Source organism: Callospermophilus lateralis, chromosome X (assembly GCF_048772815.1).
Source record: "Callospermophilus lateralis isolate mCalLat2 chromosome X, mCalLat2.hap1, whole genome shotgun sequence".
Taxonomy (NCBI): Eukaryota; Metazoa; Chordata; class Mammalia; order Rodentia; family Sciuridae; genus Callospermophilus; species Callospermophilus lateralis.
In genome coordinates, this window is record NC_135325.1 from 105,406,830 (window position 1) to 105,478,918 (window position 72,089).

Consider the following 72,089-nt stretch of genomic DNA (forward strand, 5'->3'; position numbering starts at 1 on the left):
GTGGAGATTTTGACATTCCTCCCTCAATATTCATATAAGTGCACAAAAATATCTGTAAAGCTTTATGGAGGATTTGAACAACCATATCAACTAATTTCACCTAACTGAAATACTGTAGAAAGCTGTACCAAACAACTGTAGAATGCATACTCTTTTCTAGAACATGAAACATTAACCAAGATAGACTTACTGGGTTATAAAACTCAATAAATTTAAAAGGCTTAAAATCTCAGAGTATGTTCTCTAATGACAATGGAATTCATTTAGAAATCAGTCACAAAAAGACAACTAGAAAATTCCCCCAAACTGTTTTTTTTTTTTTTCCTATTTCTTCTGGACAAAGTGGATTGAAAGGTACTGGATTGACCCTTCTACCTGAAGCAAATAAGGAAGATAGAAAATATGCATGAAATGGTTTTCAAGACACTGGACATCAGACAACAAAGGGCAATGATCCATGAGAAATGGGGACAAAATGAGAGTATACCTATAATTACTCTAGCATATTGTCTGGAGAGTTTCAAGGCTTAAGCACAGAAAAGAAGAACCAAGGCTGTTGCCAGCAGGCTCCCTAAGTTTGAAAGTAAGAGAGCTGAGAGTTCAGGGCAATACTGTGATTAAAGTTCTCAGAATGGAGTACCAGACAGAAGAGAGCTGCACAGAAAGAGAACTTCAGAGATCTTGAGAGTGTCCTTAAGGATACCTCTGAGTAGTAACTACTACATGTGTGTGAAGAACTCACACAAGTTTGGGAAAGAACCACCCAGAAGGATTAGAGGTAACATTGCGTGGCACTCTCATAAGTCAGGGAAATTGCCAGTTTATGCCACATCGAAAAACTCAAGATTTGGCTGGGGATTTAGCTCAGTGGTAGAGCACTTGCTTAGCATGAATGAGGCCCTGAGTTCAATCCCCAGTACTGCAAAAAAGAAAAAGAAATGCTCAAGATTCACAGAGCATTGAGTAGAGTACACAGAAAGGTCTTGCCTCAGTAGTGAGAATTAATTAGCACTAGACTAAGCACTACTCCACTCCTACATAACAAATGTTAGGCAGGGGATGTAGCTCAGTGGTAGAGTGCTTGCCTAGCAGGCACAAAGCCCTGGGCTCAATCTTCAGCACCACAAAAAATAAATGAATAAATAAATAAATAAATAAATCCAAAACAAATCTTAAACACAAGACTTAGAAGAATCTATCTATTTCTGAGTAACTTAACTGCATCCCAAAACAAACAAACAAAAAGAGAGGTATTTGGGGCTGGGGCTCAGTGGTAGAGCACTTGCCTAGCACGTGTGAGGTGCTGGGTTCAATCCTCAGCACCACATAAAAATAAATAAAAAAAATAAAGGTATTGTGTCCAACTACAACTAAAAAAAAATATTTAAACAAAGGGATATTTATAGGAATTCAGAAACACACAGTTCTCAACAAGGTAAAATTTTAAAAATACCTATTATCTGATCTACCAAAGTTATTAGGCAACTGAACTTGGTGGAGCATGCTTGTAATCCCAGCTATTCAGGAGGCTGAGCAGGAAGATTACAGGTTGAGGCCAGCCTGAGCAACTGAGGAAGATTCTGTATCAAAATAAAATTTAAAATGACTGGGAATACAGCTCTGTAATAGAGCATTTGCCTAACATTCTTGAGGCCCTGGATTCAATCTCCAATACTGAAAAAAATTTACTAAGCATGTTCTGAAATTAGGTTGTGTTGATGGTTGCACAATCTTATGAAAAATTTTAATGAGTGAATTATATATTATAAATGAATTATACCTCCCAAAGCTGGTAAATCAGGGAACACCAATATCATAAATGCCTACAGATGTAACACTGACCAGAATACAATATACTAGTGAAAAATTTAAAAGGAGAGCTGGAAAGTGAGACAGTCAAAAGGGGCTTTGATAAACTCCTGTATCTTCTAGTGGATCAGAGCTACACATATGCTCAGAGGAGACCATAGATGGCCCCAGTTATGTATATATTCAGGGCTTCCCTTGAGACCCTGTGCAAGCATAAAGTGAAACCTAGAGAAGACTTATGTGTCAACTGTTTGAACTTTGAATAAGTGTACCAACACATACACAAATTCCCTACCAAAAAAGGGTGGAACCATTATTGGTTCAAGGTGTTTAAGCAAAGTCTCTGACTAATCTGACTGAGTGACCACTAAGATAAGGTGACCCAAGAGTAGACCTTAAGCAACTAAACTTAAATAGAATTTGATTGTTTTTTAAAAAACATTAAGCAGATATTCTATTTGTCATACCCTGCAGGGGAAAGCACATCACTGAACAAAACAAAAAAAAAATGTAATAAAAAAAAACCCCACAAACCCTGAGGAGAGAGAATCAGAAGCCAGAGTTGTTATGTTCTGTAAAATATCATTTTCCCCAAACTATGCAAGGAACCAAGGTATATCTCACACACACACACACACACACACACACACACACACACACACACATACACACACACAAAGCAGTTTATCTGAATTCTCTCTGGGAGGATACAGATGAGAGATTTAGTACAAAAAGCCTGCAAGTGAGTTGGGTGCGGTGGCACACACCTATAATTCCAACAACTTGGGAGACTGAGGCAGGAGCATCATAAGTTTGAGGCCAGCCTCAGCAATTTAGCAAGACCCTGTTTCAAAATAAAAAATAAAAAGGGCTGGGGATGTAGTTCAGAGGGAAAGTACCCCTGGGCTCAATCACCAGTACCACAATTTTAAAAAATGAAGCCTTCAGGTAAACTATTATAAGTATGTTCAATGAACTGGAGGAAACATTGTTTAAATAATTAAAGGAATATGTGATGATGATGACTCATCAAATAAATAATATTAATAAAGATATAAATTATGAAAGATAAATGAATGGAAATTTTGAAGTTAAAAGGTAAGACAATTGATGGACTGGGGTTGTGGCTCAGTGGCAGAGTGCTTGCCTACCATGTATGAGGCACTGGGTTCGAGTCTCAGCACGACGTATCAATAAATAAAATAAAGGTCCATTGAAAACTAAAAAAAATATTTTGAAAAAAGGTAGGTCAATTGAAATGAAAAGCCCACTCAAGAGGCTCAACAGCAGATTCGAGCAGGCGGAATAAATAATCAGCAAACCCAAAGATAGATCAATAGATATTCTCAGTCTGAAAAATAGAATATAAAAACAATGACTAAAGAATCTCAAAGACCATGAGCCTAGAACATGTACCTGTAATCCCAGCTACTCAGGAGGCTGAGGCAGGAGAATGGCAAGTTTTAGGCCAGGGTGGGGAATTTAGTGAGACCTTGTCTGGAAATAAAAAATAAGAAAGTTAGTGACTGTAGCTTAGTGGTAGAGTGCCACGAGGTTCCAATACCAGTATCAAAAATAAAGTGAGAGAAGGGCCGGCATTGTAGCTCAGTGGTAGAGAGTTCTCTAGCACTTGTGAGGCACAGGGTTTGATCCTCAGCAACACATAAAACAATAAATAAATTAAATAAAGGTATTTTGTCCACCTACACCCAAAATATTTTAAAAAATAAAGTGAGAATTTTTTTTAAAAGGATCTCAAAGACCTGTGACACACCTTCAAATGTACCAGATATGTGAGGCTGAGGCTGGAGCTCATTGGTAAAGTGCTTGCCTTGCATATGTGAGGCACTGGGTTCAATCCTCAGCACCACATACAAAGAAATAAAGATACTGTGTGTATCTACAACTAAATAAATATTTTTTTAAAAAAATCTAGAGACTTGGGGCTGGGATTGTGGCTCAGCGGTAGAGCGCTCCCCTAGCACAGGCGGGGACCCGGGTTCGATCCTCAGCACCACATAAAAATAAAGGCATTGTGTTGTGTCCATCTTCACCTAAAAAATAAATATTTTTTAAAAATCTAAAGACTAGTATCAACATCATTTAAAAAATGTACCAGATATGTAAAATAGGAGTCTCAGAATAGAAGAGGACAAAAGAAACATTAAAAATATTAGAAGAGGGCTAGGATTGTGGCTCAGCGGTAGAGCACTCACCTAGCATGTGCAGGGCCCTGGGTTCAATCCTTAGCACCACATAAAAATAAATGAATGGATTAAAGGTATTGTGTCCAACTACAACTAAGAAATAAATATTTTTTTAAAAAAGAAAAAAAATTTAGAAGAAATAATGGGTTAAAACTTCTCAAGTTGAATGAAAAAATTAATCTGGCCCATCAAGAAGCTCAATGAATCGCAAATACAACAAACTCAGATATTTACACTCAAACTGTATTTTTCTTTTCTTCTCATAACTGATTTTATTTTTTAATATTTGAGTTTTTTTAGTTGTAGTTAGACACAATACCTTTATTCTATTTATTTATATGTGGTGCTGTGGATCGAACCCAGGGCCTTGCATGTGCTAGGCAAACACTCTACCACTGAGCCACAACCCCAGCCCCTCATAACTGATTTTAAAGATACCTGTATAAAATTATAATTGTTAAAATATGTTTGGGTTTCAAATATATAAAGATGACAATAAAAGCATAAAGGAGAGGAGAGGAAAAGAAGCTGTATTGGAGCAGTTTCTGTATACTACTGAAAATGAGTTATCATTAATGTCAAGTATATTTTTAAATTAATATATATTGTAAGCTCCAGATAAACCACTAAGAAAATAATTCAAAACATAAAGTAAAAAGAATTAAAGTGATACTCTAGAAAATATCTATTTAATGCAAAAGTAATCAGTAAGGGAGAAATAGTGGTATATGAGACAAAGAAAATAGCAAAAGCTAGTTATAAATAACTATATTATTTATATTACAATAAATATTATATTAAATGTAAATGAAATAAGCATTCTGATCCAAAGGAAAGAATTAGCAGATTGGATTTTAAAACAAGACCTAACTATATATTGTCTAGATCAGACACACTTTTTTATTAGTTCATTTTAGTTATACATAATATTAAGGTTCATTTAAAAAATTTTTTTAAATGTTGATGGACCTTTATTTTATTCATTTATTTATATATGGTGCTTAGAATCAAACCCAGTGCCTCACACATGCTAGGCAAGCGCACTACCACTGAGCCACAACCCCAGCCCCTCATTTGGACATAATTATACATGCATGGAATATAATTTTCTCTAATTCAATCTCAAGTACTTTCCCTTTCCCTCCCCTCATCTCTCACCCTGTTCCCTTCCCTTTATTCTACTGATCTTCTATTTATTTATAGTATTTTTTTCAATTAGTGCCTCGTGGATATACATGAAGGTGAGATTCACTATAGTACATATATGTACATAGGAAAGTTAGATCAAATTTATTCCATGGTTCTTCCTTTTTCCCATCCCCCCTCCCTTCCCCTCAATCCCCTTCCTCTACTCCACAGATCTCTCTATTTTCATAAATTCACCCTCACCTTTTCTTATTAGACTCAATACACAAATAGGTTGAAAGGATGGAAAATTATATACCATGAAAACAATACCTACAAGAGCTATTGTGGCTGGACCAGAATTTTAGATTTCTATTGTTGTATCATAAATTACCACAGATATAGCAGTTTAAAACAATACCATTTCTTAGCTCACAGTTCTGTAGGTTATAAGACCAGTCTCTACCTAGTGCCTAGAAAAAACAAAACCAATGTGTTGACCAGGCTGAGCTCTTTTCTGGAGGAACCCACTTCCAAACAACAATAACAACATATCAACTTCCGAGTTCATTCAGGTTGTTGACAGTGTTTAGTTCCTTGTACCTACAAAACTGAGTTTTCCATTTTCTTGATACAAGGTCCTTACTACCATCAAGTAAACCATATATAACCAAATCTTTTTTGTGCTTTGAATCTCTGATGACCTCTTCTTACATTAGCCAGAAAACTCAGTATTTAAAGGCTCACCTCACTGGATCAGGCCCATAATCTCTGTATAATAAGTCTATCTGACTGGGAACTTTAATTATATCTGGAAAATTAATTCCTTTATAGCAGTACCCATATTAATATTTTAATTAATTTGTTTTTAATTGATAAATACAAATTGTACATATTCATGCCATATAATTGATATTTTAATGAATATACACTGTGAAATGATTAAATCAAGCTGATTAACATATATTTGTGTGTTTATGTGTGTGTATATATATATATATATATATATATATATATATATCACCTCACCTTCATATCATTTGTTTGTGATGAGAATATCATTAGCAGCATTAGCAGGCTGGGGTTGTAGATCAGTGGTAGAGCACTTGCCTAGCACATGTGAGGAACTGGGTAGTCCTCAGCACCTCAGCACCTCAGCACCACAAAGAAATAAACAAAATAAAATTATTGTGTCCATCTATAACTAAAAAAAAATCAACTAAAAATTTTTAAAAAAACAATTGTCCTAGTAGTATTTGTTGAAAAGACTGTCACTTCCATATTGAATTGCCTCAGTAACTTGGTCAGAAATCAATTTACCATAATATAAGGGTTCATTTATGAACTCTATTTTGTTCCATCAATCTATATTTCTGTCCTTATGTTAGTATCATATTATCATCATATTATCTTGGTTACTGTGACTTTATAGTAAGTTTCAAAATATGGAAGTTGTTTGGCTATTGTGGACCTTTGCACTTCCATATACAATTTAGGGAATTAATACAATTAGATTGCCGATTTCTTTTTTTTAACCAGTTAGAATTTTAATAGTGAATTCATTTAATTTATGTATCAATTTGGTAAGAATTTCCATCTTTGCATTGATGTTTTTCAATTCATGATCATGGAATTTATCTCCATTGATGTAGATCTTTTTGAATTTCCCTTAGCAATGTTTCTTAGTTTTTGTGTAGTAAGTCTACATTTTTGGCTAAATTTGTTTCTAAATACATTATTCCTTTTAATGTTATTGTGAATAGAATTGTCTTTCTAAATTCATTTTTACTTTTTTAACTGCTACTATATATAATTCATTTTTATATTTATCTTTTATCTTACATCCTAAACTCACTTATCAACCTAATAGCTTTTTGTAGATTACATCTGACTTCTTACATTAAAATGACATTCATTGCAAAATAATCTTGGTTTTACTTCTTTCTTTCCAATTTAAATGGTTTTATTTTTCTTTCCTGGTTGTACTGGCTTAAAATCTCTAGTACAGTGTTTAATACTAGTGATGAGAATAAACATATTCTACTTGTTTCCAATCAGAGCAAAGTGTTCACTCTTTCACCATTGATGCTCTTATGATGTAAGCTCTAGAGTTTTCTTGTGCCCTTTATCACTTTGAGAAACTCACCTTCTATTCTAGCTTTGTTGAGATTTTTTTTTTTTTTTTTTTTTGGTACTGGGGATTGAACTCAGGAGCACTTAACACACTGAGCCACATCCCCAGCCCTTTTCATATTTTATTTAGAGACAGGGTCTGGCTGAGTTGCTTAAGGCCTCCCTAAGTAGCTGAGGATGGCTTTGGACTCACAAACCTCCTGCCTCAGCCTCCTGAGTCACTCGGATTACAGGTGTGTACCACTGTGCCTAGCTAAAACCATATAACCTGAATAGCTCTCTGTTAAAGAATTAAATATGTTACCCAAAAAATTTTACAAAGAAAACTTAGGTGGCTTCTCTAGTGAATTTTACCAAACATTTATTGAAGAAGTAACTCATATCCACTGGAATCAAAGTTACAGACAATAAGAAGTTTTGACAAGGATGTGGAAAAATTGGAAGCCTTAGGATGGTGATATAGCTCAGTAGTAAAGTACTTGCCTAACATGCACAAGGTTCAATCTCTAGCACCAAAGATGGACAGATAGAGAAATTAAAAGCCTCATACACTGCTGGTGGGAATAGAAAATGGTGTAACCACATTGGAAAACATTTTGTCACTTCAGTATTAATTGACCATTATAATATACCATAATAGTCAAAAAGTGGAAACAATCCAAATGTCCATCAACTGATGAACAAATAAATAAAAGTTGGTTTATCTATACAACAGAACATTATTCTAATATAAAAAGATATGAAGTACTGATACATACTAAAATATAGTTAACCTTGAAAGTATTATACTAACTGAAAGAAGTCATTCCTAAAGTACCACTTATTGTAGTTCCACTCATGAAATGTCCACAAAAGGCAAATCTATAAAGACAAGTGGTTGTTTATGACTGGGGGCAAGAGGACAGGGAATGACAGCTAATTGCAGAGCTTCTTTAAGAGGGGACAAAATGTTTGAAAATTGATTGTGGTAATTATTGTACAACCATGTGAATATACAAAAACATTGCATTGTGCATTTGCAATTGGATGATTTGAGATCATATTTCAACAAAGCCATTAAAAATTCTAAACAACCAGTGAAATTCCACATCATGTACAACTGCAAGAATGGAATCCTAATTAGAATAAGTTATATCCCATGTTTTTATAATATGTCAAACACACTCTGCTGTCATGTATATCTAAAAAAGAAGAAATAAAATCAAATTCAATAGTGTGTATGTTTGTGTGTGTGTGTGTGTGTGTATGTGTGTGTGTAGATTGCAGGAAGCCTGGCTTGGTGGCACATGCCTGTAACCCCAGCAATGCAGGAGGTTAAGGCAGGAGGATACCAAGTTGGAAGTAGCTGGCCTCGGCAACATAAAGAGACTCTGACTCAAAACACAAAATAAAAAGTACTGGAGATGTAGGTCAGTGGTAAAGTGCCCCTTTGTTCAATCACCAGTACAATAAATAAATATTTTAAAAGAAGAATACTTGGGGCTGGGATTGTAGCTCAGTAGTAGAGCGCTCACCTAGCACGTGCAAGGCCCTGGGTTCAATCCTCAGCACCACATAAGAATAAATAAATAAAATAAAGGTATTGTGCCCAACTACAACTAAAAAATATATATATTTTTAAAAAGGGAGAATACATGATGACCAAGTGGGGTTTCCCCCAGGAACAGAAACAGTATACCATTAGAAACCAAATCAATGTAATTGACCATATTAAACTAAAATAGAAAATCCATGTTACAATCTCCATAGATATAAAAAAAATCAATTGACAATCCAAATTCATTCCTAATAATGACTATTAGTAACCTAGGAACAGAAAAGAATGTTCATCAGCCTAATAAAGGAGAGCTAAAAAAAAACTATGATTAAATCACACTTAATAATGAAAGAACAAATGCTTTCCCTAAGATCAGCAGCAAGACAAGGATGTCTACTGCTATTCCTTTCTTCGACATTTACTATATGTCCTAGCCAATACAATAAGATAAAGAAAAATAAATGAATGACATGAAGATTGAAAAGGAAGAAGTAAACCTATATTTTTTTTGCAGATGATACAATTACACAGAAAAGTGGTTGGAATATATAAACCAAAGGTATTATGACTAATAAGTGGCCTGGGAAAGATGATAGGTTAAGAGATCAATATACAAATATCAATTTTATTTCTATATACTAATTTCCAGTGAACTACTGGAAATTGAAATTTAAAAAGTAATACCATTTTGAGTACCACAAAAGTAATAAAATCCTTACAAATAAATCTGGCAAATATATGCAAAACTTATATGCTGAAAACTATGAAACAGTAATGAGTGAAATTTAAAAAGATCTAAATAAATGAAAACACATGCCTGTCGATGGTTCAGAAGGTAATTTTGCCCAAATTAATCTATATATTCAACAGAATTTTAATCAAAATCACAACAAGCTTTAAAAAAAAGCAACTGATGACTTGATTCTAAAATTTATGGAAATACAAAAGGCCTAAATACCAACAAAATAATTGAAAAAGAACCAAAAGCAGAATATGTAGCCTGGATTCTAATACCCTTCGTTAATAAAAAGAGCCAGTCTGCCTTAGAAAAATGGCCAATTCCAAGACTGGGACAAAAAATATGTAGGAAGAGCCTATAGCATTTTGTAGTGCCAGAAAGTAAGGAAGTCCTGAAGCAAAACAAAACAAAGCAAAATCTCTTTGATGAGGGTATGTCAAAGGAAAATAGGAAACAACAGAAGACTTCCCAGTGATCAAAGTTGTAGTAATTGCAATAACAAAATAAAGTAGTATTGGATTATAAACCAAAGTATAAAATAAATATTCACAAGCTCATGCTGGTATAAATAAGTGACTGAATATTAAAATATGGGATAGAGGGGCTGAGGTTATGGCCTGGCACGTACAAGACCCTGGGTTCAATCCTCAGCTCCACATAAAAAAAAAATAAACAAGTAAAATAAAGGTGTTGTGTCCAACTACAACTAAAAAATAAATATTTTTTAAAAAGATGGGATAGAAGAAGCAAATCTCAAGTGCAGAAGAATCCCACATAATTTATGTAGACACTCAGACCTTAAGGAAGGGGAGCAAAACTCTCCATTTGTTGAGCAGTACATACCAAATTCCTTCCAAAAAGTACACTATGAAAGACAAGATGAAGGAAGAAAGAGTTACTTTCCAATGGAAATACCTGACAAACACTATGTCAGCCAGTGATCAAGGATCCCATCAACATCGAAAAGGCATATATATGATAATATGATATGATGTGATGAAATAACACTCTGTCTCTGTGGTCTTCTTCCCTTTACCAGTCTGTGCATGAGGAAAATAACAGATAAATCCCAACAGAGGGAATTCTACAAAATATCTGACCAGTACTCCTCAAAATCATCAGTTATTGATAACAAAGAAAGTCTGAGAATTCTCACACCACCAAGGGGAGCCTAAGGAGACTTAAGGACTAAATATAACGTGATATCCTGGATGGGATTCATTCTAGAAAAAGGTCATTAGGTAAAAACTAAGGATATCTGAATAAAGTATAGATTTTAGTTAATAATACTATATCATACATTATTATAATGTTAGGAAATCAATTCCAGAAATATGTAAAAAGAATGACCACATAAGGTATATCCCCAAAATGTTAGTCAATATTAAAAAAAAATCAATGAGCCAAGTGCAGTAGTGCACACCTGTAATCCCAGTGAGTTGTGAGACTGAGGCAGGAGGATTGACGCCAGCCTCAGCAACTTAGTGAGGCCCTAAGTAACCAGCAAGATCCTGTCTTAAATAAAATACAAAAAGGGACTGGGGATATGACTCAGTGGTTGAGCATCCCTAGGTTCAATCCTTGGTACAAAAAAAAAATCAATAGCCAAATGTGACAGTGCACACCTGTAATTCCAGCAACTCAGGAGGCTGAAGCAGAATTACAAGTTTGAGGCCAGCCTCAGCAGTTTAGTGAGATCTACCTCAAAACAAAAAATAAAAAGGGCTGGGGACATAGCTCTGGGGGCAAGTGCCCCTCAGTTCAATCCCCAGGACTGCAAAAAAGGAAAAAAAAAAAAGCAGTCAATTGTGCCATAGTTGAAGCTCAGTGGTACAGTGCTTACCTGGCGTGCATGATGCCCTGGGTTCCATCCTCAGAACTGTGCACGTGTATACACACACACACACACACACACACACACACACATCAATGTAATTGACCACTTTAACAGTAAAGTAAAAAACTATATATTCATTTTATTAAATGCGGAAAAAGCAGCTTAAAAATACATGCCCACTGATTTTTTTTTTAATTTCAACAAGGTAGGAGTTTTTTTAAAAAACAAACTTCCTCAATCTGATAATAATAATCTATAAAAATATAACACTTATGGTGAAATATGAAAAAGCTAACATATTCTATGGAGAAATATTGAGGCTATCCCCATGAGAATGGAAACAAGGCAAGGATGTTTGCTTCCACTATTTCAGTTCAACATTGACCTGGAAATCCTAACTAGTGCAATAAGGTAAGGAAAAGAAATGAAAGCCATCCGTATTGGAAAGAAGGAAATAAAACTGTCTTTACTTATAGATGGCATGATTGTTTACAAGGAAAATCCTCAAGAGAATTGAAAAACCAAACACCAGAACTAATTAGTGAATAGTGATACCACAGGATACAAAGTCAATATGCAAAAATTAAGTGTATCTCTATACACAAGAGTGGATTTTAAATTCTACAAAATTCCACTTATAACATCAAAAAACACAAAATTTTTAAGGAGAAATATTCCATGTTTGTATAATTATGTCAAAATGAACCCCAATATTATGTGTAATATAATGCACTAATAAAAAAATAAAATCCTTAAGGATAAGTTAAATAAAATGTACATTACATTGGATTCTACAAAACATTTTAGAAAGAAACTAAAGAAGATTTAAATAAGCAAAGAACTATACTATGTTTATGGGTTGGAAGATGGTAATTCTCTTCAAATTTATTTATAGAGTTAATTAATTCCAATCAAAGCCCCAGCAGATTTTTTTATAGAAATTGACAACCTGGTTTTAAAATGTATATGGAATAGAAAAATATCCACAGTAGCCAGAAATTTTTTGAAAAATAAGAATAAAGCTGCCAGGGGGCCGGGGATGTGGCTCAAGCTGTAGCGCGCTCACCAGGCGTGCGTGCGGCCTGGGTTTGATCCTCAGCACCACATACAAATAAACATGTTGTGTCCGCCGAAAAACTAAAAAATAAATATTTAAAAATTCATTCTCTCTCTCTCTCTCTCTCTCTCTCTCTCTCTCTCTCTCTCTCTCTCTCTTTCTCTCTCACTCTCTCAAAAAAAAAAAAAAAAGAATAAAGCTGCCAGGCATGGTGGTGCATACCCTTAATCCCAGCTACTCAGGAGACTGAGGCAGGAGGATCCCAAGTTCAAGGCCAGCCTGGGCAATGTAGTGAGACCCTGTCTCAAAATAAATGAGAAAAAAATGGCTGGGAACATAGCTCAGTGGTAAAGCATTCCTGCGTTTGATTCCCAGTACCCCCCCCACACACATACACACACAAACACACACACACACACACACACAAATGTATATGTAGTACATATAGCATCAATATAGTATAAAAATTTGATGGATGGAGCTGGGGTTGTGGCTCAGCGGCAGAGCACTCGCCTAGCACATGTGAAGCCCTGGGTTCAATCCTCAGCACCACATAAAAATAAATAAATAAATAAAACAAAGGTACTGTGTTCAACTAAAAGAAATAAATATTTTTAAAAATATTTGATGGAGGATGATACTTCTAAATTTACTGATGCTATTAAATCTGGGAATATGAAAATTTTTTTCCTTGAGTTTAGGAACTGAATAGAATAGAATCCTGAATAGAATGTGAGTACTTTGATTGGAAACAATTGTGGAAAATCTGTTTTAGTTGGCTTCTTCACTGCTGTGACTGAAAGACCCATCAAGAACAATTTTAAAGGAGGAAAAGTTATTTGTGCTCATGGGTTCAGTCCATAGATAGTCAGCTCAATTGCCCTGGGCATGAAGTGAGGAAGAGCATTATTTTAGTCAGCTTTTTCACTGCTATGACTAAAGAACCCAGCTAGCACAATTATAGAGGAGAAGAGCTTATTTGGGGGTTCACAGTTTCAGAGGTCTTAGTCCATAGAAGGCCAGCTCCATTCCTCTGGTCTCCATGGCAGGAGAGTGTGGTGGAGGGAAGCAGCTCACACCACAGTGATCAAGAGGCACAGAGAGAGACTCCACTTTCTAAATATAAATATATACCTCCCAAGCTATGTCCTGATTTCCACCTCCAGCCACATCCTACCACTTCAGTTTCCATTCAGTTAATCCCATCACCAGGTCAATTCACTGACTAGATTAAGGCTCTTAGGACCCAATCATTTCTCCTGTGAAACTTCTTGCATTGTCTTACAGTGAGTTTTTGAGGGATACCTCACATCCAAAACATAACAAGAATCATGGTGGAAAGTCATGGCAGGAGAAAGCAGTCCAGGGCATGGCCACCAGTAAGCAGAGACACTAAGATCAGCTCACAAAATATATACCCCAAAGGCATGCCCCCAGTGTCCTACCTCTTACAGTCACACCTGTCTACAGTTACCACCCAGTTAATCTGTATTAAAAGATTAATACATTGATATGGTTAAGGCTCTCATAATCCAATCATTTCATCTCTAAACTTTCTTTCATTGTCTCACACATGAGCTTTTGGGGGACACTTCATATCTAAATTATAACATAATCTTTTGATGATTGTTTATTGTCTAGGTAAGAATTGATGAAAATCAAATATTTCTTTACTATACCATAATGTTGATGATTATTGTGAGCAGAAGTTTTAATTTTATAACTTAGGTTAATGCTTTTCAACCTGATATTTGATTATACTCATTCATTTTTCCTATCTTTGTCATCTTAACAATTTAATCATGTAAAAGCAATTCTGAAGTCACTGTGGGGAGGGACTATATGTCTACCTTATCCCCAAAAGCCCCATTGAAAGTTGTTGATCAATACATTGATCCCTTGTATGTTGTTGATCAATACATTGATCCCTTGTATTTCTAAATACTGTTGTATGTTAACCATTATTAACTTCCATCGCTCTCGTGAACAAGGATGTATCCGTTTAGCCAAAGTTGTATGAATTACATAGATAACTGCTGGGAGCCACAGCCAATTAATATGATGCATGGCATTTTTGATTGAAAGGTGATGCCAGCTAGCCATTGAGATGATATGATTATGTTAAAAATTACATTCATATGGATACCGGACTCCTGCTGCGGGACTCCTGGAGAGTTCCCATTGGTTGGGAAAGTGCAGTAGGAGGGAATTCCGGAGGAGGCGCTTGCGCTGGAGTTCCGGGAAGGAACCGGCGGAACGCCGCGTGGGTGGATCGGGAAGCTTCCCGGGCACGGACGTGGTGTTGGCGGTTTTTTCAAATAAAGTTTATTCCTGTTTGAGTGGCTCGTGATCTTGTGCCCAGCCAGACTGCGGCAGATAACCACCATTTCACAGCTCAAACAACATTTAAAATCATTTCTTCTAAGCAGTGCTGTACTGACAAATGGTTATAGGCTGAGAGTAAGTGCTATTGTTTGGATCTAGAATTTCCCCAAAAGGCCCATGTGCTAAACATTTGGTCCCCAGTTTGGCATTATTATAAAGGAGGTAGTGGAACATTTAAGAGATTGGACCTATTGGAAGGTCTTAGGTCATTGGAGGAATGCCCTCAAAGGGTATAATAGGAATATGCCTTATTCCTCTCTCTCTTTCACTTGCCAGCCACAGTGAAGTAAGCTGCCTGCTCCACCACACATACTCCTGCCATGATGTACTTACTCACCACAGGCCCAAACCAACAGGATCAACTAACCATGGGCTATACCCTCCTAACCTGTGAGCCAAAAATAAGTCTTTCCCTCTTTTTAAGTTGATTGCCTCAGGTATTTCATTACAGTAATGGACAGCTGACTAATGCAGGAGGTAATGCTGATTTTCAGCATGCTGGTTTCTGTAGTGCAAATACTCCCACCAGGGCCAATTTCAAATTACCAGCATGAAGTCAACCAACTCATGAAGTTCCTGAAATTTTCATAATAAGCTTTTTTGAACTGATGTGAGCCAACTCCAGCACAGTGCTGACTCTAACCCCCTTGCTTAACATTTTCTTAAGATTTTGGATGGGAGTTCATAACCCACTTGAATCAAATGTATGAAATATGATATGTCAAGAACTATGTAATGTTTTGAACAACCAATAATAAAAATTTTTTTAAAAGATTTTTGGGTGACATAGGTATAAAAAGAAATGAAAATCATACAGATTATTTAGCTTGAATCATCTGTCATGCAAAAGAAAACACACTGAAGTCAGAATCAGAAGTTAAGCATTCAAGTCTGTTTGAACCTGCTGCTTACTAGCTATGCTGCCTTGAACAAATTTTCCTCTCTTGACCTCAGTTTCCTCATTGATAAAATAAGTATAATGATTCTTGCCATACTCACTTTACAGTAAAAATTAAATATGAAAAGATATGTCCACACAAAAACTTGTACATGAATATTCATAGCAGCATTACTTATAGCAGCTAAAAAGTGGAAATAATCCAATGTCTGTCAACCAATGAATAGATAAAGAAAATGTGGTCACTGGAAGATTATTCAGTAATAAATAATGAAGTGCTAAAACATGATATAACATAGATTAACCTTGAAAATTATATAAAGCAGTCACAAAATACTACATAATATATGATTTCATTCATATGAAACGTTCAGAGTAGAAATCTATAGAGAGAAAATAGATGAGTGGTTGCCTAGAGCTAAGACAGAGCAGGGTTTGGGGTTATGGCTAAAGGGTAAAGTTTCTTTATTTATTGGTACCTATTAATTATACAGGGTGGTAAGTTATATTATGGCATTTTCATACATGCACATAACATAATTTGATCCATGTGACTCCCATTACCTCCCCTTGATCTCCCTTCTTCCCTCCTACTTATCTTCTTTCTCTACCCCAATAGTCTCTCTTCTGCTTTCATGACATCTCTTTTTTTTTCTTTTCTCTCTAGCTTTCACATGTTGTAGTCATATTTTCATTGCTGTGACTAAAAGATCTGACAAGAACAACTGACAGGAAGAAAAGTTTATTTTAACTTACAGTTTTAGAGGTTCAGTCCATGGTCAGTCAGACAATTTCATAGTTCTGGGCCCCAGGGCGAGGCAGCACATCATGGCAGAAGGGCATGGCAAAGGGACCTGCCCAGTTCAAGATAGCCAGGAAGCAGAAAGAGAGAGGGAACACGAAGTGCCAAGGGTACAATATAAACCCCAAAGGCACAACCCCAGTGACCTACTTCCTACAGCCACATTTTGCCTGCTTACAGGTTACAGTTCTCATAATCTAATCATTTCATCTCTGAACATTTTTGCGTGGTCTCACACATATCCAAACACGAGTACTACATCTGACAGAAAACATATGACACTTGTCTTTCTGACACTGGCTTATTTTCACTTAACACAATGCTGTCTAGATTCACCCATTTTCCTGAAAATGGCATAACTTTATTATTCTTTATGGTGAATAAAACTTCATTGTGCATCAATACCATATCTTATCCATTCATTTGTTGATGGACATCTTGGCTGATTCCATAACTTGGCTATTATGAATTGCACTGCAATAAACATGGGTATGCACATATCTCTAAAGTATGCTGACTTTAATTCTTTTGACTAAATACAGAGGAGTGGTATAGCTGGGTCATATGGTAGTTTGAGTTTTAGCCTTTTTTGGAACATCCATACTGATTTCCATAGTGGCTGTATTAATTTATATTCCCACCAACAGTGTACAAGGGTTCACAAGGTTTCTTTTTAGGATGGTGAAAATATTCTATAATTTACCATAACTGTAGTAGTGCAACTCTATGAGTGTGCAAAAAAATGTAAACTTAAAACAAAAAAAAAAGACACAATGAAACATTAACACACAAAATAACCTGAATAAATTGACAGTGGGAAAAAACTCTTTATCACAAGAACATTCTTGAAGTGATAAAATTATTAGAAATGGAGAACAGATTAGTGGTTGCCAGGAGTTAAGAAGGAGGCAGGGGTGGTAGGGATAAAGGCATGCTACCAAAAAGCAACATGACTGATCCTTGTAGTGATGAAAGTTTTCTGTATCTTAACTGTGTTAGAATTAATATTCCTCTTGTAATATGTATTAGAGTTTTTAATACCTTTATTATTTTTTTAAATTTTTATGTGTTGCTTAGGATCAAACCCAGAGCCTTGCATGTGCTAGGAGTGCCGTGTACCACTAAGCCCCAGCCCTGTATTAGAGTTTTACAAAATGTTAACTTTAGCAGAAACTGGTAAAGGATACATAATATCTCTGAATTGTTGCTTATAGTTGTACATGAATCTACAAATATCTCAAAATAAAAATGCTAACAAAAAGGAATTAAATACTATAATGAGAGTCTGGCATGGTTATACACCCCTGTAATACCAATGATGTCGAGGCAGGAGGATCACAAGTTTGAGACCAGCCTGGGCAGTTTAGCAAGACACTGTCTCAAAATAAAATTTTTTTTTAAAGGCTGTGGGTATATCTCAGTGGTAGTGTGCCTCCGGGCTCAATACTCAGTACCACAAAAAAAATGACATAATGAATATAAAAACACTCTAAATTAGAAAATTGTGTACATAATTATTATTATGAATCTTTTATGAGAATGAATAACATGGAACTATTGGGACTTTATTTACTCGGTAATTCAAAAAGCATTTATTGAGTCTCTAGTAATGTTCAAGGACTAAGTTAGATGCTGTGGGGCATACAAAGTTATGAATTTATGATATAATCACAATTGTTATGTTGCAAATTTTAGCTAAGCATGGGTTCTTTATGTGAAACATAAATCAGGTGAAATAGAAACATACTTGTAGGTGGGGATATATAATTTTCATTTACTTGTAATCACTAATAGTTCTAATCAAGATCAAGAGTTCTTAACTAATTATGTATCTTTTACAATTCCTATCCCCAACTAGATACCTGACCTTTTCAATTGGGTATTTCAGTCTCAAACCTCAAAAGTACAAAACTGAACTTTTGGGTCTCGCTCCCAAAATCTGCCCCCCTCCACTAGTGTTTTCTCCATCTCAGTAAACAGTCTACCACTCACTCACTTGTTCAAGCCAGCAATTTAGGCATAATCTTTCTCTTTCCTTTATCTTCCACATTCCTCTGATGGAAGCATCAATGACTGTTTCTCTATATAGCCACCATCTTATTCCAGGCCATCAGCGTCTCTTGTTGAACTATACAAAAGCTTCCTGATTGGTCTCTCCACTTCCATTCTTGCCCAACTCCAATCCATTCTCCACACAACAGCCAAAGTGATATTAATAAAACTTAGATTGTCATTCTCCTACATAATCCTTTACTTTGGGCACATTTTACTTAGAGTAAAATTCAAATTCTGCCCTGGCCTTTTAGGCCCTACATAATCTGAACCCTACTATTTCTTCATCTTTAACTGTTATTTTCTTTCTTATTCGCCATAGGCCCATACTGCTCTTTCCACTTCTAAAACATCACAAGATCTTCCCAACCATGAGGGTTTATGTGCAGATTGTTTCCTTTGCCCTGAACACTCTTCCCCAGTTCTTTGCAAAGCTGGTTCCTTCTCATCCTTTAGGTCTCAGCTGAGATATTTCATTGACTATCCCATAATTCTACATAAGAGAGAAATGGGGCAGCAATCTGGTTAAAGCTGTGAAGGAGGAGTTCCTTGAGGATCTGCCTCAGAGCTGCATCTGCATAGCAAACACACTGCCTTTACTTAGGTTAAGTATAGATCAATAAAAAAAATCAATGTCTTCTAAAATGCTCTTATTCATACTTTATATAAGAAAACATCATCTCTCTATAAAAATATAATTTGGAGTGCCTTGAAGGAAGTGACAAGTGAATCAAAGAGGATGGAGAGGCTAACTGAAGAGTTTTTTTATTTTATCCTAGTGGTAAGAGTCTATTTACATCTTTTAAGTAGGGGCATAATATGGTCCAATCACAAGATTGGATGAAGACATACTAAAGACTTAAAGATCAGTTTTAAAATTATTATTTTTGCCAACATTTATAGAGCATTTGATGTGTAACAGCTAGTATTCTAAGGGTTTTCCACTTGTTCTGCTAATACATATATATATCATATAATATATATCATATAATATATATTACACATTATAATATATTATATGATATATATTAATTTAGTCCTCACAACTATCCATTGTATTATTATCATTCCCAATTTAAAAATGAGGAAACTGGGGCTGGGGATGTGGCTCAAGCAGTAGCGTGCTCGTCTGGCATGCACAGGGCGCTGGGTTCGATCCTCAGCACCACATGCAAATAAAATAAAGATGTTGTGTCAAAAAAAAAAAAAAAGATGTTGTGTCCACCAAAAGCTAAAAAAATATATATTAAAAAATTCTCTCTCTCTCTCTCAAAAAAAAATGAGGAAACAAAGAAAGAAAAAGTTAAGTGATTCACTCAAAATTACAAAGCCAGTAAGTGATAAAGCCAAGATTCAAACCCAGAGATTCTAGCTTCAAAACCTGTGCTATTCGTCAATATGTATAATGTTATCCTTTACTTTAAGATACTGTAGAACCCTTGCCCAGCAGGTGTCAGGTCCTGGGTTTGATCCCCAGCACTGGAAAAAAAAAAAAAATCTTAGAAGTTTATGGGACCCTTTCCCGGCCGACGGCCGAGGAGGCACGATGAAGCGAGCAGATGGCGCTGCCGCTCCGGGGCAGCCATGGGCGGGGAATGCTGCCCAAGTACCCTGGATGCCTCTCTAGAGCTTGAGCTCAGGCAAGAGCGCCCGCTACAACCGCTTCTCTGGGAGGCCTGCCAATCTTCCCTCCCCAGACATCAGCACTGGGACCAGAATGGAAACAACCTTTGGACCCGCTTTCTCGGCTGTCACCACCATCACGAAAGCCGATGGGACCAGTACTTACAAGCAGCACCGCAGAACACCTTCCTCTTCCAGCACCCTTCTACTCCTCACGGGATGAGGAGGACAGCATGCCCCCCATCAGCACCCCTCGTCGCTCTGATTCGGCCATCTCCGTCTGCTCCCTGCATTCTGAATCCAGCATGTCCTTGCGCTCCACGTTCTCGCTGCCTGAGGAAGAAGAGGAGCCGGAGCCACTGGTATTTGCTGAGCAGCCCTCGGTGAAGTTGTGCTGCCAACTCTGCTGTGGTGTGTTCAAGGACCCTGTGATCACCACCTGTGGGCACATGTTCTGTAGAAGATGCGCCTTGAAGTCAGAGAAGTGTCGTGGACAATGCCAAGCTGACAGTGGTGGTGAACAACACTGCAGTAGCCGAACAGATTGGGGCGCTCTTCATCCACTGCAGGCACGGCTGCGTGTGGTGGGTGCAGAGAAGCCCAGTGTCTTGGAGGTGGACCCCGGGGGGTGCCCCTTCACCATTAAGCTTAGTGCCCGAAAGGATCACGAGGGCAGCTGCGACTACAGGCTTGTGTGCTGCCCCCAACAATCCTAGCTGCCCACCCCTCCTCAAGATGAACCTGGAAGCCCACCTCAAAGAATGCGAGCACATCAAGTGTCCTCACTGCAAGTACGGGTGCACCTTCATCTGGAACCAGGACACGTATGAGACACATCTAGAGACATGCAGGTTTGAAGACCTGAAGGAGTTCTTGCAGCAGACGGATGATCACTTCCATGAGATGCATGTGGCCCTGGCACAAAAGGACCAGGAGATAGCCTTCCTGCGCTCCATACTGGGCAAGTCTGTGAGAATATTGACCAGCTAGAGAAGAGCCTGGAGCTCAAGTTTGATGTCCTGGATGAAAATCAGAGCAAACTCAGCAAGGACCTCATGAAGTTCTAGAGGGATGCATCTGTGTTGAATGATGAACTGTACCACATCAATGCAAGGCTGAACATGGGCATCCTAGGATCCTATGACCCTCAGCATATCTTCAAGTGCAAAGGGACCTTTGTGGGCCACCAAGGCCCTGTCTGGTGTCTCTGGGTCTACTCCATAGGTGACCTGCTCTTCAGTGGTTCCTCTGACAAGACCATCAAGGTATGGGACACCTGTACCACCTACAAGTACCAGAAGTCACTAGAGGGCCATGACGGCATTGTGCTAGCTCTCTGCATCCAGAGTGCAAGCTCTATAGTGGCTCTGCAGATTGCACTATCATTGTGTGGGACATCCATAACCTGCAGAAGGTGAACACCATCCGGGCCCATGACAACCCTGTGTGCACACTTGTGTCCTCTCACAACATGCTCTTCAGTGGCTCCCTGAAAGCCACTAAGCCATCTCCACAGGTCTGGGACATCATGGGTACTGAACTAAAGTTGAAGAAGGAGCTCACAGGTCTCAACCACTGGGTGCGGGCCCTGGTGGCAGCCCAGAGCTACTTGTACAGTGGCTCCTACCAGACAATCAAGATCTGGGACATCCAGACCCTCGACTGCATCCACGTCCTACAGACGTCTGGTGGCAGTGTCTACTCCATCACTGTGATGAATCACCACATTGTCTGTGGCACCTATGAGAACCTCATCCATGTAAGGGACATGGAGATTCCAAGGAGCAGATGCGGACCCTTACAGGCCATGTGGAAACCGTCTATGCCCTGGCAGTCATCTCAACACCAGACCAGACCAAAGTCTTCAGTGCGTCCTATGACTGGTCCCTCAGGGTCTGGAGTATGGATAACATGATCTGCACCCAGACCCTACTGCGCCACCAGGGTAGTGTGACTGCACTGGCTGTGTCCCGGGGCCAGCTCTTCTCAGGAGCTGTGGATAGCACTGTGAAGGTTTGGACATGCTAACAGAATTCAGGTCAGACCTTTACTCCCCGTGGGCCTGTCTGAGCCAAGCTGGCAACACGGGGTGGCCCTGGAGCTTCTTCTTGCCCTGTAGGAGCAGACAGACAGAGTCATGTGGCCAAGCAGTGCCCTCCCTGCCCTCACTCCGTGAACCTCCCTCTACTCAACTCGGCCCTGTCTCATTGCGGTTAGGGCAATGCCCAGGCTCTTCTCTGGGGTGCCAGGTATGACGCTTGCCCAGCCGACCCTTTGTCCCCACCTCAACTGGACTATGGGCCTTTTTACTTGCCTTTTCTACTGTTTTTAAACTGTATATAGATTTATTTGAATACTTCCTGATTGAAATAAAAGCTGCACAGACTGTGAAAAAAAAAGTTTATGGGAGATGCAGAAGTATGGCCACTGACACAGCCCATTTTTGGATGAAACTATTTCATAGAAAGAGAAACATAAAGCTGAGATAACAAGGAGCCCGGGATCAAAAGGAGTTTTTCCTCCAGATGGGAGGAAATTTGCTTTGTTCGCCGTCCAGTCGCCTGGGCCTGGCAGGCAGGATGCTGATCATTTCACCCGCATTCACTAAAGCCTTGGGCTGGCCAGTGATGGGCTTTGGGTTTGTGCAACTCTGTCGAACTAGTACGGAAACCGGAATCTGCTTTTAGATTAGGCAGAGACAACTAAGGATGGGGCTCCAGCCCTGACAAGAACAGCAGCCTCGCCCTCAGCTGGCCCACCTTGGGCAGCATAGAAATACGAATCCTGAAAGGACCAATGCCGGCGAGCTGAAGATCTATAAGATAGGTGGGGAAAGCAAAGCCCCGCCCACTGACAGGCCTGTTATCCCCACCCCTCACCCCAACCCCACCCCCCAGCCACCCAGGGTTCCGCAGGCCCCTCCCATAGCGACTCTCACTCGCGGAGCACGGAGCGGAAATTACGTATCTAGTCGCGCGATCGGCGGAAACAGAAATTGCTTTGCGGCCGGCACGGAAATTGCTGTCCTTTCGGCTTCCGCTCTTGGCCCATGTGAGAAGCAGGCTGCTGGGATGAAGGCGATCCGGGCTGCGGAGAGGTAAGGAGTGGAAAAAAAGGAGGGTTTAGCGTCTCTGGGAGCCGAGTTCCCCGGCTTTTAGGAAGCGGGACCGGAAGTTTAACAAATAGGAGTTGTTCCCCCTCCTAAGACCCAGGCACTAGTTGCTGTTCAGCGATCCAACCTTTAAAGTTCTTCTAATTTGATTTAGTTTGCTTCTTCCGCCCTTCGGCATTTTGCCCTCCTGTTGGGCCTTACGGGCTCTTCCTCTGCTACTAAGTTAATATGTTTTACTTTAATCGTCACGTGACCCGCTTTTCTGCCTCGGCGGCCCACTTAAGCCCTGGCGGTGTGGGAGTTACATTGAAGTTACATGTGTTCCCCCCACACACATATAGAAAGACCAAATGACAGTTTGGTAATGTTGGATTTGCAAATACCGATGTGTGGTTAGATATGTTGGTAGACTGGTTTGCTTCTGGGTACCCATCTCCTTATTAAGCATTTATTTGGCAGAGCAACCCCAGGAAAAATGGCTTACTCCGCTGATTTTAATCATTCCTGTTTTTACATTCCTAAGGACGAATAATCAAGATGACACTCCTGGCTATGTTACACCTAGCAAGATATCTAATGTGTGGGCTGATGCATATAAACATTGTGAAACTGCCTTCTCTTGAGGGCCAGGACCTGTGTCTTGTACCACCTTACCTTGCGTCATTACACCTTCCCAGAGATCAGTGGGAAATGCAGTGCTAATCACAGAAGAATGTTAGACATTTTCATGCAGTTGGTGTGGATATTACCAAACACTGCTTACGTGGAGGTGATGCCTGACTTCCATCTAAATTGACTTTCTTGAAAATTTCCAAAGGTATCCACTGAGCTACATCCCCAGCCCAAGAGACTGTTTTAATAGAATAAAAGTTATTTTATACCTGGTGCATTGGTGGCAGGTGTGTAATCTCAGAGACATGGGATACTGGAGCAGGAGGATCACAAGTTCAAGGCCAGTTTGAGCAACTTAACTAGACCTTGACTCAAAAAGACTGAGGATGGGACTGTAGCTTAATGGTTGAGCATCCCTAGGTTCAGTCCCCACTACTGCAAAACAAAAAACTTATTTCAAATGTCAATATTTCTCTGTTAACAGTCTACTGACTTTGAGCCAGCAGGATGAACTGGTGGATTTACCAAACTACCCCTTGAGTGCCAGTGAAGATGAGGTAAGTGACAGTTGCTGAACTGCCCTCAAAATTATGGTATGCAGCACCACTTCTGGAAAGGAAAGCATTGGCAACATTATATATGTTCTGGTTCTCTTAAAATAAATTACATATACTTTATATTTTATTTATAAAATACCTTAGAGAGTTCCCTGAGAGTTGTAAGACTAGGTAGGTTACAATCACTATCTTCAAGTTGCTTAATTGTAGTTTATAAGACCAAAACATATGGTCCTCATTACACAATTTCCCAAGTCTGGGTTTCTGTAGTGTTATTTAATTATCTAATTGAAATATATTTCTAAGCTGAGTCTCCAATAGATGATATAGGAGTTTTTAAATCTATTCCCCCTGATAAAAAGTACTTAATTTTTTTCGGGGGAGGGGGGGTTATGCACTCAGAGTACATATTTTAATAAGAAGTTTTTATGTTGGCTTGTTTTTTTTCTGATGGTTGTTTTCTTCTTGGAAAAAGCCATCTTGGTAATTTTTGCTGTGACTTCCACTATATGCCAATGTTTCTGTGTCAGATTGCACTATTCTATATTTAAAAAAAAGTCATTCTAAGCTCCTTTAAAAAAAAAAGTTAGGATAGAGGCATAACATTACCTCCCAACTTACTAAGGATCTATGTTCCTTAGAAGAGAATTTGGATTTTGAAGCAGTTCTTTCATCTTGAACTGGAATGCTTACACATAAAACCTCATCTGAATCCCCGGTTCTCCAGTGATTAGAGGAACCATAGATTTTATATGGGCCTTATTTCCACATTGTCTTTTCCCTCCCCTTATCATTCTCATGGTTTTTCCTTTACTGTGTGTAGGGGGACAATGATGGAGAAAGAAAACATGAAAAACTTCTGGAAGCAATCAATTCCCTTGATGGAAAGAATAGGTAAGATTTTTGTCAGGTTATAACTAGCTGATTCCATGAAACTTCTCTGCAGCTAACATTTTCCAAGTGTCTAATGTAAAGATCTTAACACCAGTGCCTAACATGGTAAATATTATGTAACTGTTGTTAGCTATTATTATCCTATCACTATTATTGAGTTAGGCTTTCGCACATCGGAATCCTTAATTAAATAACACATAATCTTTTGAAGTATGGAGTAGACATTCCTTATCCCCATTAGAGAAGTTAATTGAATTATCCCCAACTTCATCCAACTCATGAATGGAAGATCCAGGATTCAAATCCAGGTGCGTTTAAATCCAAATGCAGTGTGTTTCCTTTATGCATACTTTGTACTACCTTGTGCTTTGGGGAGGCTAGGTCAAAGAGAAGATAAAGATAGGAGGTTTAGACTATCAAGTTAAGGTTAGGAGCAGATTTACTGTCTGTTTTGTGAATAAAGCTAACCCTAGAAGAAAAATCATGAAACCAAAACTTTCTTTGAAGAAGAAAAATATTTATTCCCCCCAAAATGTATCTATTTCTGATTTCTATTATATTGTTTTGCATAGTTTCAGGTATAAATTGGCTGAGAGATCTGAGGCTAGTCTGAAGGTGTCCGAGTTCAATGTCAGTTCTGAAGGTAAGTTGAACAAAGGAAGATACTTGTGCATGGAGCTTGTGGGGTTCCAAAAGCATGATGGTCACCTCACCCTCCAGGAACTGTTTTTTATATGATTAATGTATCATACCATAAATGCTTGCTTGTGAGTGGGCTAAGAGTAATGGTCATATACCCTTTCGTTTCTTCCATTTCTAGAAAACAGCCTAGAAGTCTAGGGTCAGGATCTTCTGTGAAGTTTGATGGGGTAAAGGGACATGAATGAAGACAGCTATCTCTTACTAACTTGGTCATACTTCCTGTTTGTGTAGCTCTTTAATGGTCACAATTCATTTTTATTTTAGATCTTCATTAACACTTTGAGGAGGTCAAAGAAGTTAAGTTAGGTTCCCAAGAGCCTAGGGATTAAACACTGGGGCATTTTACCTCTGCATTCCATAATTAGCCATTTTTTAATTTGAGACAGGGTTGCAGTAAGTTGCTGGGGCTGACCTTGAACTTGAGATTCTCCTGCCTCAGGCTCCCAAGTCTCTGGGATTACAGGTGTGCACCACCATGCCCACTTCAACTTTTTTCTTTATTGCTCCCCTGAGGAGCCTTTTAGGCTTTTTTTTTTTTTTTTTTTTTTTTTAACCTTACTGACTCTTACTCTGTGAAATCAAATACTAAGGAATATGATTTTGTGCACACAATTGAGCCTTGGAGAAACATGAAACTTTGTAATATCTTGCATGCCCTCCAACCAGTTTGTCCCCCTGGGTGGGAATAAGGAACAATAGTATCCCTTTTGAAAGTATATGAATGGCTGGGGTTGTAACTCAGTGGTAGAGCGCTTGCCTCAAATGTGTGAGGCATGGCATTCGATCCTTTGTACCACATAAAAATAAATAAATAAAATAAAGGCATTGTGCCCATCTACAAATAAAAGTATTAAAAGAAAGTACTTGAATTAGTAAGTTCCAGAATTGGAATTTTGACCTTATATTGAGTCTAGATACCCCTTTTCCCCCACAATGTACATAATTTAGGCAGTTTGAATGAGTTTTGCATTTGTAGTAACCACCAGTGTAATGTCAGATCAAGTAACAATGTATTCCAAGTTGATCCATTCAGCAGATATTTATTGCATTACATATTGATAGTAGTTGCAGTTGTAGATACTACAGCTGCAGTAAAGAATAAGGCATGATCACAGCCTTACGTTTTAGTGGGAGGGGGAGAGAATGAGAAAACAGTATGATGGAATCAGTGATGAGGTGTACATCTTAGACTGGCTAGTCATGAAAGGTCCTTCAAGAAATAAAATCAAAGCTGAGATCTGAATGACAAGAAAAGTCAACCATGCAAAATGGGAGAAAGCCATCCCAGGCAAGGGAACACCTGTTGGAAAGACTTTAAGGAAGAAACACGCACAGCATGTTGGAAGCCTAGGAAGAAGGATGGTATGACTAGAGCATAGTGGTGTGACATGAGGCTGAAGAGGCAGATGGGGACCAAATTCCAATGTCCTTTAGATTGATAAGATTTGAAGTATAATGGAGAGCCATTGGAGGATTTTTGGCAAGATCATGACATGTAACATACTTTGGGGGGGTATTGAATATTTCTCCTAGAGGTGGTTTACCATTGAGCCACATCCCCAGCCCTTTTTATTTTTTTATTTTGAGACAGGGTCTTGCTTAGGACCTTGCTAAATTGCTGAGGCAGGCATGTGCCACCATGCCCAAAATAACATTCCTTTTTCAAAAGATAACTTTGGCAACTATGCAAGGAAGCAGAAAGTCCAAGAGACAAACAAATGAAGGTTTTTGTTGTTATCATTGTTTATTTGTTTTTTGGTATTGGGGATTGCACCCAGAGGTGCTTAACCACTGAGCCATATCTCCAGCCCTTTTTATTTTTTATTTAGAGACAGGGTCTTGGTAAATTGCTGAGTCTGGCCTTGAACTGATAATCCTCCTGCCTCAGCCTCCCAAGTCACTGGAATAAGGGGTTGATTTAAAAGAATTATCCCTGCTTTCCTGCACCTTTTCCACAAAGGCCACACCCTATATTATAATAAGGTTTTGGCTCACTTCTCAGTCTGACCAGAAAGTTTGGTCTTTCCACAGGATCAGGAGAAAAGCTGGTCCTTGCAGATCTGCTTGAGCCTGTTAAAACTTCATCCTCATTGACGACTGTGAAAAAGCAATTGAAAAGAGTCAAATCAAAGAAGACTCTAGAATTACCCCTTAACAAAGAAGAGGTTGAACAGGTAAGTTACAGAGAATGTGATCCATTTAGAAGAAGAAATTGAATTGTTAAGGGAAAATTAGGCAATAAAAGGAAGCAAAAGGACTGAAAAATGGGAGGGAAGGAATTGTGATTTCCTTACCATGGACAAGATTAAAAATAAGCTAGGGGCTGGACATGGTGGGACACACCTATAATCTCAGAGACTCAGGAGGCTGAGGCGGGAGGGTCACAAGTTCAAAGACAGCCTCAGCAATTTAGTGAGGCCCTGTCTCAAAAAATAAGAAAGACTGGGGATATAGTTCAGTGGTAAAGCACCCCTGGGTTCAGTTCTTGATACCTAAACAAATAAGCAAGCTAGGGGCAGTTGAAATCCTGAGAAATAAATAAGAGTTAATCTTTAGCATCCTGATTTTTTCCTTGGGCTAAGAAACATTGCCTCCTGATTTCCTTTTAGCTCTAAGAGTTTGATGCATAATCTTGTGGCTCTTTCCTTTTGTGTACTTTGCCTGTTTCAGATCCACAGAGAAGTAGCATTTAATAAAACCTCACAAACCCTCTCCAAATGGGATCCTATCGTGCTAAAGAACCGGCAAGCAGAGCAGCTTGTTTTTCCCCTAGAGAAGGAGCAGTCGGCCTTTGTTCCCATTGAACATGTGTTCAGTAGCTGGAAGGTGAGTAAGACAAGATGAACCTTAATCTTGATAGGTGGGATTACATGGATAGGAAATTTCGATGCCTGTGACTATTTTGAATGAAATGTTAAGCCTAAATGCCAGTTTGAGTCATTTTAATTTAATGATCAGAAAGGGAGAAAGGAGGTTGCATATCTTATTGTCAGTTTTGCAATAGCCAATCACACAACATCTCTGTAGTCATTTTTCATTAGCTTATAGTATATAGCACTTGGTTAATTCTGCTTTTGTATTGAAACATCTTAATTGCCAAGAAAAAGGAAACATACTGTTTCTTTCTCATCCCCTAGTTTCTTTGTTTTATTGCAGTGGCAGGGATCAAACCCAGAGTCTCACACATGCTAGGCAAATGCTCCACCACAGAGATACACCCCAGCCCTCTTATCCACTGGTTCTTAGAAAAGAACTTAGCCGGGCATGTGGGACATGCCTGTAATCCCAGCAATGATGAGGTGCTAAGCAACTCAGTGAGACCCTGTCCCTAAATGAAATTCAAAAAAGGGCTGGGGCTGGGGCTCAGTGGTAGTACATTTGTCTGGCATGTGTGAGGCACTGGGTTCATTCTCAACACCACATATAAATAGGTAAAGGTCTATCAACAATTAAAACAAATTTTTAAAAATACAAAAAAGACCACTGACTCAGTGGTCGAGTGCCTCCTGATACAACCCCCTCCCCCCCCCAAAAAAAAAAGAACTTAGAACCACATTTTGATCCTAGGGAAATCAGGAACTTAGTAGCATTAACAATGCCTTAGGATATATGAACAAATGAACCTAAAATTTGCATATAAAGAAATACCATATTATAATATAATTATAATATAAACTTTAGCAAGTAATCATTATGGCTCTGAACTGTGTTGGGGGAAAAAGATATTTTAGAGCTGAGCTTCCCAAACACTGAACCCTGACAGTTTTTATCCATCTGAAGCAAGAGGATAATCATGAGCATGTGTGTTTGATTGGGTGTGAGGTTGCCAGCTCTTCTTTATTATGAGGTTATTCAATGGTGTTGAAAATGTCTTTTTTTTTTTTTTTTTTTTTTTTAATGAAACGATGGTTGCAGTAAGTGATGGGGTGGAACGGTAGTTATGCTCTTGGCAAAATTATAACTTAGTAATCCTATGTTGGTCCCTAAAGTCTCCATTTTTAGTCTATGAACAACTGCTTTAAAACAGCTAGCCTACTTTTCTGGTACACCATTGGTGTGGAGTCTATAAAGGGATGATCTATCCTAAAGAAAAATATTCAAAAACAGAGTGTCTGAACCATGAATAGATACCTTTTTATGCTTCTCCTCTATGCTTTCTAAAAATCCAGGAATGATAATGTCTTAGGTGTTGGGAGGTTGAGCCAATTAAAGCTATCAAAATAACATTACTTGCCACAATTGCTAAGAATTGAGCAAATAGTTGCTTATTAAGGGGATAAACTCTATTTTCTTATGTTGTTTTTGAAGTCACTGCCATTCTCTTTCTAGGATGCTTCCTTTTCCACATGAAAAAGAGATCAGGTATAAAGTGTGGCTGCAGAATGAAGGGAAACTTTAGGTAAAATATGTTATAAGAGGTAATACAATTTGTAGGATTCAAAAATTAAGAAGTTTAGAGGATATGTAATAATGAGCCTGAGTTCACTTCATCCCCATCGACTCAATTTTACTCCCATGCCCAACCAGAAGTAATCACTTTCATAAGTTTTTATTGTTGTTGTTGACTTAGAGTTTTATTTATATATTCATGTTTAACCTCTTTTTAATCAGAAAAGTAGTAGTATGCTACTACACATTCTTCTGCACTTGCTTTTTCCAAATGACAGTGTAATCTTAGAGGTAGCAGAAAAATGCCAAGTTGATTATTAAAGACAAGATGGCGGTTCAGGAGAATGGCACAATCTCTTTAAGATGGAGTGGGGCCCAGAGGCTATATTTTGAGTATACTATGCCATTCATTCACTCTAAATTTTGTTTTTGAGAAATTATGCCAGTGTGGTACAGAGAGAGAAGGAAATGCTTAGTTCAGCATTTTGGCTAACAACTCCCAGTTCTGTCCTTACACCTCAGAGTGCAAAGTACCAACAACTGGTATATACTAGGTTTCCAGAGATTAAGAACCAAAAAGTCTGCACTGTAGTTTGGGTCCAGTTTCCTAAAGTTTTGTTTAACTCTAGCTGAGAAGAGTTAAATGGAATAATGCATGAGTAAGCATTTGTAAACTGCTAAGTGCTTCCACGTTCTCTTTCCTTCCCTACACTATCAGTCAATACCAGCACTTCCCAGAGTGTCTCAAAATCTTAGTCTTTCAATATGCCCTCAAAGCAGGAGATACTGGGGAGGGAGGGTCCATTATTAGAAAATGGCACATGCCCTAACTAGAGAATGCAGATTCATGGCATACACCAGCACCTTAACACACTATAAACAGATAATGAAGACACCTGTTAGACTTAATCTAAACCAGAGTATACAAACTGAGGCCCTAGGTTCAATCTCCAGTCCCCCCGGCAAAAGAAAATTAAATTTTCAGCTTTTTTTTTTGTTGTTGTACCAGAGATTGAACCAAGGGTGCTTAACCACTGAGCCACAACCTTTTTATTTTGAGACAGGGTCTTGCTAAGTTGCTGATGGGGGCCTCAAATTTGCCATCTTCCTGCCTCAGCTTACTAAATCACTGGGATTACAAGCATGTGCCACCATGCCCAGCTGAATTTTCAGCTTTTAAAAAGTGAAGTAAATCTCGTTATCTTATGAAGAATGTGCTTTGGGAAGAGCTGATCTCCACTGCTGGGTCTATTCTCTCACTTGCTTCTCCTACTGAAACCTTTCTCAAAGGACATTAGTTGGCTGGGGGTATGGCTCAATGATATCATGCTTGCCTAGAGAGGCCCTGGGTTCAGTTCCCAATGCTAAAAGGCCTTAGTGGCAGGCCTCCAAATTGCTACATGTCCTCTTAATCGTCAGCCTAACTGACAACACCATTGGCACATCGTGTTCTTAAAATCTCCCCTCCCTTGGCTTCTGTGTCATACCTGTGGTACTTTTTATTTCTCTAACTTTTCTTAAGGCTTTTTGTCCCCCACCAATCTCCCCTTCCCTATACTAGGAATTGAACCCAGGGCCTCAAATATGCTTGGTAAGCACTCTACCAATGAGCTAAATCCCCAGCCCTTGCCTTTTTGTTCTTGCTGTCTGCACTCCATGAATTTTGGCTGTCAGTCTTGCTCCTTTGTAAGCTCCAGTTTCATAGTCCATATGGCAAATAAGGCATCACCTGGGTCTCCCACAAAGTGAGCTTCACATTTTCTTTCCCCAGACTCCTTAAACATTTAGCACCACCTTCATCCTGTAACTCAGTTCAAACTTAACCCCCCTACCATGAGCACTTGGGGTTGAAAATCTTGGTTATCTGATTCCTACTTGTCCGCTTAACTGTCTCCTTCTCCACCCATACAGTGCAGTGTGCTAGTCCTGTAAATTCTGCCTGTTGTGGCAACCAGATCCCTGCTTGCTTTTTTTTTTTTTTTTTTTTTTTTTTAATTTTCACTACCCTAACTGATACCTTCTCTCTTTTCGTTTGAAACTTTACCACATCTCCTACACAATCATCAGGATTTTTTTTTTTTCTGAAACACAAAACTGGTTGTCACTCTCCTACTTAAAATCCATCAAAGATTTTCCACATAGAGAGCAAAATAAAAGCACCCAACATTTTAGCTACACTGGACGACACATGGTTCTCTTACATACCACTAATTCTCAGATATCCATGTTTTTATTTATACTCATCTGTGGATTTTCCCCTCCTCCTAAAAGAATTGTTCTTAAACCTCAAAGCTTAACTTAAAGAGTAATTTCCATTCCCACCCAGTCCACCTGCCTCCTAATCAGAAGCAATGGTTTGTTCCTCAATGCTTACCCCTGGAGAGTAACAGGTAACTCATTGTGTTGTTTCTCTGCTCTGAAAGGCTGTGAGCTCTATGAGGACAGGAACTATCCTAATCAATTGTATATTCCTGGCACCCCTCACAAGTGCCTGGAATGTTTTTGCTTTGATCCATCAATGTTGGTAAACTGAAGTGAGTTGAAGGGAGAGTATAACATTGTGATATAAATCGCTTCGTAGTCCGATTGATCATTACTGCAAATACTGAAAACTGGAAAAACATGTACCTTTACTATTCGGTAGAATAGGTTTATGGTTAAATCAATAGCACCGTATAATGTGTGTTTATGCATTTGCCTAGATATTTACAAATTTATTGCTGACCATGATGTATATGGCCATTGAAGAAAACCACACATAATATATGTGTGAGGTTTGAAACTAGCTCTGTTGCCTAGGGCTATCTTTGTGCCTTGTCAGGGTAGACCATGGCATGACTGGCTTGATTATTTTAGTCATCCTCACAGTATCAGTCAAGCAGCAAATGGAGTCTTTTGTTGACATGCTTACAGCTCACTCGTTTCATAGATAGATAGATATATATATATATATATATATATATATATATATATATATATATATATATATTATATATACTATTTAGCAAAATTAAGTGGAAACTGAGGAATTGGAGCCAGAGTTAGGAAACGAGTTAAATTCGAACTGTCAGGAAGCAGGCTAATTACATGAAGGTCATATTTTTTAAGGTAGTGTCCTTTTGTGCTCAGGAAATTGCAACACACAACTTGCCATAAACTAAATTTGTAGAGTATACCAACGAATGCCATGTTTTTCTTGTTTGCTTTCATTGGTAATTAACAATACCAAGAACACATACATACAGGATTTGGAGTGTTTCACTGTGGTTTCAAAAAATTGGGGGTCCCCTCTGAGCCATTATGCAGATGTATTTCCTGACATACCATTGGTGGCAAATAATGGTTATGATCTAACTTCCTCTCCCCTCTAGAAAATAGCCTTTAAATAAGGCTTATTCCTAACTGGTAATAGTTATGTTTCAAATATATAACATTACAGGGATTATTTTGTTTTTGATTGTCTAAACTGATTTTTCTTTCCTGACTTAAGGGGATCCTACATAGATTTTTTTTTAATTAATTTTTATTGTTGATTGTTCAAAACATTACATAGTTCTTGATATATCATATTTCACACTTTGATTCAAGTGGGATATGAACTCCCATTTTTGCCCCGTATACAGATTGCAGAATAACATCAGTTGCACATCCATTGATTTACATATTGCCATACTAGTGTCTGTTGTATTCTGCCTACATAGATTCTTAAGGAGATTGAATTCTGATTTACATAAATTGATAACCGAACAGAGTGATGCCCCTCAGTAGTGTTAGCAAGTATTAGAAAGCCTCAGATTCCCCTTGCTAAAGTTGTCTTGAAGCAATTTTTTAAAACTCAGAATAAAATAAGGCTTTGCCTACACCACTGAACAGCCAAGCTGGAACCTTCTCTTGCTGTAACAGCCAATCCTATCCATTTTGTGATTTCAATTATAGTGTCGTGAATTAGACAGTCATAGGAATGTAAAGTAAAAGATATAAGAGAATGGCTTAAGACTTAGAATGTCTTGTTGTCTCCTTAAGGCAAGAACTCCCCTGGAGCATGAAATTTTTAACCTCCTCCATAAGAACAAGCAGCCAGTGACAGACCCTTTACTGACTCCTATGGAACAAGCCTCTCTGAAAGCCATGAGCCTAGAAGAGGTAAGCATCTTAGGCCCTTTGAACAACCAAGCTTGCTATGCTTCTCCCAACATTTGCCCTCAAGTCCAGGAGTCATTGTAAATGTCGTTCATTTTAGGCTAAGATGCGACGAGCAGAGCTTCAGAGAGCCCGGGCTCTGCAATCCTACTATGAAGCCAGGGCTCGAAGAGAGAAGAAAATAAAAAGTAAAAAGTAAGGAGACTTTGGAGCTGGGATTTTAGCTCAGTGGTAGAGTGCTTGTCCAGCATGTATATGGCACTGGGTTCAATTCTCAGCACCACATAAAAATGAATAAATAAAAAATAAAGGTCCATCAACAACTAAAATAAATAAATAAATAAATAAATAAATAAAGAGTAAAGAGGCCTTGGGTCCCATGGAATAAAATGACATAGACGATCATGAATTCTTTGTAGAGAATCTTTGACGTGGGTCATATAAGAGAGTTCCCAAATAGTAATGACTAACCTTTTTTTTCCCCCAAACCAACCTTGTATAGTTTGCCTGCTTTGGAAACAACCTTTCCTCCTCCTTTGGCTTTTATGCATGATTTTGCCAAAGAGAACTGTTAAGTAACTTTCTCTCCCAAGGCATCACAGAGTGGTTCTGCAGAATGAGTTCTGAATTCCATAGCTGGTGAAGCCAGTAGAGCTTCCTTCCTGCCTTTTTACCTCTTTGGAATTTATTCTGTTCCTCCCTTGGGCTATAGAAGCAGAGGGGACTCCACTGTGCAGAAGACAGCTCCTAGGGGCTGGCTCCAGGGACTAAGAGTCCTGCTAGTCCTCTCAGGTCCCAAACTGGTTCCCTACAGTCAGATGACTCTGACATCCTTTCTGGTCCCTGCATAGGGAAACCACTTGGATATAGAACATGGGTACTTATGCATGTGACATCAACTAAATCTCTCAGCTCTTCCTCCCAACCCTCTTACCCTATAGATATCACAAAATTGTGAAGAAAGGAAAGGCCAAGAAAGCCCTAAAAGAATTTGAGCAGCTACGGAAGGTCAATCCAACTGCTGCGTTGGAAGAACTGGAAAAAATTGAAAAGGCCAGAATGATGGTGAGACTGCCTCTTAACTTTCCCTCTCTTTGAACCCAACTTTCTCTGGAAGGCACTAAAGATCTCCCTCTGTCCTTTCTTTCCAGGAGCGAATGAGCCTTAAGCACCAGAACAGTGGGAAATGGGCCAAGTCAAAGGCAATTATGGCCAAATATGATCTGGAGGTAAGAGACCATCAGGGTGACAGAAGAGATGGAATTGGAGGAAAGAAAGGAAAAAAATCAGTCCATAAGGATGCTAGCAGAAGCAGAATTGGGTAAGAGCCGTGAGGATGGATAGAAAACCAAGAATCTAAAAAGCCATCAGAAAAATCTCTAAGGCAGAGAGGAAAATGACCAGGAACACGGTGGAAAAGGGAAACAGCGTTGAAGGCAAGTCCAGCAAAGGGGAGAGGAGCTTTTTGTAAATTGTGTGTCATATATTGATTCCCTAGGGACAAATAATTTGTCTTCCATCTTATCCCATAGCTACAAACACAGTGATGTATGTACAGTTTAAACAGTAGATATCAGTAAGAAATACTTATCAAATTAAAAGGAGATTAGACAGCTTTTAAGAAATGAACCAGGAAAGGTGTAATTGTGGTCACTAATGACAAGTCTGTCTCCTGCTGTGACTCCCTCTAGGCTCGACAAGCTATGCAAGAACAGTTGGCTAAGAACAAAGAACTGACACAGAAACTCCAGGTAGTTTCAGAGAGTGAGGAGGAGGGAGGCGCAGAAGAGGAAGAAACTCTTGTCCCTGATGTAGTGAATGAAGTACAGATGGATGCAAATGGACCCAATCCCTGGATGCTCAGAAGTTGCAACAGCGATTCAAAAGAGGATGAAAACCAGGTGGACTCTGAACGGCTGCCTGAGCCTGTTGCCCAGGAGTTTTCTGAAAGTGAGGAAGATGAGAGACCAGTGGCAGAGGAAGAAACTTTGTTGAAAGAATTTGAAGAAAGGCGAGCCCTTAGAAAAAGATCTGAGCTCAAGCAGGATGCTGAGCCCATGGGCAGACAAGAAACAAAAGGTGAGGTATGATGAAGCAGAAGGGACAACCTCATATTGCTAGGGATGAACTGTAAGGGAAAAAATAAGTGTCCACCCACACGTGCAGTGATTAGGCTCTGGGGACTTTCAAGAGGGAGTGCACTGGGTCCCTGAAGTGAAATTAGATTCATAATAACCATTTTTCTTCAAAGGCATTTAATAAGCATTCCTCTGCATGGCTGTGCAATGTGCTTAGGCACATTTTCTGCTCTTGGGTGCTTACAGTCTTCAGAAAGACATAATTAGACCACCCCTTAAATAAAGGGGTGGCTTAGCATTCCTAGTACTTACAAATCAGAGAGGTGCATCTGGTGGGATGGTAACTCTGAAAGTCCATTCACATTTATAGGTGTACCTAAGTGGATTTTTTTTTTATTTTTTAGTTATAGGTGGACACAATATCTTTATTTTATATTTATGTAGTGCTGAGGATCGAACCCAGTGCGTCACGCATGTTAGGCAAGCACTCTACCTCTGAGCCACAATCCCAGCCCCATAAGTGGATTTTGAGACATTATTAAATGTCTTCAAATTGCTGGAATTTGTATTGTTTATAAAGTAGGAGTGGCATCTTTAGCACTTCATATAGGCATGAATGGCTCTATAGGCTACATGGCACTTTAGAATTATGATTATGTTCTCAGGTTTTGTTGTTGTCTTAACTAGGGATTAAATCCAGGGGCACTTTACCACTGAGCCCTTCCTATTTTTTATTTTGAGACAGGGTCCCACTACAGCTGAGGCTGGCCAAGAACATGTGATCCTTCTGCCTCAGCCTCTCATTACTGGGATTACAGGTGTACACCACCATGCTTGGCTTCAGTTTCTGTGTATACTTTTTCCTATTATTTTGAAGAGATTTTATGTGAACAATGCAACACCCTTGTGGTTGGTCAGAGCCCTCATTCTGGAGATAAATCAGACATCATAAAGCCTGCTTAGGAAACTGCCTACATTGAGAAATCCCCTGGCTGTCTGGACAGATTCTCAGGTCTGATTTGATTTCCTATAGGAATAGTACATTTAGATGACAACAAAAATCTGTTTTTACATGGTAAAATTTTTATTTTAAAAGTGCTTTCATGGGGCTGGGAATATAGCTCAGTTGGTAAGAGTGCTTTCCTTGCATGCACAAGGCCCTGGGTTCAATCCCTAGCACCACCAAAAAAAAAAAAACAAAAAAACTGCTTTCATTTAAAATGTGTTGTGAGAACCTTTTACTTAAGGATTCTCAACTGGAGATTCCTGGGATTAGGTAGTTACAAGTAGTCACTTCTGAGAGGATTTTGGAAAGTAGCACTGCACACTGAAAATGTGGGGTAGTCACTATATGAACACAAAACACAGCAACATCCCTTGAACCCCTTTAAAAAATTGGTTATTTAGCTGGGCATGGTAGCATGCACCTATATTCTCAGCTACTTGGGAGGCTGGTGTCCAAAGCCAGATTTGAGGAGCTGCAGTGGCTTTAAGCCAAAGCAGGATCCACTTGGGATTGGAGACAACTTGAGTTTTTGCAAAAGGCAGTTTAGAAGTACTCTGTGTTGTCACTCTGTTTTCCTTAGGGCTCTTGAGACTAAAAAGATTTGCTCAGATTTTGTCCCCGACTGGAAAGTGTGAGCGACATCAACTCTAGAAAGTAGCTACTTCCTCTCTTCTTGACTGTATCATAGCACATTATGAAATACTGCTTGAATATATGGAATGAGGCCGGGCACAGTGACCATGCCTGTAATCCCAGAGGCTCTGGAGGCTGAGACAGGAGGATCACAAGTTCAAAGCCAGCCTCAGCAAGAGTGAGGCACTAAGCAACTCAGTGAGACCCTGTCTCTAAATAAAATACAAAATAGGGTTGGGGATGTGACTCAATGGTTGAGTGCCCCTGAGTTCAATCCTTGGTAGCCACCCCCTCAAAAAAATTTTTTTAAAAGATGGAATGAGGCTTTTAGAGTCAAGACAAAACCATCCTGGAAGTTTTTACAAATAGTAAAGCATAAATTACAATGAAGTTGGCTTCAGAGGCCACCTGTTAAAATGGCTCCCTTCTTAAAAATTTTGGAAACTGGGAATATAACCCAATAGTAGAGTACCTGCTTAGCATATGCTAGGCCCTGAGTTTTTAAAAAATGAAGCTTTCAGTAGTCTTTTCAAGCAGAATATACCATACAAGGAAATTAAGCCCCAGTTCTGATGTAGCAGTTGCATGAGAATAGAACCCAGGGTGTCTGCTTCCCAACATGCTGCTTTTTTTCATATTTATTTTTAGTTGTAGTTGGACACAATACCTTTATTTATTTTTATATGGTGCCGAGGATCGAACCCAGGGCCTCGCACATGCTAGGCAAGTGCTCTACCACTGAGCCACAGTCACAGGCCCCCAACATGCTGCTTTTAACTACAAAATTCTATTACCTCCTGATTGACATGTAGTGATTAGTGAACTCTCCAGGAGATCTAGCATATAGAATCTTCTCTTCCTCCGTTAGTTCTTTTTAGAATGTTTTCTCTTCCTCCGTTAGTTCTTTTTAGAATGTCATATATGGTACCTAGCAACCATTGACCAGGCAATGTCCAAACCTTTCCTGACAGCTTTCATTTCCCCCTAGATTCAAGCAGCCAGGAGGTATTATCTGAAGTAAGGGCATTGGCTCAGAGACTCAACAAAGGAAACCTTCAGTCCAGGAAGCGAAGAGTGACTTCAGCAGAGACTGTTCTCCAAGTCCAGATAGAGGAATCTGCCCCAGAGGAGGAGGAGCCCATTTTGCTGCAGAGGCCAGAGCGAGTACAGACTCTGGAAGAACTAGAAGAGCTGAGCAAAGAAGAATGTTCTCAAAAAAGGGAGCTTCCCAGATCTATGTTACAAAGGGAGTGGACAGAGAGGAACCCAAATAATCAGCCAGATGCCCCTAAGGGGAAGAAAAAGAAAGAACAAATGATTAATCTACAGAACCTTCTAACTACAAAAACTCCTTCTGTGAAGTCTTTGGAAGTTCCCACAATAGAGGAATTGGTGAGTAGAGCCAGGGTCATTGGCCATTGTGGAGGATTAGAGCTGGTGCAGAAAGTGTCCTTGCACGTGCAATAAAATCACTGAAGCTTTGTTTTGCTGGCGGCACATTTCAGTAGATGAGAGGTCCAGAATATTATGGGACCAGGTTGGTTCCAGTGGTAGTTTAATAGATGCAAATATAGAAGTAGATACTTTCTAGAGGAGGCAAATATGTGGGTATTGCTGAGACCCCCACATCCTTTATCCTCAGCCACCAGAACCTCCCTGGGGTACTCTAAAACTGCCCTCAGAGGAAAGAGGAAATTCACCCAAAGTTCTGACCAGATCCCAGGCAAGACAACTCAAAGTGAGTCACTGAGCTGTTGCCACTCAGTGGCATCTAGTTCAGGGATCCCTAATTAAGCAATAAAAACTGCTCAAGTAAGACACCTGCTTTTTGGGAATGTAAGCCAGAGGAAGCCCACTCTGGCCAGACCAGTTGGAGCTTCTGCCAGGGCAGACCATTCCTTCTTTCACCCTGCAGCCTCCTTACAGAAAGTTTAAAATTATTTCATATGATAATGAGCTATGGCTATTTACCCTAGAGAGAAGGAAATTGGCTACTGATTGGTTTTGTGTTACAAGACAGTCATTGTTCAGCACTTCCCCCTAGGGGGCGCTAAAATGTCATGACCCAAAATTCAAACCTTACCATGAACCTCAGCTCTTAAGGCAAACTCTAGCTCTTGCTCTGTTTCTTCCCAGGAAGATGAAGAAGAAAGAGTCCAAAAACAGATGATAAAGGAAGCTTTTGCTGGGGATGATGTCATCAAAGATTTCTTGAAAGAGAAGAGGGAAGCTGTGGAGGCAAATAAGCCAAAGGATGTGGACCTAACACTGCCTGGCTGGGGCGAGTGGGGTGGTTTGGGCCTGAAGCCCAGTGCCAAGAAAAGACGGCGGTAAGAATAAAGAAGAAAGGGGCTGGGAACATAATTCAGAGGTAGCACTGCTTGCCTAGCACGTATGAGGGAAGCCCTGGGTTCAATCCCTGGTACTGGGGGATGGGGAAAGGGCAGGCAGTAAGGAAGAAACTGTCAGAAAGGCACAAAATTCTCCTGCCTCACCCCTAAGTGTCCTTCCTCCCTTTTAACTAAGTCCTTAATACATGTAGTCCTACTGTTTTGCTTTCCAGGTTTCTTATTAAAGCCTCTGAGGGTCCTCCAAGAAAAGACAAGAATTTGCCAAATGTGATTATCAACGAGAAGCGCAATATCCATGCAGCAGCTCATCAGGTGAGACTTAAAGAGCTCTCTGGTTACTTGCTCTCTTGACTGCCTGGCTCTCTTTCTTCAGAAGAGCATTTTAGTAATCTGATCAAGAGGGATGTGTGAATCTGGACCACAGAATCAAACCTGTTGTTTTCACTGACTGGCTGTGAAATTAATAATTCCATATAGACTGCTGTTCTAATTATTGACTGGGAAGCTTTTGACTGAAAGGAAAATCTTTGAAAGCAATGGAGAAGCTCCCCAAAGTAAGAATTGTCATTCTGTAGGTTTATATATATAGTCAAGGTAATATTCAGAGGCCTTAAGGGTTGAGCCACGTGTCAAGAAAAATGAAGGCAGCTGGGCATGGTGGCATACGCCTCTAATCCCAGCAGTTTGGAAGAATGAGGCAGGAGGATCTGCAAGTTCAAAGCCACCTCAGCAACTTAGCAAGGACCTAAGTAACTTAGCGAGACCCTGTCTCTAAATAAAATATACAAAGGGCTGGAGATGTGGCACCTGTTAGTAGTTAAGCACCCCTAGGTTCTGTCCTCAGTACCAAAAGAAAGAAAGATGGCTGAAGACATATGCGTACCTGTTAAGGACAGTGAAGGGATTCTAAATTGTATCATGATAACAACCAAGGGATATATGTAGGGTAGAAGAATATGAGCATGATCATAGTCTTGAATGAGATTGGACTAGATGACCTTTATGTTCTCTTCACTTCTGAGATCTGTTCCCAGACAGTACAATTCTGAAATGAGTAACATTTGCCCTCCGGGGGCGGGGGGGGGGGGGGGAGAACTACTTAATAGGTACAGAGGTGAGGAAAATATACATTTTAATAATACTCTATTTGATCCTAATTTTGTGAACTAATCACTGCAGAAATTTTAGCAACTATCATCCCAACTGAGGATATATAACTAGAAAATAAGCAGTTGAGCAGACAGGGATAAAGGAAGGGGAAAGGGTTCTTCAATGGGACAGGATTATAGGTGACAGGTGACAGACCATTGACCTGAATAAAGATCACCTTCCCTTCCACCAGGGCTCTTACATTTTTGGGGGGTGGGGGGTAACAGGGATTAAACTCAGGGGCACTAGACCACTGAGCCACATCCCCAGCCCTATTTTGTATTTTATGTATTTAGAGGCAGGGTCTCACTGAGTTGCTTAGTGCCTCGCTGATGCTGAGGCTTGCTTTGAACTTGCAATCCTCCTGCCTTAGCCCCCCAAGCCACTGGGATTACGGGTGTGTGTCACTGCACCCAGCTCTTACCTATTTTTTTTTTAATACAGTTACAACAGACTACCAAATAGTTCTTCAAGAATTTCCCTTATATTTTTTATTTTATTTTTCTCAGTACTGGGGATTGAGTACAGGTGTGCTTTACCACTGAGCCATATCCCCAGCCCCCTTAAACTTATTTTGGGAGCTTGGGTTGTGGCTCAGTAGTAGAGTGCTTGCCTAGCATGTATAAGGCCCTGGGTTCAATGCTCAGCACCACATAAAATAAATAAATAAAATAAAGGTATTGTGTCCAACTACAACAAAATTAAATATTAAAAAAATACATATATAAAAAATATTTTGGGACATGGTCTCACTAAGTTGCTGAGGCTGACCTCAAACTCGCCATCTCCCGCCTCAGCCTCCAAGTCAGTGGGATTACAGGTGTGTGCCGCCATGACCTTTTAAATAAGCTATGCACTGCAGGTTTCAGTGTATACTTAGAATAAAGTGGTTCAAGGTTGGGAAGCGGAGATTCCTGAGGGTTGTTTTGTTTTGTTTTGTTTTGTTTTCCTATTTGGGCCATTAGAGGAATGTTTACAGATTATTTATATGTCTAAAGATAGCAATATGGTGGAGTGGAGAAGAATACCAGGCAGGGAAACAGGAACCCTGGGTTCTGTTCTCCCATGCTATTCCTCATTTACCCAGGTAAATCACTTCCCCTGTCTAAGCCAAATCTTAAGGCCAATAATCTAGGACCTTCCAGTTCTGCCTTCTATGATGCCAATAGAGGGTGAAGCTGAGCACAACAGTCTGGTAGAGTTCAGGATTCAAAAGTATATCTTTGGGTTCCTTAAAACATCAACCTTAGAAAAGGAGCCAGGGGCAATGATGCATGCTTGTAATCCCAGCAACTCAGATGGCCAAGACAGGAGAATCACAAGTTCAAGGTCAGACTCAGCAATTTAGTGAAATCCTCAGTAACTTAGTGAGACCTTGTCTCAAAAAGTACTGGAGATGTAGCTCAGTATCCCTGGGTTCAATCCTTAATCCCCAACTTTGCATTTCTCAGTCCATCAAAAGGAAAGGAGGGGTGGAGGTGTAACTCAGTAATAGAATGCTTGCCTGGCCTGTGTGTGGCCCAGAGATCAATCCCCAGCACTACAAAAAAGGAAAAGGGCTGGGTGTGGGGCTGGGGATATAGTTCAGTTGGTAGAGTGTGTGCCTTGCATACACAAGGCCCTGAGTTCAATCCCCAGCACCACAAAAAAAGAGAGAGCTGGGTGTGGTGACAAGATGACCACAAGTTCAAGACCAGCCTCAGCAACTTAATGGGGACTCTGTCTCAAAACATGAAAGACTGGGGATAGATCTCAGGAGTTTGTCTAAAGTGCCCTTGTGTTCAGCCCTTAGTATCAAGTAAGAAAAGGAAATACCAAGCTTGAGAAGGGTAGAAGGATCCTAAAATCCATGGGGATACACAAATGCTCCAATGTTTCTTGCAGTCACAGTGTTATGTAGTAGCTACTACCCTGGTACAGCAACCTTGGAAGAATTATAGCTAGACAGGAGCCGTCTCCAGGATTTCTCAATCCCTAAACTGTTGGGTAAATCTTTGAGGGCCAGGGAGGTCCTGACCTACCTTACTCCCCAAGGTAACATCTACTCCCCAGTATCCTCAAGCAGATTGGTTCTCCTAAGGTGAGATAGGAACACTGGGATGCCTTGGCCTCTCAGTAGCTTCACTCCCTTGAGGTTGTCACATAGAACTGTGGCCTGTGCCCAAACAGTACCTAATGAGCTACCATTAGAGGCTTGACTCACCAGATCCCTCTTCCTTCCTTACCAGGTGCGGGTGCTTCCATATCCATTCACCCACTATCAGCAATTTGAAAGGACCATCCAGACCCCTATAGGATCCACGTGGAACACCCAGAGGGCCTTCCAAAAGCTGACCACTCCCAAGGTTGTCACCAAGCCAGGTCATATCATTAAGCCAATAAAAGCAGAGGATGTAGGCTATCGCTCTTCCTCAAGGTCGGACATCTCTATTGTACAGAGCAATCAAAAACGACTCTCTGGACATCACAAAAAACAGCTGAAGAAACGCTCTATAGATTGAGTTGCCAGAGGAGAAATACCGTGGTACCCAGGACCTTTGGTTGCTCTGCTGCAGGATCAATTCCAAAACCAGCTTTGCATATGTGGGTGTAATATAAGCCACCTGTTAGAAATAAAGGCATTTTTATCTATTAACTGGAATATATGCTGTGTTATCTCCCAGTGGAATTGTTTTCTTCTAGTCATAATACCTTTAGATGCCCCAGCTTCACATTTATCAAGTTGCACTTGTCAGGGGAACCTCATTTTCTTATGAAGACATATAGTTGGTCCTATATTAGAGTAGAGAAAATTTACCCTCGTCTGCGATGTTACATGTCACATGTACGCTCCACTATAAACACAAGTTTGAAGAGTTGAGGATAGTGATAAACTACTAATCTTTAAATCTAGAAACAAGGTGTATACACTATGCAGTTGAAGTCTGCCCTAGACTAATCCTAAAACCAGGATGGTGCTGAAGTTCCATTCTATCCCAAGTCTAGCTACTATCATTTATTTGTGTGAGCTTCCTGCTCATACAGATTACTCTCTAGTAATTTTGTACTCTTTCATCATCAGAAGACTGAGGTTTTATTCTTTACAGATACTGTAGATGCCATTTCAGATGTAAACCTCTATTCCCTTTCCTTCCTCAGTTCTCACCAGTGATTCACAGTACATTTTATTCAAGCAGAACTTGGCTACATCATAGTTCCTGTGGGCTTCTCAGCTCAGAGGAACTTGCCTTCCTTTGCATGACAAGAAACAGAAAGAGCCCCTATAGCCAGATGTCTTAACAAGGGATTTGGGAAATTTTCATTTAAAAAGGACATACCATGCTTTACTTCCTTGGAGATAGACCCCCCCCACACACACACACACACACAAGACTTTTAAGACACACTTAACTTGGGTGTCACAGACCCCTCAGAATTTGTTGAAAGTTATGAGCCCTCCCCAGAAAACGGTACAAATCCATGTACCATATTATATACTGTTTCAGGAGCTTTAGAGACACTTAGAATCTATGGACCTAACACTACATTTCCAAGTTTGCTGCAATTCCTCCCCATAAAGCCCCCTTTGCCACGCACACCATTATCCAAATCAGTTCCAAAACTTATACCTCAAAGGTAACTAGTCCTAATGCCTTGATTTTATGGGTTAAAGAGTGATGTAGCCAGCATTACACAATGAATTAGCAAGTAGGGACTAGGACTCAGTAGGCTAACTCTGAAGCCAAAAGTCACATGAATTTCCCAGCTGTGTGGGTCCCTAACGTGCTCATCCTCAGGAACTACCTGGGACTGGCTGGCAAGGGAAATTAATATGTTGAGCAGTGTTTAGTGCCCAAAGGGCATTTTTAAGTTACCCACTGAGATTAGCCATGATCTGCTTGCTGGTTGACTTAAGTTTGTAGCCAGTAGGGAATGGGGACCCCTGGCCACTCTAGACTCCGTTTTATACATCTCAATATTCCGTTTCACTCTTGAGTACAAAGCTGTCACCTTCATCCTGCAAACTGAAGTGCCTAGTCAAGTGCCCCCAGTAAATTGCCAATCCACTGTGTACTTTTCAGGGACCCTCTTCAGTTCCATTTGCTCCCCACAGCCCAGAAATGATGCAAGCGACCCCATTCAAAGGGGAGGGCAGGCGCTAGAAAGTGCTATAAACGATGCCCCATCCCAGCCCCCAAACCCCCAAACGGATTCGATTGTTGTTTCGTGGGGCTTTTTTTTTTTTTCTTCCTCCGAACCTCCGAAGTGTTCTCCTTTCCCATTGGCCGGAGCTGCCCCTTGACGCCACCCTGGCCTTGCTCGCTGATTGGTCCATTCTGGATGTGCCCAAGCCTTTTTCCCAGGGTGTGGCGCCACCCCCGCCCCCAACAGGGTTCTGACCCCTGGCTCCTCCTCCCCACCAAGCCCCCCTCTCTGTTCCGAATGGTACCGCCCTGGCTCAGCTCCCCCACGGCCCAGGCCGCTGCCCTTAGGGCCCCCGGACGGGGCGGGGCACGCTGGGGACGGGCAGAGGGCGGTAGTGGCGCCTTCCTGCCGAGCTTGAGGCCGCCCCCACCACCCTTCTCTAGCCCCAGTAGGTTCCACTTTCCCCTGGGCAGTTTTCATCCTGTCTTGGTAGCCCCGTCCCGTCTGTGCAGCCCCCAACTGTAGTCTTTTGGTCATCCCAAACAGCAGCGCTAAATCCCAGCCCTCAGCGCTCCACACACGCCCATCCGCCTCCACCCTCGGGTTCTCGCAGCACTCCTTTTCCCTGGGTCTGCTCACCCTTCCCCTCCTGAGCCTGGAGCGCCCTCGTTTCTCGGGGACTGCCCATCCCTGGGACCCCACCTCCCCGTGTGTGGCCGGTCCTCCTAGTGGCCTCCCCTTCGCAGCCTAGCCTCCCCTCCCCTTCGTGGCCAGCGTGGTGGAGCACTCCTTCCCCCTCCCTTTTCTCTGTACCCCAGCTCTCCCTTCTTATGTTGTCCCTTCACGTCCCTCTCTAAGCCCCACCCACACCGTGCCCCCCCTACACACACCCCTCCCTTTGAGGCGTCCCCTGGCGCCCCTCCCCTACCCCCGTTTGTCTATGCCCCTCCCACCCACCCCGTCCTTTTGTCTTCTCTTTGGTCTCTAAGTCCCCCGCCCCTCCCTCACTCCCGCCCTCGCTCCCTGCGAGCACGCTCTTATCTTCCCCAGGTCCTGGCGCCCCGCCCCCTGGCCGCGCCCCGCTGGCCCCCTCCCTCCCGCCGCCCCATCTCCGCCCTCGGCGCTCCGCCCTCCCCCCCCTCCCGCGGCTCGGCCCGCCAGCCTGACCGACCTCCCTCATTCCCCTCTCGCTCCTCCCGCCGCTGCCGCCGCCGCTCCCCGACCCACCCTTCCCGGGCCGGCAAGCTCGCGCTCCCGCGCGCTCTCCCCACACACGCACTCCCTCCACCCCGCCTCATTCGCTCGCTTGCCCAGGCTATGCAGCGGCCCGGCCCAGTGCGGCGTGCGGCCCGCCCTCGGGGGAACCTCGCTCCCTGCGGCCGCAGGTACCGCACCGGCAGGCACACGACCCAAGAGCACAAACCCGGGCCCAGCTGGGTCGCTCACGCCCAGCCAGGCCCTCAGAAGCCGCCCGGAGCGCAGGCGCCCGTCGGAAGTGTTTGGGGGACGGGCCGGCCGCAGCTCCTCCCGCAGCCCGGGCCTGGCCGGCGCGCCCTGAGGAAACGCCGCGATCGGACCGCCAGGGATGACTACCCGGAGCTTCCTCCGGTCTCCGCCCCAAACCTGGGGGATCACCGCACAGCGCGCTGCTGGGGACTCCCGCCTAGCAGGGGCGAGGTTGAGAGATAGTCCCTAAAATGAGCCTTAAGGGACCTTAGCTTTGGACGTCATGCTCGGGGTGGCAAGGGCTACACGCCCCGGCCACCCAGAGAGATTGAGTTTATGCCCAGCGCCTATGTCCCTTGCCTCCCTGCCCGGGTTTTTTCCCACCACGCCACGCTGTGACTTTGCCTCTGGCTCTTTGTATTACAACGAATGGAGGACCAAAACTAAACCCTCGACCCTGAGTAAGGGAGGTGGCCTAAGTAGGCAGAAAATCCAGCCACATGCCAATAGGCACTTTTTTTTAAAGTACGTTCGGTGATGCCCACGCTGACCGTGTTTCCTCACTTGCACCTTCTCTTTTCCCCAAGTCCTCACTCAGTCTTAACCTATTTACTCTCCAGACTGGAAGTTCTTTGAAGGGGGGCCCTGTTCGTCACCCGTGGCTCACTCAATGAACCCCTTGTGATTGGCGGATAAGTGGATGTATTTGTTAACTACCCGCCTTTGAGATCTGTGTAGTTATTGTGTGACTTAAGGTTGTAAACTCGCGAGGGCCAGGACTGGATCGAGATTACTAGCTCGTGCCAGGCACAGCATGATGCCCAAGGGGATGGGCCATCAATGCTTTTTGAAACTGATGAAACTAATTATGCAGGAAGCAGATGCCTACCTCTTGGTCCCCAGAACTCCCAGTTCCAGGACTGAACGTCCAGAATGAAGAAGAAACTAAAGAGCTGCCTCAGCTCATCCCCAATTGGAGGCTGACATGCTGGTGCCAGATATGGCTACTGTCACCATCAAAACATAGTGCATGATGTGACTATTCAGTGCTGGGAATGAGTTTGCAGGGTACTATATACTCTGGACTTTAACTCCAGTTTGCAACTGGAACTTGGAGGAAGGAAGTAGCTAGTTTTTTGTTTGTTTGTTTGATTGGTTGGTTTTTTTTTTTTTTTCTTTTTTCAATGTGAAGCTGACTGTCCCATATAAGGATGGAGCCTGTAGCTTTTCATCTATTTACCCACAGGTCAAGCTGAACCCCAATCTGCCAGAAAAGGGAGGCTGCAAGCAAACTGAACGACTCCATTAGCAGCAGTTACCCCTGGAGAGGGGAGACAGTGGAAGGCCTCCTTCCTCATATTTATGGGTGCAAAATTCACCCTGTACTTGCATAAGTTCTTTTGCAACCTGGTCACTTTAAAGTTACTTAAACTTTCTGCCCACCTCATATCCCCACTCCCAGCGGTCTTTTCTGTCCTTCTTCAGCCCTATACTGTCTTCACCCAAGCCAGCCTGTTCTAAATGGACATGGTCAGTGATCCAAGCAGAAACTGAAACAGTAACAATCAGACAGTGTCAAGAGACTCAGGCAGAGATGCCTCGGAGAGCCCAGCCTCCTCCTATGCCTTGGCACAGATGTTCTTATTGTCCTGAAAAGAAATACCAAATTCCCTCCCCAAGCATGGAGGGGGGGGGATACTCAAGGGCTCAGCCCCCAAGGTCAGAGTTGCCTGCCCAGCCCAGTACTTCTGCCCCTTATTATTCAGATTGAGACTGTCACCATTGGTCTTCCCCCTGCTAGCCAAGACTTCTCCCCCTCACCAAGGAGATTAAGGGGAGCGGGGCTGAAGTTGTAGGAGAGGATTACTAAACTGTTCTGCAGTTCTCTTTAGGGACTGTTAGCACATCAAAATACATATTTGAAAAATGCTCACAATTAACACTGGGAGAAAAACAGTAAACACAGTGTCACTTTGCCAGGCTCAACAGTTTTGTTTTGTTTTGTTTAAATGCTAATGGCCTCAAATGGGGAGCAGCATCCATCAGTTAAATAAACAAGCCATTAGACTGAGAGTAGAAGTGTCAACACATGACTAATCTACTAATTGGGATAAGACATCGTGTAGTAAGGAACTAGACAGCAAAGCATGCTGGAGGCTGTATAGTGGGCAGGTCAAGCACATAGTATGTGGACTTGGAGATGACAAGATCTGAGTTTGAGTCCTGCTTTAGTTGTTATCTGTATAGTCTTCAATGAGTTATTTCATTTCTCTGAGCCTCTGCTTCCCTTTCTGTAAAATGGGGATGATAATGGTACTTACAACATAGGGTTGCTATGGGTATGAGCTAACAAGTAAAGTTCTTGGTACTGGGCCTGCCATAATGTAAGCAATCTATGTCTTATTGGCTATTATCAATAATATACTATGTGCCTTGTACATAGTAGACACTCTGAAAGAGATGAAAAAGAATTGACTTATTGTTGCTAGATTATTAGCCATACAAGGTGGACACAGCCCACAGGCATAAATGTCTGGTGTCCCCAGATCCCCCAAATACAATTGGCAAAGGCATGCTTTTGATTGGTTAATTCTAAGTCCTTAAGGCTGTCCTTTTAACCTGGAATTCACTCCAGCCCTTTAAGACCCACTGTTCTGTCTGGGGTTGCTGAATTATAGAATCCTCTCTCCTGACACCTGCCTAAGAAGCTTGGGGTAAGCTGGCCTTCCAGGTGGGGACCAGCTATCCTGGGTATCCTTCCCCAGCCAGGCTGGCTCCATCCTGTAGAGAGTGTTGTGGGCTGTTCTTGGTTACCTCCTTCCTCTCATGTGTTAATGGTGATCAAGGTAGTGAGAGGAGGCACAGTATTGTGTTGGAGAGGGGACAGGGAATGGTGTACAGGACTCCTGATGGAAATAACTGGCCTAGATGAATAAGTTGTTGGTCTTTGCTGCCTTGCCCCACCCTCTCCCTTTGGAGTCCACTGTCTGCCCAGTCACCTGCCAAGAAGGCCTGTGCCCAGCCAAAGACACTCATCCTCTTCATTTACCAGCTGGGTGCTCCTTTGTGGACATTCCTGCCTTCTCTCCTCTTCTCTTCCTGATCCAGGAGAGTCTGTTCTCTACTTGAAAGGTTGGTAAATTTAGAGGATTCCTTCTGCATAGCTAAGGAATTAAGCTGATAGTGATTAAACCTGCCACCCTGTCCCCATCCCCAGATGGGTTAGTTGCATACTAGTTTGTGTGTGTGTGTGTGTGTGTGTGTGTGTGTGTGTGTGTGTGTTTGTGTTTGTGTGTGTTAGTTACTGGGGATTGAACACAGGGGCATTTGACCTCTGAGCCACATTGGCCGGCCTTTTTTATTTTTTATTTTGAGACAGAGTCTCGCTAAATTGGTTAGGGCCTCACTTAGTTGCTGAGGCTGCCTTTGAAATTTTGATCCTTGGGGCTGGGGGTGTGGCTCAAGTGGTAGTGCGCTGGCCTGGTATGCCCAAGGCACTGGGTTTGATCCTCAGCACCACATAAAAATAAATAAAGATATTGTGTCCACCTAAAACAAAAAAATAAATAAGTAAAAAAAAAATTGATCCTCCTGTCTCAGCCTCCCAATCCTCTGAAATTACAGGCGAGACCACTGCACCAAGCTATACTATCTTTTCAACTTAAAAACAATCCTTAAGGAGCAGGGTGTGGTAGCCTGTAATTCCAGTTGCTTGGGATGCTGAGGTAGTAGAATCCCAGTTTGAGGCCAGCATGAGCAACTTATGTCTAGCATGTGTAAGACCCTAAGTTCCATCCCAGTACTGCAAAAACAGAAAGAAAAAAAAGAAAAAGGTCCTCACCATTCCCAGAAAGGAACAAAACAGATTTTGAGAGGATTTCTGGCCTGAAGATTGAGATGACATGAACAAGAGAAAGGCTTCAGGACCCATCATGCTTAGTTTTGCCTCCTTGTAAAATTCTGTCCTGAACTCAGAGACCTAAGCAGACTCCCCACCACTACCAAACAGGCATTCTCCTCCCCAGTACCTGAAGTACCCACCATCCAGCAACCAGATTACTTCTCAAACTCCATTCTCCTTCAGCTGCACCTTCCAGCTGAATCCTGATATAGGCCCCCTCCTGGCTCTGCACTTCACTGGCAAAGGGTGGTCACCTGATCTCAGAAGACCTCTCCACAGCTAAAGGGTTAATGTGCTCTCCCTCTGGCCACACCCAACTGAACTGCAGGTCTGCAAGCGCTGGTTCTGTCCCAGAGATGTTACTTTTGGCAAATGCTGTCCTAGCCTAGACCACTGCAACCACCCTTCTCCCCCTCCCCACCTTGTCCTCTGGAAATCAAATTATCCTCAGAGGACCAACTGAATTGATCCTACCTCCAGGAAGCTGCTCACAGTCCTCTACGTGAAGTCAGCTCCCCAACCCTTATGGGTTTATAGGACTGTGCACCTTTTGAGGCCCCCCTTTGCACATTCCATTGGAGACATTTTTTTTCTCTCCTGTGAGCTAGATGTAACCTTCTTGAGGACAAGAAGTGCTCCTATTGCTTTTTGTAGTTTGTTTCAAACATGTAAAGATAAGTGGATGGTACTACCAACCCCCATCACCTAGATTCTACAACTGTCCAGAGGTTTTGCCATATTTGTTTCTGCTTCATGTGTTTGTGCCCCACTTGACCCCACTCTAACCCTAGCAGATAGTGCCTAGCACTATCTGCAATAGCACTGAACAAAGAAGCCAGGATTTGATGGAGAATGGAGGGTGTTCAGGCTTGCAGGGTAGGCTCCTGTGGGTGACATGGGATGGGGGAGTGGGGAACTGATTTAAAAAGCTGAGCATGCCTCTGTACCTATTATGAGCCAGGTGCTTGACATGTTATCTCATTTCACCCTCACCACAACTTTGAAACAGGTACTGTTATTATATCCATTTTATAGATGAGAAAATGAGGCTCAGAGAGGTGAAGAGATTTATCCAATCAGGCAATAGCAGAGCTGGGATTCCAATCCAAGTCCTATGCCCTTCTCATTGTGCCCTGAAGCCTGCCTCAAAGGGAGCCAAAAAGGCTCCCCCCTGCTGTGTTTCCATTTCACAGCATACAAGACACATTGTGCATGCTCTTGGCAGAATAGTATGCACACATATATGAACATGCATGCCCACACAGTGACCTGCATGTTCACAGTACGACTGTAAAATAATTACAACACTGAGTTTTGTCTCTGGGATGGATCTCCTCAGCTCATAAATCACCTCTTAGCCCTGCAAGTGCAGGGGTTGGGGGCTGGAGGCTAGGCCCAGGGTTTGAGGGAAGAAGGAAAGCCTCTGGTGTCTCCTAGGTCCCTGTAGTTCTCAGAAGCAATTCAAAGACTCTTTCCTAGCTCCCACAAATACAGTACATTCTCTTCAGATCTGTACAATGACCTTGCAACCCCCACCCTCCATTTCAGCCTTGGTGGCTACTATCTCCTTGCTCTTTGCATCCCTTGATTTTTTTAATACCACCTGGTCCCCTACCATCCCCCCATTCATTAATGATGTTCAGCTTGGAACACCTTCCCTACCACTCTCTACACCTAAATTCTCCAAGGCAAGGTTCAAGTTTCACCTCCTTCCAGAGAATTCACCAATTGTGAACACTCTTCAACTTTTTTTAAAAAATCTGATTTTTTGAAACCTGAATCTTGATGCTCTGCTCTCTTTCCTTGTTCTCCAGTTGTTTCTTATAAGCTGTTTTCTTGACCACACTGTAAGCTCCTTGCACTCACAGTTTCAGTTAGAGAGAAATAAAGGAAAGTCTTTCAGGAAAGACATGTGGTCAGCTTCTTTTTTCTTCCCCTGGTCTTCTTGTTTCCTCCATGTTGTCTCATGGGTTTCTATCTTTGCTGCTACTGCTATCTTTTCTACAAAGACCATGAGGTAAAAAGGAGATTCACATATTTCCTTGATCTCTCCTTTTTATTCTTTCATTCGCCCAGGTGGGCAGAGGTCTAACTAGGATTTGAAAAAACCAAAACCACAGAAAATTCACCCTGAAGCTACTCTGAGGCTTTTTGGGTATTTTTTTTTCTAAGCATTTGTGGGAGGGGAAATGAAATCTATTTGGCATGTTAATGCCTGCAACACTACCTCCCTCCTCAATCCCTTTATCTACTTCACCTCCTCTGACCACCCAACTCCCCATCCCCTCCAAAAAAAAAAAAAAACATACACATACACAATTACATCTAGAAAGTGCCCATTTTCTAGATTTCAGAAACTTCAAACCAAGAAGTGTTGGATTGCAATGTTCCAGAGACTCAGAGGCAGGGCCATTTCTTTCCACTTGGCAAAAAGCTAAGCACAGAAGAGTCATCTAAATCTTTGAGCAATGAAACCAGGTGTGGTGGCAAATGCCTGTAATCTTAGCTACTCGGGAGGCTGAGGCAGGAGGATCCCAAATTTGAGGCCAGCCCCAGCAATTTAGTGAGACCCTATCTAAATAAATAAATAAATAAAGGGCTGGGGAGTGTAGCTCAGTGGAAGAGTGTCCTTAGGTTTAATCCATAATACTGGGGCGGGGGGGGGAATCTTTAGCCATTGTGGTGGTGCCCCATTTCCGTGGGGATGCATGCCTGTAATCCCAGCAGCTCCGGAGGCTGAGGCAGAAGGATCTTGAGTTCAAAGCCAGCTTCATCAACTTAGAGAGGCTCTAAGCAACTTAGTGAGACTTGTCTCAAAGTAAAAAATAAAAAGGATTGGGGGTGTGGCTCAGTGGTTAAGGCCCATGGTTCAATCTCTGATACAAAAAAAAAAAAAAATCATTGAGTAGTGACAATAGGGATAGGACTCCCCTACCAGGTCAGGGAGGATTGAGGGGCAGGGGTTGAAACCCTCCCCCAACCAGGGCCCCTGGAATTTTAAGCTGAGGATTGTAGGGAACCGTGTCCAAGCCCTTAAAAAGACCTAGGCCAAATGCCCAGTCTTCCAGTGCCTGGCAGTCAAGGATCCAAAACTTAACTCTCTGAATGCTACCTTACCTCCCAGCTGGGGCTGAAACTACAGATGCTTTCAAGCACATTGTACCCAGATTCTGTCATGCATCCTTACCCCTCGCCTTATCCCCTACTCCAAGACACAGAAGCAGAAAGACTATTGGGGCTCCATTGTACAGATGGGAGAACTGAGGAATTAAGGGATGCATGAGTGGTCCAATTTCCTAGCTGAAAGGGAACTTCCTTTCCCGTTTTAGGAACCTCCTAACCCTGGAAAGTCCCCTTAAACTCCTCAGTGGTTCCTAGCACTGAGAAGTTCTGACAGAGCTTCTGGGGATGGAGATGAAAATGGGATTGTCCATTCCTTTCTGTCACTCCAGTTCCTTTAAGAGACATCACCGGTCGCATCTTCTTTTCCCAGGATCTCTTCTGGCGCCCGTCCAGCAGCTCTCTCAACACTCCCCGCCTCTGCGCCCCTCCCCTGCTTCCCAAAGGCCTTTCAAGAACCGCCCTGAGCTGGGCTGCTCCCTTCCCTCAGCAAACTCGGGGGATCTGGGGAAAGTCCTCTGGGCCTGGCCTTTCTGATCCAACAGGCTGAGGGCTCTTGATAACCCCATGAACTGATAGGAAAGGTTTTCTCAAGAGAACTCAGACTCTTCTCCAAGTTCCAACGCTGACTCTGAGCATCATCTGTTCGTTGAAGCTCTGAACTTGCCCTTGTCCTTCTAGTTAAAAGGTACATGTTAGGGGCTGGGGCTGGGACTCAGTGCACTTGCCTGGCATGTGTGAGGGACTGGGTTCGATTCTCAGCACCACGTATAAATAAATAAAGGTGTAACAACAACTAAATATATATATATATATATATATATATATATATATATATATATATATATATTTTTTTTTTTTTTTTTTAAGGTACCATGTCTGCCTATAAGAAAGTGCCACCCTTGACCCATACAGATTTGTACGATGTGGTAAGGGGGTGGAGAATGGGCTCATTGTACAACACAGATCTGGAGTCAGATGTTGACCCACTTTGGAAGATGGGTATCTGTATGGAGTTGAAGGATCCATTATGTCCTGGATTAAGGTGAGGGTTCAGTCCTTCACCAGGATAGAGCCATGATTAGAAGTCAGGGCAATTGTCCATCTTCGGGGCATCCAATTCAAGATGTCAGTCATAGGGCTGGGGGTGTAACTCCGAGGTGGAATGCTTATCCAAAACTGATGAGCCCCCCCCCCCAAGTTCCCCATCATTGGATCTCAGCAGGAGGGTGCAGGGCTGGGGGGGTCGGTTAGTCATGGTCTCTGACAGGAACTGAGTTTAACTGGGATCCCTTGTTCTATGGGCAGTGAAAGATCCCTGGAGTCAGCCTCAGGGGACTCTAGTCCTGGCTCCCACACTAATTTTTGTCTTTGACGTTAAGCCAGTCACTTCCCCTCTCTGATCCTTAGTGCCCTCATGTAAATAACAGGAGAATCAATTTTAACTTCTAAGGTCCCATCTGGGTCTGAAAATATACTGTTTGGGGTCCATGAAAATATAGTAAGAGCTGTTCTACAGGTCTTGTAGGGTTAAAAATAAAACAACAGAAGAAAAAAGGATCTGGAAACTGGGTGGAGTGGCCCAAGCCTATAATTCCAGTGGTTTGGAAGGCTGAGATGGAAGGATTGCAAGTTCAAGGCCAGCCTCAGAAACTTAGCAAGGGCCCTAAGTAATTTAGCAAGAACCTATCTATAAATAAGGTTGGGTAAGTAGCTTGGTGGTAAAGTGACCCTGGGCTCAATCCCCAGTACTAAAAAAAAAAAAGAATCTGGAAAAATGCAAAATACCAAAAGGAAACAAACAACTATTTTCCTCTTTTAAAATGTAAAAAAAGTTGGGGCTGGGGATGTGGCTCAGGGGTAGAGGGCTTACTTAGCATGTATGAGGCACTGGGTTCAATTCTCACACCATATAAAAGTCAATAAATAAAATTAAGGTGTTGTAAATGGGACAAGTTCAAACTAAAAAGTTTTTTCTTAGCAAGAGAAATAATATGCAAGGTGAATAGGGAGCCTACATCCTGGGAACAAATTTTTACCCCTCAAACATCAGATAGAGCTCTAATCTCTAGAGTATACAAAGAACTCAAAAAGTTAAACAACAAAAAAGCAAATAACCCAATCAACAAATGGGCCAAGGACTTGAACAGAAACTTCTCAGAAGAGGATATACAATCAATTAACAAATACATGAAAAAATGCTCACCATCTCTAGCAATCAGAGAAATGCAAATTAAAACTACTCTAAGATACCATCTCACTCCAATAAGAATGGCAGCCATTATGAAGTCAAACCACAATAAGAGCTGGCGAGGATGTGGGGGGGGAGGTACACTCATACATTGCTGGTGGGACTGCAAATTGGTGCAGCCAATTTGGAAAGCAGTATGGAGATTCCTTGGAAAGCTGGGAATGGAACCACCATTTGACCCAGCTATTCTCCTTCTTGGACTATACCCAAAAGACCTAAGAAGAGCATACTACAGGGACACAGCCACATCAATGTTTATAGCAGCACAATTCACAATAGCTAGAATGTGGAACCAACCTAGATGCCCTTCAATAGATGAATGGATTAAAAAAATGTGGCATTTATACACAATGGAATATTACTCAGCACTAAAAAATAATAAAATCATGGCATTTGCAGGCAAATGGATGGCATTAGAGCAGATTATGCTAAGTGAAGTTAGTCAATCCCTAAAAAACAAATGCCGAATGTCTTCTCTGATATAAGGGGGGTGACTCAAAATGGGATAGGGAGGAAGAGCATGAGAAGAAGACTACCACTAAATAAGGAAGAGAGGTGGGAGGGGAAAAAGAGGGAGAAGGGGAGTTACACAGAAGATGGAAGGAGAACCTTATCATTATACAGAATACATATATGATGTTGTGATAAGAAAAAGAAAAAAAAAGTGTGTCACATTAGATTGGATAGAGAGAAAGGATGGGAGAGGAGGGGAGGAGTAGGGAGGATAGAAAGGGCAGCAGAATAGAACAGACAAAATGATTGATGTATGTACATTCCCATGTATGTATTATATGTCAAAATGCATTCTACTAACATGTATGACTAAAAAAATAAATAAAAATTTAAAAAATTAAGGTGTTGTGTCCATCTACATCTAAATAAATAAATAAATATTATAAAAGTGTCAGGCATGGTGGTGCAGGCCTGTAATCCCTGTGACTTGGGAGGCTGAGGCAAGAGTATCATGAGTTTAAAGTCAGCCTCAGCAAATTATCAAGGCCTTAAGCAACTTAGTGAGACCCTGTCTCAAAAATAAAAAATGGCTGAGGATAGAGCTCAGAGGTAGAGCATCCCTGTATTTGATCCCCAGCAGGGGAAAAAAATAAATTGTAATCCTACTACAGAGTTTACCACTGCCAGCATTTTAGTATTTTATTTTACTTCTGTTTATTATATATCTTAAATAAAATGGAATAATGCTGAATATAACTTTTATAACCTGCATTTTCATATAACATGTATATTGCATTTTTCAATGGCATTAAATATTCTTCAGAAACATTACTTTTAAAATACTCCATGTGTTCCATTAAATGAATGTGCCATAATTTATTTACCCATTACTTTGTTGGGTATTTAGATTGTTTACCCTTTCCTTTTATTGTAAACATAATTTCTATTAATATCCTTTGTACATATCTGAGTTTAGGAACCACTGGACCAAGAGGTATGCATATCAAAATTTTATAATGGAAATTTTCAAACATATATCAAACTAATATGTTAAACACCAATCTGTTTTAATTTTTTTATATTTATTTTTTAGTTGTATTTGGACACAATACCTTTATTTTACTTATTTATTGTTATGTGGTGCTAAGGATCAAACCCAGGGCCTTGCCACAACCCCAGCCCCTTAAACACCAATCTTGTTTCACCTACACTCGTGTCACCCATTTTCCCTTGCTGATGGATTCTTTTTTTTTATGGGGGGGGGGGTTTGACTCCAGGGCCTTGCACATGCTAAGCATGTGCTCTATCTATAAACTACCCCTGGCCCCACATGAATTATTTTTAAAGCAAATCATTTTAAAGTAAATTATTTTTGAAGCAAAATCATAATTTTGGCATGTGTATTTTTAACATATATAACCCCACTACATAAAATTTTAGAAAATGCAAACAAAACTACAGTGACAGAAAGCAGATCAATGGTCGTCTGGGGATAGAAGAGTAGGAAGAGATAAACTATCAAGGGACATGAGTTAAGTTTTGAGGGTGATGGATATGTTCCATAACTTGAGTGTGCCAATGGTTTCATGGCTATATATATATATATATATATATATATATATTATTTTTTTTTAACTCATTGGATTATATAATTTACCTGGACTCAGCTGGGCTAGGGTGGTCTGGAGACATGGTTCAGTGATTGAGTGCTTGCCCAGCATGTTCAAGGTCCTGGGTTCAATATCTAGTGCCCATAAGAAAAAAGTAAAATAAGTGAACTCAGCTGCTTATAGTTCAATTATCCCTTAATAAAGTTGATTTTTAAAATATGCTTCTTAAGGGCTGGGATTGTGGCTCAGCGGTAGAGCACTTGCCTTGCAAGTGTGGGACCTTGGATTTGATCCTCAACACCACATAAAAATAAATAAGTGAAATAAAGATATTGTATCCAACTACAACTAAAAAATAAATATTAAAAAAAATATGCTTCTTAAACTCTGACACTGTTTCTAAAATAAACAAATAAATACTAATACAATAAAATGTATACATATATTTTCCAACTTAATGGGTAAAAAATTATATGATGATAACTCAATATTTGAATTTGCACTTCTTTAATCATATTGAATATTCTCCCTAGTTTATTGAACATTAGTGTTTCTTATTTTCTTATTTTGTGAATTTAAATTCATGTCCTTTGCTTAGGTGTTTCTGTTTTTTTTTTTTTTTTTTTTTTGTACCAAGGATTGAACCCAGAGACGTTAGCCCCAGCCCTTTTTATTTATTTATTTATTTATTTTTGAGACAGAGTCTCACTAAGTTACTTAAGGCCTCACTAAGTAGCTGAGGCTGGCTTTGAACTTGAGATACTCTTGCCTCAGCCTCTGGAGTTGCTGGGATTACAGGCACACACTACCTCGTCTGGTTGGTGTCATTGTTTTTAAAATAAGAAGTTTTACATTTTTACATAGCCAAATCTTTTTCATTCTTTATGGTTTTTTCCCTAAAATGACTTTTTCTACTCCCAGGACTGGAAGAATATCCACATATCTTCTTCTAGATTGTTTATGGTTTTACTTTTATCTTGACCACTTTGGAACACAGTGGATAAAAGCAAGCATCAGCTCTGGTCACATGAAACTGGAACCAATTCCCAGCTCCACCCCTTCCTCGCTGTGAGACCAAAGCCATCTTCAGCTTCTTTGTCTATAGAATGGTGGTACAAATAGTTTCCTATACGTAAAGCATTGTTTTAAGGCTTAAATGAAATAACATATGTAGCACAGTTAGCCAGGCACCTAGAACACAGCTAACACTCAAGAAACATCAGCAACTACAATTGATATTTTGGTTTTGATTGCTCAGTATCCAGACACCTTGATGATATGAAGCCAATCCTGAGACCCTTTTCCACTAGCAGCTAAGGAGAGAGGATGTGACCCAAGGTCAGACAGTCAGATGCTATCTCTCTTTCTCTCTGGACTTTGGGACTTGAGAATTAGAGTACTGCAGAGGAGAGCAGGGATTTTTGCTGGAGGTCTCTGCAGCAGGGTGTCCAGAAATGCAGTGGCAAGTCTCTGGAAAGAGGGCGTACCATCATGGCATCATCCTAAGCAAGCTGGGCCTGTGGCACAATCCTGACTGTGCCTACTTCCCCTGGTTCTTTCCCCTCTCCTGAGGCTGGTTTTTCATGTTTGCAGTCACAGTGAAATCACCAACAGCCTTTCAGCAAAATCTTTTTCTGCTCACACTAGGATTAAATTCTGTAGTTTGCAACTAAGAATCTGGCTGAGTAGTTCAGTGGCAGAGTGAGTGCTTAGTATGCATGAGGCCCTGGGTTAGAACCCCAGCACCAATAAATAAGTAAAAAAAAAAAATAAAACCATACTGATTAAGCTACTCTGGGATTTGTTTTGTCCCATGGCATGGGGTGCCTTCTTCCCCTAAATATTCACATATCCCCAAACTATTCACTAAATAATGCATTCTATCCCCACTGATTTCAAATGGGTGACATTTTTCACTGAAATGAGGTTTTGTCCTTGAGACTGTCCCCTTGACTAGAGTTCCATGCCTAGAACTCCAGTGGGTTTTTGTTCTCTTCTCCACAAGGAAAGTCTCGTGTTCTAAAACTTCAGACCTGCCTGATTGATCCTGAACCCTCTGGATATTTAAGGATTTCCCTGTCTTGAAGCTGGAGGGCTGCCTTTTGGAAGCATGACTGCTGAGCTTTTTTTTTTTTTTTTTTTTTAACTTTTTTTTTTTTTTTTTTTTTTGTACTGGGGATTGTACTCCAGGGGGGCTTAACCACTCAACAACGTAGCTAGTACATTTTAATTTATTTTACCTTATTTTATGACATGATCTTGCTAAATTGCTTAGGGTCTCACTATTGCTGAGGCTGGCCTTGAACTTGAGATCCTCTTCCTTCAACCTCCCAAATTGCTGGGATTACAGGTATGCACCACCACACCAGCTCTGCTGAGCTTTAGTTCCCCCAACAGCAAGCCAATTATTTGACCATTTTTGTCCCAGTTTGGAGAAACTCAGAGGTATAAGTTCATCTAAGAAGCAAGAAGTGGTCCAAGGAAAACACCCATTCCCACCCGAGCCCAGGCCTTGACTGGCTCCCCCATTATGTCTTTGTCATTCTCATTCTCACCAGCACCCAGGAGAGACTATCCTGGACACAGGAGCTTGACCTGGCCCTCTTGAAGCCTGCCAATGTCTATTGTGCTCACCTCCTGGACTACTGTTCTGGTAGCATCAAAACTGAATTTGCAGAGCAGTGGAGGTGCTATCTCTGGCTGAAAAGATGAGACAGGAGTAGCCTCCAAGGACTCTATGAGGAACCTCCCAGCTCAGGCTCAGAGGGCAGGCTAGGGTCTAGGGAGTGGCAAAATGGCAAGGGGAAGGAAGAGAAGGTCTTCTGAGGCCAAGGATGTGTTTTCACAACAGGTACCATGAAGCCTGAGAATGTCCTAACTGCCACTAACTGCAAGGACACAAGGACAGTCACTTGTAGAAATGCCTAAGTGAAAGTGAGGATCCCAATCAATGTCTTGGGAAATCATTGAATCCCAATGTGGGGGATGGGGAATAGGTGGTTCCTTAATTGTGTTTGGCAAAGACCTGTTGTCAAAGGCATTGCTGGAGTGGTCATGGGTAAAGGACAAAGAAGACAGTAGGCCTGGGAGCTTTTAAAAAGCAACAGGAATCTACACAATGGACTATTATGTGACCACTAAAACGATGTTTACAAAGACCTTTTTTAATAACATGAGGAAATTCTTGTTATAATTTTAAGTAAAAAAAAAGTCACAAAATTGTATGCTGAGTTGAATAACAAGCTATGTGGGGAAACTATGCATTTTTTTAAAAGACTGGAAGGAAATGCACCTATCAAATATCTCTGTAAAATAGCCAGGAGCCATTGAGAACTAGGTTCTCTTCTTGGCAATTTTTTTTTACATAAATCATTACCTTGTCTTTGCATAATGACCCTGTAAGGCAACTTACTCCTACTTTACAGGTGAGAAAACTAAGGCTCCCAGAGGCTTCTTAGCTAAATTCCCCACAGCTCAGAAGTGGCATAAATAAAATTATTGATTAAAAATTGTTTTTCTGCTTATCTCTATTTTCCAAATTTGTGACAATGAGCATGAGCTTTCTGCTGGGGTTTTGGTTCAGTAGTAGAGTGTTTTCCTGGCAAGTGTGAGGCACTGGGTTCAATCTTCAGCACCACATACAAACAAGTAAATAAAATAAAGGTATTCTGTCCATCTACAATTTAAAAAATTAATAAAAAAGAACAAAGGGAAGCATTATCTCTTGCTCCTTAGAATTTGTGATTTCTTTCTCAGTAGAGTAGAAGCTCCTGGTGGGGAAGGACTCTGTCCCCAGTCCAGAACATAGCTGGACACACAGTGATGCTGAATAGATGTTTGTGGAATAAAGAAATGAAGGAAGAGTAACAATCACAAAAGGTTGATTGTGATGATATTAATGCCTTATATAGTCAAGGTGTTTGGTTAGGGGATAGCCTTTTCACCAGAATGTTGAGATGGGTACCATTAAATCTGCAGCCTTTCCTTGGACTTGAGTTTCCTTGTCCTGAGCAAACCATTTCTCAAGTGATATCCCTAACTTCAGGGTTACCATATTCTAGGCCTGCCACCCAAAGTTTGTAGTTGTCATTCGTTCTACTGAAATACCCACGTCAGGCCCCACCATCTAGAGCAGCCAGCCTCACCCAGAAGAGGAAGGAGTCTAAGGTCAGAGGGAAGGGTCTAAGGTCAAGAGAAGCTGGGTTCTCAAGGGCCTTGAGAAGCCCCCTGTGGATAATGGGGAATTGACTGTTGTTTTTTCTTTTTTGCAAACTAAGGGATAACAGATAAAGCAATTCACATAATTAAGATGTCAATAAGAGGGCTGGGGTTGTGACTCAGTGGTGAAGTGCTTGCCTCGCTGTGTGAGGGACTGGATTTAACCTTCAGCACCACATAAAAGTAAATAAATAAAGGTATTGTGTCCATCTACAACTAAAAATATCTTTTTAAAAAATGTCAATAAGAATAAGGACCAGGATGCCCAAGGAAAACCTGACATGCTCCTAAGGACCTGGAATTTGGATTTAGAGACGCTGCCCTTGCTGTCCAACCCCAGTGACTCCAATGGTGAGGCTGAGTGTGGTGAAAGCAGAGGGCAATGCCAAGGCAAACCTCTCAGTGCCCCTAGGCCATACTCATTGAGTAGGTGGCCACCTCCTATCCATATGGGGCAGGGGGACAGGGGACAGGATGCTGACTTCATTTCCTCCTGGCCCATGCTTCCTCAATGGGAAAAGCAGGCCAAGCAAAGTTTTCATTGAATTGGTAGCACTTTGGAAAATTATATCCAATTCCCAGTAATCAGCACCAACGAGGGTCCAGCAGTAGGGCCTACAATTAGATAAAGAAAAATAGCAATGTTTACAATCCAATTTGCTTTAAAACGAGAGATTTACCATTATAATTATGAACCAGTGCAGGTTCTGGCTAGATGGAGCTAGCCTTTGCTCCAGCCCTCTGGTTAGAATATCCTTCCACCTGCCCCTACATCCCCTGGACTCCAGAGCTCTCCTCAGCCTTCAAAGCCTTGCTCAAACCCTACTTCCTCCAAGAAGCCTTCCTATTCATGTCATTTCTCCTTCCTCCATACTCCCTCCAGTCCCAGGTATAGTCCCATTCAATGTTGGCCTTTTCTGAGTCCCTGACCTTTTCTCCCTCTGAAATTAAAGCTTCTAGAAAGCAGGCTCAGCTGTTTTGACCATTTTAGCAGGCCTCTGGACCTAGCACAGTGCCTGGCACAGTGAACTCCTAGCCAAAGCCTCATTTATTGTTGACTAACGGGATGGACTTCGTCTGCCCAGGGTCCCAAGTCCTAGCGGACCTGAGAGGGACTCTAAGGTCTGGGAAATTTCAGATTGCAAGGGCAGTGGGAAAGACCTCTGCGGATAACAGGGAACTGCCAATATTTTGCACGCTAAAAAAGGAGTATTTACAGCCAATTTGTTGTTCCAGGAGTGGGGAAGCGTCAAACCTAGCGGGATGAGATAGCAGGGAATGAAGGCTCATAGGCGAGAGGACAGGCCCTCCTGGCCCTGGCCCCCATTTGGTCTTTGGGCTCTGTAAGTAAGAGACGGGAGAGTTGAGGCTGAGGAGAAGGAAAAGGAGGGAGAAGGACCTGGGCCAAGCTCTCTTCCTCTCTCCTGCTACTCCTTTTTCTCTAGGTCCACGCCGGCCTCCCTCTTGGGCTCTTTGTCTGTGGGTCTGTCTGTGGGCTTTCTGTCGCGCTGGCTCTAAGGCGCTCTTTTCTCTCTTTCCCTCTCTCCCTCTCTCTCTCTTTCTCCTCGGTTCACGTGATCGTCTGCTCTCAACGGCTCCGATCACCTCTTCCTGAGGCAGCACCTTTCGGTTGGTAACAGGAGACACTGGGGTGTTGGGGGCAGGATGGGTTTCCTTCCTCCGCTTTTTCCTCCGCGCCTTCTCCAGCAGCTCCGGCCGCTCCTCTGCGCTCGGCCTCGGTCCCCCACCCTCCAGCCTCTCCCAGCCCCCACAGTGCTCGCGCCCTCTCCCCTCCCTTCCCCTCCCCCGCGCTGGCCGTCCCTCCTCCCTGGCAGCCAGCCCTCTTTGGGGAGAGGGCTTCGGCGCGGGGGACAAACAAAAGGGCGGACTCGGGGCACCCCTCTGCAGCTCCCCACCACGTGGCCCCTCCCTTCTGCCGCTGAGGGCAGCTCCTGGCTCCCCTCTCTAGCCTGAGGTCTGGGGAGTTCTGCCCCCAGAGGCATCCTTTCCGGGAGGCATTCGCGCCAATCGCTCTGCCTGGGGTGCGAGCCTTCGGGCACTTCTGATACCAAGGAATGCACCAGGCACGGATCGGGGAGCCGCTCCCAGAGCGGAGGTGGCTTACTTGGTCCCCATACGGAGAATGGCCAGGCTAAGGGAGGAGACCCCGGCCCGCCGTCGGAAAGCTTCCAGCTCCGTGGGGTGACGTACATCTCCGACCTCGGGGAGCCCCGAGTCTGATAGGAGACACCCGTCTCTCTCCACTTTGCAGCCCAAACTCAATAAATAAGGGCGAATCCAAAAGTGAGATGAAAAGTGCCCAGCAAAAGCAGAGCTGGACCTACATATTCGTGAACTCCTGTCAGAACCGGATTATTTCCCTGCCATCTTGCCCGGCACTTAGCCAGCTTCTGGTCCCCATGCTACCAACTCCCTGCCCACCCCCCACCAAAATTTGGAATTAAAAGTAGACTCCCCACCTTCTGAACCAGAGTAAATGTTCCTAAACAAAGGCCATTGAAGAGCAAAGTTATAAATCAGACAAAATGCTTCCAAAGTTGCCTCTCTAAATTCACTTTAGCTAGTGGTGTGGTGGCTAGAGCCAGGGTACTAACCTGGCCTTAGATTCCATGATTATACATTTTAGAGCCTATAGAGTGACTATTTCCCTGAGATCCTCAGCTGACTGCTTAATACCATTTTGGTTAATAAATCTAAGTCCCCTGGGGGATATTGCCTGTGGCCACAGCCACACTTGCTGCACCTTAAGCTGGCTCTGACCAATCCGGTAACAAATGACACTAATGTTGGGAGGGAAGCGTTGCCAGAAGGAATTCCATCTCTCCAGGATCTTGGGAGTGGCTTGAGCTAAGTGCCCCAGGCCTGACAGGGCAGAACAGTACTTGTTTGAAACAAAAACTAATAAGAATAGGCACAGTGGCTACTATTTATTGAGCTCTTCTGAGGTGTCAAGGACAGGCTGGGGATGTAGCTCTGTGGTAAAGCAGTTGCCTAACATGTGCAAGGCCCTGGGTTCAATCCCCAGTACTAAAGGGGGCAGGGAAAGGCCTTGCCTGCCAAAGTGTCAAGTGCATAGCACACACCATATTGAAACCCAGTAACAGTTAGGTAGGTAATATATTATCCCCCTTTCACAATAAGTAAGCTATGGCTCAGAGAAGACAACTTTTTGAAGATGTCACACAGCTGGTCAGTGCTAGAGCTAGGTTTGGAATCCAGAGTGGGCCAATGCCCAAGTCCAGGCCTTGTACCACAATACTATCCCACCTCTTTCCCATATGGAGTGATTCTGAAACTCTCCCAGAAGGAACAATCATGGGCTAGGGCACAATCTTGCTGGAAACTGGCTATTGTCAGCATGTGGAGGAGTCAACAGGGGCCCAAAGTCATTCTGCTGGCTTGGTAAATGCATCAGACTCCCTAATAAAAGTCCAGACTCCTAGATTCCTAACCTAGAAAGCAAAGGAAACATCCTATCTGCCTAGCCCCACAGAAATCATCCTACTTCCGGTTTCTGTCTCTTCTGGGTAGCAGTAAGGTTAGGAGAATGCCAGGTCTCGGGTGAGCTTCTTGGAGGCAGTGTTGTGGGGGTGGGCTTGATAATGGACCCCCACTGCCCTACCCCCAGTCTTCCCTGGAGGGAGGACAAATAGGCCCATTGATTCAAAACTCTCCCAGAGGGCATTAGAGTAATGACTCTGGACTGTGTGATGCCTACACCCCCTTTGACCTCCTGACTGACCCCTGCCCTGGGAGGTTCCAAAGGCCACAAATCTCAGTTGCTTGTGGGCCATGTGGTTTGTGGCTGTTTGTAGTTTTGTAGGGGAGGGGGAAACAAGGAGTGTAGGGGACACTGCTCCTCACTGTGCTGGGCTTCCCCGGAGAACTAGCAAGTGTGGGCAGGGCCTCTTCCAAACCCTGCCAAGACACACTGCAACTACTGATATGGGCTCCATCATTTATTTTTGAAAGCAGCAGGGCTCTTGGATCATTTGCATAAATGCTTGCACTGCCTGCTATATTTTGGTTTGGGAGAAGGGCACCAGGGCACAGAACATACTTAACAGATTTGTAACTGGACAGCTTGATTCTGCCCCTGGCTAGGTGAGCTAACCAGTAAGTCAAATATGGTCCCTCACCCCTGTGTGTGTTTTTGCAAACCCCTCTAAGTGCAAAGCCCAGCACCAGGGTTGTGTAGCAACAGAAAGATCTTGCCCCTAAGGGAATATGTCTAAGTCAGATGTGTAGATGGATGGGTAGATAAGGTAGTATTTTTGACTTGAAAAAGCCTGGGAGTCTGGATACCTAATTTCTGTCATTTAAGAAAAAAACATGTATTGAGTGTCTTCTTTGTGCCAGACACTTTATTAGACACTGATATATGAAGACCCATTTTCCATCATTAAGGTACTTACAATCTAGCCCAGGCGACAGAAACATAATCAAATAGCAATAGTGCCATTCGCCATTGGAGAGAGGATAAGAGAGGATTGCTAAAGTAGTTGGGTGAGGATCTGGAGAGACTTGGTGGGGAATATGGTTGTTAATCTGAGTCTTATACACCGACCCCACTCTCATTCCCAAGCTGTGTTTAACCTCTACCAGTAACTCCTTGAGAGAGCTGAAGTTTCTCATTTTAAAGATGCCCCCATCTTCAAAATGGCCCTTATGTGTCTTATGGCTTCTGTCTCCCACTTTGCCTGGTCCTATATTTAACATCGACCCCCGAGTGAGGGCATAACTAACCATTTTCTTCAAAGTTCAACGCAAACTTGTTGGGGAGTACGGAAAATTGAGAGATGGTAGAAGTGCAAGGGAGATTCGGTCATGAGGATCAAGGGGGTGTGGCCCCAAAGGAAGGTGAGGGTAGAGGTGGGATAACTTGTATTCTGATTTAGCATCTTTAAGTATTTAATCAGCCTTCCAAAGCCTCTTCTCTCCCCTACAATTGAAGCGGGAGCTGAGTAGCAGCAAAGACCACCTCACCCCATACAGTGCACATTGAGGACGAAGGCACTGCGCGATGGGCTGTCCTTCAGACCTCCGCCCTTCAACCATTGGGATCGCCTCTGGAGTGGAGTATTTCCCTGCATTAAAAAAAAAAATCCCAAACTTGTCCCACCATTGGATAGGGGGTTACCAGTTGCATTAGGTTTTCTCCTCGCTGAGTGAAGGAGGACTTCTTTTTACTCGTCCTAAACTACCCCTTTAGGGCTTCTTGGGGGCTCGAGAGCTCGGGTCTGCGCCAGGGCCAAGCAGGCTGCGCTGCCCCGTCAGGATTTCCTGCACTCAGCGCGGCGAGGTCGGCTGAAACTTCGGCCTCCGACGAAGGCTACTCCGCTTCCCTTTAAAATGCAGAAACTCCCAGCCCACACCCCCGCCCCTCGGGCCGCCTCCTCCCCTTCCCCCTCCGCCCCCGCCCAGGCTCAGGCTCCTCCCAGAGCCTTTAGCGTGGGGGCCTCCCTGCCACCTGCCCGCTGCCCATCCTACATGCAAAGCGTGACCGCCGGGGAAGGAAGCCCAGCGCGCGCCCACACCGGCCCTGCGCCGGGCGACAGTGAACAGCTCGCCTACTCCGTCCGTCTGCGCTTACCCAGCATGCACTTCCAGGCCCTGAGCTATCTCGGAGCCGCAGCCCTGGGGTCAGAGCGGCCGGAAGAAACAGGAAGTTTGGGACGGTCCTAGTCGTGGGGCCAGGAGTCCTAAACGGCAGGCCCTTCACTCTGCGCTGCCTCTCCCTTCCCCCGCTCCCTCCCTCTGGCGCACTTCCATGGGGTCCGTTTCGGGGGCTGGCCTGATCTCCAAAAATCCAGATGTGTTTGGGGGTCATTCAAGGCACACTCCCAGGGTTCCCTTCGCTGTAGCATCTCCTGGCTTTAGGGATCTAGGGATGGGAGGAGGAGGGCGTGCTCCAGTCCTAGTTGGGTGGTAGTCCTCGAGGACTGAGCGGGGGAAGACGCAGAATTGGGGTAGGGGTGAGGGTGGGGCCTGGAGATTCACCTCTTAAGGCCATCTCTTGGGCGGGTAGGACAATGGTTAGAACCTCGTACTGAGTCCAAACTTACTGTCCCTCCCTACCCTCTGCCAGTTAGCTTCCCTCTAATCTGCCCTCCACACAGACTTGGGATGCCCTATTATCCTCAGCGATCATCTAGCAAACTGTGCACTACTGTTCACCAGGGGCACCAGGAGAGGAGATACCTAATGCAGTCCCATCCCCAGTTTAGAGAACACAAAGGGCATGCCCTGTTGAAGGTGATCTTCATCCTCACACCCTTTGGACAGGCAGGAAGGACTGGATTCTCAGTTCTTACCTAGCCTTCCTCTCAGTCTCCACCCCTACCTCATCATTAGCCAAACCAGTGACACAGGCAACTTCCACTGTCCCCACTTGGGCCTCTCCTGGCTTATAGCTGAGAGGGGTATGGGTCACAGTTGCTCTCAGTGAGCCATTTTGATTCCAGTATACCATTTACCTTTTCTGGTTGTGCAGTGGACCCTTTGTGTGGACACACTCTTCCCCGAACCTTACATTCCCAGCCAGGGACTTTTCTCTCCCTGCTCACTAGGGGTTTCCAAGTTCTCCTTGATGCCTTCCACTTTGCACTCTGCATCTTCCTTGATTTGCTGAGAAGAAGTGTGTGTGTGTTGGGGGGGGGGGGTGGTGAAGAACAGGTTGGATATTTTGGAAGTAAGAAAAGTGATGGTAAAAACTCATTGGCCAGAGCTGGGGTTGTGGCTCAGTGGTAGAGCGCTTGCCTAGCATGCATGAGGCACTGGGTTCAATCCCTGGCACCATGTAAAAATAAACAAATAAAATAAAGGTATTGTGTCCATCTACAACTAAGAAAATATTTTTTAAAACTCATTGGTTGTACAATGATTGTACAATGAGACTGTGTCACGGGGCATAGTTTCTGTGCCAGACACCCCCAGGCAGAATTAATTGGTCTTTCCTCTGTGCTCCCATAGCACAGAATTTATTATCATATTGTATTATAATTATTTGTTTCTCTCCCCCATAGAAGGTGAGCTCCTGGAGGGCAGAAACTATGCCTTATTTTCCTCTGCAATTTCCTGCACAGATACAAGGGACTGTTGAACAAATGAAGTAGAAATGGAAAGAACTGGGGCTGAGGCAGTAGTTCACTGGCAGAGCACTTTCCTAGCATGTTTGAGGCACTGAGTTCAATCCTTAGCACCACACAAAAATGAAACAAATAAAATAAAGACATGCTGTCCATTTACAACTACAAAAAAAAAAATGAAATGGAAGGAACCTCCAGGATCTAGTTCCATTCTCATATTCTGTGAAGCAACTTAAACATGCACCCATGGTTGAACTCACAATCATATAAATACACAGAGCAAATACACAAATACCATCATACCACAGTCCCAATGTCAGCATAAGACCACTTGTTGGAAAGTGAGTAGAAGTTACATGATGCCAAGTATCAGGCCTTTTGAAAGCTGAATCTCCAAACCTAAACATTTGAAGTGTCTACAGCCAACAGCACAACTGGTCTGGCTGACCCCCACCCCCAATACTGCCTTGACTTTTTAAATAGCCAGAGCCCTATGTATAGAAACACTGAACATCTGAGCAGAAAGAGCCCTCTAAGATTCTGTTATAAATCTCTTCCTTTTACAGATGAGAAGGTCCCTGGTCCAAAGTCAGGATCAGAAATGGCAGTCCTGTGTTCTCTATACCTGAAGCATGCACATATGTGACACATTTGTGTACAGACATCTGCCTGGACCTGTACAGATGGTTTCTGACATGCACAGACAAGGGTGCATCCTGAACATGTGCCACCACTACATCTGGCACACCTTCCCTCAGTATCCACCAAAGCAAGTGAGGATGGTCCATTCACAAGTAGGAGGAAGCAGGACTCCTGCAGATCAGAGAAGGGAGGGCAGGGGTCAGCCAGGCCAGGCAGCCCCTTGCCAGAATGCAAAAGGGATAAAGAATCCTACAGGTTTGCAGCTGTCATTTAACAAGCTCAGCTCCCCTGGCTCAGCTCTCCTCTGTCTGCAGAGGGCGAGGAGAGGAGACATTCCCTGCTCATTCTAGCGAGCGCATGCATGCTGCAAGCGTGGTATGCGAGCAAGCGGTGTGCTTCCAGCTGCTGCCTTACACTTCGAGGGCTGACAGGCTACTCCCACCCCCAAACAGAACTCATTACCTGCAGCCGGCCTCTTCACATGGGCACGATTAAGGCAACCAGTACAGTGGCAAGCCTTTTCTCAAAAGAAAGAGATTATGATTTTTCTCTCCACCTTGCCAGTCAGCCCTTTTCTCGGGAATCTCCTCTTTCAGACCAAACTCCAACTGAAGACTTAACACCCCCCCGCCCCCCCCCCCCCACTGATAGCCCTGTTACAACGCACTCATGTGACACTCCAGTGGACAGTTCGCACCCTCACCATTAATGCCCACTCGCTGGTGTTTCCCCATTAGGGTCCTGTCTCACTTCCACCCCATCTGCTCTTTGCCTTTGCGTAGTGCTTTACAGCTTTCAAATCGCTTTCCCATACATGTCTTATTTCACCTATACCACAACCTTGTAAGGCAAGTATTACTAGCTTCATTTTACCCACCAGGAAACTGAAGCTCAGACATGATAAGGAAGCTGCCCAAGGTCACAGAACTAATACATGGGGTAGGGCAGGGCTGTGGTCTCCATCTTTGACTACAAAGTATGCTTTGACCACTCTACCCTAATGCCCAGTTGATATCTTGCTCTCCCAAAGGACGGGGCCATCTGTCTTTCTGCTTTTCTGGTACCTCCCAGGTGCCTGATGGAGGACTAGCTCTGTACACACTGGGTATTTTGAGGCCTGAGTAGCCAGCAGCCAGAGGATACGACCTGCCAGAGAATTTTGGAAACTGCATGAAAGGAGAGGCACTTGTAGACTAATGGTGTTGCATTTCACCAAAGTCTTTTTAGCATCCCCCACCCCTTATCTTTCTACTCTGCCCTAAATGGCTTAGGGGGACAGCATTCAAGCATAGGCCAGAGAGCAGAGCATCCCTACCTGTAGACCTGAACTCCTCCTTCCTTACCTTCTTCTGGGGTTTAGGGTGTTCAGAGATCATGAATAAAGCTT

General features: G+C 42.3%; 1 protein-coding gene and 1 pseudogene across 1 annotated transcript; both read left to right on the forward strand.

The window, feature by feature from the left end:
• Positions 1-20,283: 20,283 nt before the first annotated feature.
• On the forward strand, positions 20,284-22,236 carry LOC143639243 (E3 ubiquitin-protein ligase TRAF7 pseudogene; annotated as a pseudogene).
• Positions 22,237-23,216: 980 nt separating this feature from the next.
• Positions 23,217-44,462, forward strand: Utp14a (UTP14A small subunit processome component). The gene is made up of 15 exons (XM_077106642.1): positions 23,217-23,301; positions 24,413-24,485; positions 25,309-25,379; positions 25,952-26,022; positions 28,113-28,255; positions 28,752-28,907; positions 34,494-34,613; positions 34,711-34,805; positions 35,552-35,675; positions 35,762-35,839; positions 36,302-36,689; positions 39,316-39,719; positions 40,464-40,657; positions 40,891-40,990; positions 44,056-44,462. The coding sequence occupies exons 1-15, from the start codon at positions 23,276-23,278 to the stop codon at positions 44,326-44,328; spliced, it is 2,316 nt and encodes a 771-aa protein (XP_076962757.1). The 5' UTR covers positions 23,217-23,275; the 3' UTR covers positions 44,329-44,462.
• Positions 44,463-72,089: the final 27,627 nt, after the last annotated feature.

Coding starts and splice junctions, on each gene's coding strand:
- Utp14a (XM_077106642.1), top strand. CDS start 23,276: ATGAAGGCGATCCGGGCTGCGGAGAG. Junction 35,840..36,301: donor TGGCCAAATATGATCTGGAG/GTAAGAGACCAT, acceptor GACTCCCTCTAG/GCTCGACAAGCTATGCAAGA. Junction 39,720..40,463: donor TTCCCACAATAGAGGAATTG/GTGAGTAGAGCC, acceptor GTTTCTTCCCAG/GAAGATGAAGAAGAAAGAGT.